At 57.6% G+C, this 60,948-nt stretch overlaps 1 protein-coding gene across 1 annotated transcript; it reads right to left on the minus strand.

Moving 5' to 3' along the window:
• Positions 1 to 36,910: 36,910 nt before the first annotated feature.
• On the minus strand, positions 36,911 to 51,651 carry FOXO6 (forkhead box O6). The gene is made up of 2 exons (XM_048968936.1): positions 51,207 to 51,651; positions 36,911 to 40,631 (listed from the first exon to the last, which is right to left on the minus strand). The coding sequence occupies exons 1-2, from the start codon at positions 51,642 to 51,644 to the stop codon at positions 39,243 to 39,245; spliced, it is 1,827 nt and encodes a 608-aa protein (XP_048824893.1). The 5' UTR covers positions 51,645 to 51,651; the 3' UTR covers positions 36,911 to 39,242.
• Between the last annotated feature and the right edge of the window lie 9,297 nt (positions 51,652 to 60,948).

Here is a 60,948-nt window from a genome sequence, read left to right on the forward strand (position 1 = left end):
TCCTTCCCCTGTTCCCAGTGCTCCATCCCACCCCTCTCCACAAAGCTTTTCCCCACATCCCGCACGTCTGTACGTAGCCATCTGTTTGTCTGTCTCTCCAGCCATCTGGGTGTCTGCCTACAGTGTTTGCTGTGTCTCTAAAGCATATACAGGCTGCATGTATAGATCTATCAATTGGAAGTCTACTTGCCAGTCTCTTTAAGCTGTGTTCTCTGGGCTTCATTAACATGCAAATTAGCAAGATCTGACTGGCTCACTTAGCTGCTACTTCTCTTAGACAGCCATGCAACAATGCAAATACTAATGAGGCTCTGGAAATGGCACTTGCTCTATTGCTAAGCGAGCATGCACACAGAGCAGGCTTTGGCAATTTCAGGCATGCCATCCATCCTCACACCTGCTGGAGGACTCAGGACAGAAGGGATGGGTGATGGATGGATGATTAGGGGTACTGATGTGGAAAAAAAAGGCGAGAATTCCTGCTCTGAGTGGGATGCCAGCGCTCCCAGCCCTGGGATCCTTGGCTCCAAGATCCCTTTGTCCTCACTGCCACATGCTGCTGCTCTGGAGCTCGCCCACGAGTGGGATCCCCCATTGGGAGCACGTTGTCCCCAGAACCCCAACACACACACCGCCCCAGTGGTTTTACTGAGTTTGAAGGCTCCACCTGTGCTCCCTTCCCTGTGCAGACAGAGAGCTGGAAGCAGCTGCTCTCATGGACCCTTGGCCCTCCTGGTCCCCATCCCAGCACAGCGCTGCCTCCTGGGCTTTGTTGCTCTGCTGCTTCCAACATGAGGCCAGGTCACCACGGGGGAAGTTCCCTGTTACTCTTCAGCTCCATCGCCTCCTCTAATGATAATTCAACCATACATCTTCTTGTAAAACATCTGAAATGATCAAACGCTGCGCAGCGAGATGAAGGCACCTCGTCTTAGGAACCTGGTTTCCGTATTCCTTTTTATCCCAGAGATAAAATAAAGAACCATTTGCTCTGGTTGCTGCTGCAGTCTCTTGCCTCTCCTCACCCACGCTGCTATCCATCCCCTTGGGAGGTAATGCCACAGCACACCCGGCTGCTTTACTCCCAGTCCTTTTCATCTCAGCCCTGGCTGCTGTTGCAGGAGAAGCACAGAGCAGCTTGCTGAGCCCCAGGGGGACATCCCTGCCCCTGCTCTTATGGGGTGATGCTATGATACGGCTTCCTACAGCTGCTTCCTTGTGACTGAGCCACCACACCACACGTCTTGCCCCACGTAAGGATGAGCAGCCCCTTCCATGGGGATGAGGGAGGAAATGGGGCCTGGAATGAGGGATGTAGGGGGATTGGAGGGAGATGGAGCTGAGGTTGGGATGTGTTGGGATGTGGAGATGGAGCACACGTGGTGGGCATATGGCCGAGTGGGGAGGGTTGGCTTTTGCCGAGCAGAGAGCTCTGTGCTGCATGGGATGAGCCATGCCATGGGACTGGGGGGGCTGTGCAGGTCAGGGCAACTGCAATGACTCCATGCTGCGCTTTCTGGGGCCCTTCCCTCCCCCAGAAGAATCTGTTCCAATAGAGGGCACCTCTGCCCAGCAGCCAGCATTTGTAAGAAGGGAAAATTTTAAACGAAGCTCTGGAGACAGAACACCCTTATGGAGGCTTATGGATGAAAACCTGCGTGTTGGCCAGTGAGTTACAGGATGGTCAGCAAGGGGGGAGGTGGGGAGTTGCGCTGCTTGCGCAGATCTGTGCAGAGCAGCCCTGAGGGTCTCTCTGCTTCCCCTTTGCAGCTGGCAGATGGGCACTGCAGCCCACAGCAGGCTGCTTTCTGCTGGATGACATCTGGGTAATGCCAATGCAAGTGCCCCATGGGCCCCTGCAGTTTGACTGTACCACGGCATGGCCCTCTCTCTGCAAACCAAGATTGCAGACCAGGCTTTGTGTTCTCTGCTCAGGGGATGCCCTGGGAGGTTGGCCACACACTGTGCATGTCTGCAAAGCAAACTGCCTGCCTGGCTGTGTGGGGAGCCCCACAGGTTGGCACGGGTGGTTTCAGATTCACCTCCTGTCTGAGGAATTGTCATGGATTTCTCCTCCTGGTGGGAGAGCCCCTCAGCCATGCAGGGCAGTGTGGGGCTGCTGTTCCCATCCATCACTCGTCTCTGCGAGGATTTCAGCTTGGCAGAGCCCAAAGGCTCCACTAATGCACCTGTAGAAGTGAGGACTCCATTTTCCAGTCCCAGACTCCAAAAGCTCAGTGTTTCCACCCTGAGAAATGGCATTACTCTATTGAGAAGATGTGGTGACCCGCTGGGGGGAGAATCTGCAGCAGGATAAATTTATCTGATGAAATTGCTGCTGCAGGGACACCAGCATAATAGCACCCCGTGCTTGGCTGCACTCTGTGCTTGCACATCAGCAGCTCCAGCAGCTCCCCAGGTCTCTCCTTGCTGGAGCATGGCCTCCAGCACAGGTCTGATCGCAGCACAGTGGGCTGAAGCTCATGGGAGAGCCCTCAGTGAGACGTGCCCACAGCAAAGCATGTACCAGTGTGACACGAGCTGCTCCGGGGCACCGGCCCCTGTCTGCTCCCAGCCTCACTCCCTGCCCTCGGCTGCCCCTTGGCTCCATTCTGCTGCTGCAGCTGTGTCTCTGGTTTGGCTGGAGGCTGCCTGGCTGCAGAGCTCTGCCCTGAGCCTTTGGGGACGTGCTAGCAAAGGAACCAAAATAGCTCCTGCATTCCGTGACTCCAGAGCAGCTTGTTACCAGCTTCTAAACCTACACAAGGTCTAAATGTCCCCGCGTTGTCACTGAAGATGCAGATCTCTGTCTCCCTTGCAAAAGACATGCTCAGACCTGAATCTTCTCCATGCAGACTCATGCTGAGAGGTCTCTGCCCAAAATTAGAGGCAGGAACCCAAGCTCAAAACTTTGCAGAATCAAAGAGTATCCAGAGCTGGAAGGGACCCCTAAGGATCATCAAGTCTAATCAGCCTTGATGCTCCTGTCTCACTTTTATCTTCCATTATCCATACTTCCATTATCCATCATCCATCCATGATAATGAGGATTCACCTAGGATCTGCCCAGACAGGGTTCCCAGTGTGCCTAGTGCTCTCCTTGCCATGTCCCACAATATTCCCCTAACACCACTCAACATCACTGCCATCTGTTCCCATCCTGAGGAGCACGGTCACAGCACTGAAGGCTGCATGAACTTCCTACAAAGGATGTCCTGCAAAGGGTCACCATGTTTGGAGAGGCTGGCACTGCTGGATGAAGAAGGGTCAGCACTGCCCTGTTGGGATGGGGAGATCCAACACAAGGCACTCAGACTGGGGAGCAGCCAGGATAGGAGCCCCATACTTCAGAGACAGAGGCTGAAGCTGGGACAGACGAGCAGAATGCAGTGATTCCAGGGACAACTGAGCTCCCGCTGCCACGAGGATCCATTCTCAGCATGGCTGTGGTGCACAGCGTGGCAAAGGCTTCCCCTCAGAGCTGGCAATTTGGAGCCCAGTCCTAACTGCAACACACACACATACTGCAAAGCCCTGCGCTGAGCTCGCCAGGCTGCGAAATAATGAGGGAGGGAGGGAGGGAGGAGGGCCAGCACGCGACGCCTTCGTTTCAGCTTCGTCCGCCGTGCGTTCCGACCTCAGACAGACGGAGACGGAGCAGAGCGCCGCGTCTGCTTAATGCGACCTGTCGACTCTTCAGGGAGAGCAGCGTGTGTCCACGGCGGCGAAGGTCACCTCATTAAGAGCAACGGGAGCTGCGTCCCCCCGGGCGCTCCGGGTGACTCCCGCTGCTGAAGGGTGACCTTTTCCGTGTGGGAGGAGACGGTCCCGCACACCGGCCCCGACCCGGCTGGCTGTTAGCTGCGCAGACACTTACACGTCCCAAGCACTGGTTTTGAACTTTTCATTCTCACGAGCCTGTCAGTTCTTGAAAGCTGCAGGCGCCGCCGGTGCCTCCTGCTCGCTGATGGGCTGCACGGTGCCGATGTGCTCCTTCAGTGCCGGTGAAGAGAGCAGGACCAGGGATGAGGTTCCCGCCCCTTGATGGACCTCTCCTCATGCAGCATAGCTCAGCTCCCAGCACATGGGCTGGATGCAACCCAGGCACAGCTGAACGTGAGGCCCCAGAGTAGCCAGCTTGCAACAAGGGAGCCCTGTGCAATGCCCTGTGCAGGCTGAGCTCCCAGACCATGCAAGCCCCACTTCTGTCTCCACTGTTTGCAAGCCCCACATTCCCATGGGCAGCAAGGCACTGCAAACCCAGCAGCAGCATCCGTGCTGCAGAAAAGCAAACGAGCTGCCTGCTCTGCCCTGAAGCCTCAGAAGGGTTTTTTTGCCTTTCAGATCAGCATCCAGCTGGGAAAGGAGGACGTGGGTTTCCCTCGGTGGTGGGCAGAGGTGCCACGCTGCTGCTGGGCCAGCCTTGCCAGCCCCCTCCCTGCACTGCCCTCCACAGACCTTTAATTCCGCCTCCTCTGATGTTCATCACTGAGGTGGTGCACAGGTCAAGTTTAATATGCTGTCCTGGGGGAGTTTCATTTAGAGCTGGTGAGAGCGAGGCAGGGGATTCAATTAGGGTTTCCCATGTAGTCCGAGAGCGCTGCCAGCATCCAAAAGCAGCCAGCTGTGCTCAGTGAATGCCGTTTCCCACAGCTTTAGCATTTACTCTTGGGGCTAACCAGTTCCCCCTGCTCCATGGCACTGCCCCCAGTGCCACACTCAGACACCATCCACAGCTTTGCTGAACAGATGCACTGGCAGCCTCCCATGAGCTGCTCCAGCACCAGGACATGCGCCAAGGCTCCCATGCACATCTCCTAGGCTGTGGGCACACACATGGCCCTCAGTTTCCCCATCTGGACTCAAAACACATCGCTTCTGGTGGTTCTCCCAGGAGATCAGTGGGGTAGGTGTGCAGAGACCCCACTGGAGCAGGGGATGCCCATTAGTTTGGGGTGCTGGGGGGATGCTGATAGCTCCAGCACCTCCATCCACCAGGAGGGCACGCGGCAGCAGTGCCGCTGTAATGCAAGAGGACAGGCAGCAAAAGGGCCGTGATGAGGATCATAAATATCCATTAAAGCAGCTTTTAATCTGCCCTACTCACAACAGCAATGCAGAGGAGAGAGAGACAGGAGCCTGGCAGGCTGCGTGCAGGAGCAGGTGGCACACAGACAGCAGGGCACCCCGAGCACCCGCTGTGGGAGGGGATGGGCTGTCTGCAGAGTGCAGAGCATGCAGTGCAACGGGATGGAGCTGTGCAGAGCAGTCACTTCGGTGTCCTCTGCCACCAGCACAGCGTGAGGTGTCCCCAGGTGGCAGCGCTCCGTGGAAGCCGGCACCTTTTCCATTCAGCCTTGACTCCAATGCATGGATTTGGGAGGGGGGAAGGAGCGGGGGGGGGGAATAAATTCCACCAAGAAATCTCAAAGTGTTTTGACGCCGCTGAATCATTAAACAGCAAAACGTTAGAGGGAATAGAAATGTAGATTTGGAGTAATGCGATAATGTAAAAGCCCAAATGGAATGAAACCAAATGATAATGTCAAGCTGAAATGCTCGTCTCTCATTGGGAAGGATCTTTTCAACGTTATTGAAACAAAATGTGAAAGTTGAAATCGTTTTATTTGACACTTCCCCATTGGAAAAAAAAAAGAAAAAAAAAAAAGGAAAGAAGGGAAAAAATCCTCTGGATCGCTGCGTTCCCAGATTTGGAACCGGGTGGGAACATCACCAGGTGGAAACCAGGGAGAGCAACAGAGCTGATTGTTCCCATGCTAAGGGAAGATGAAGGCAAGGGGTGCTGCTGTGGCACAGCCCTCAGCCCCACTCCTCTGCTGACTCACGCCCTGTTAGGGCAGCTCGGCTGCTCCGGCCTGGAGGCGCGCTTTGCATTTTGCCTTTTGTCTTTTGCTCTCTGTCATACAGCCGTGCCAGGAGGATGCTCTGCGGCTGCCCCACATCCAGCCCTGCCCGCGCTGCTCCTCATTTATTTTCTGACCCCTCTGGATGCTGGAGCTGCCCGGTGCTCCCTGCTCCTCCCCAGGCCCAACTCGCCACAACCGGCCACTAATGAAGATTTCCTGGAGCGCTTGCTTAGCAGAAAATGATTGGTTACACCCGCGCCCATAATTAAAAAAAAAAAAGAGAGAGAGAGAGAGCATGTGCACTAATGGGTATTTATTTGACTGTTACCTTGTCATGTATTTATCGATGCAGATAAATTCAAAATCATTAAATGCTTTACGGGGCCTGACAATTTACAGCCCCTGTCAGCGCTCCGTTTGCGGCTGTGCGGTGTGGAGCCGTGAGGGGCGGCCGCATCCTGCCCCACGGAGGGGCTGCAGGTGGGGGACGATGGAGTGGACTCAGCACTCAAAGGTCTCTGCCTCCATTCACACACAGCCCCTCATTACATCGCTGTTCTGACAAGCAGAGGTCAGGAGCCAGCACATCCCCACAAGGCAAGCCTGGTCCTGCAAACACATCCTCATGATATTGCTGCCGATGCAAGCAAGGGAAAGGAGGGCACTGCTTCTCCTCTTGGCAGCTCTCTGCGCTGGTGGGAGTTGCCCTGCAGCAGGAGGTAATGCATCCAGCTGGTGGATGTGGTGCTGGTGGGTGCTGCACCATCAGGTGATGCGTAGAGGGATGCTGCACTGGTGTGCATTGCACCGTCTGGTGGTGCACTGATGGTGCTGCACCACCGTGTGATGCACCAGTGGATGCTGCATGGTGGATATGACGCTTATGGGTGCTGCAACATCGTGTGTTGCACTGATGGGTGCTGCATCAGCAGGTGCTACACCAGTGAGTTTGATGCACTGGAACATGCTGCACTGATGGGTGCTGCACCAACAGACCGTGCACTGACGGGTGCTGCACTGGTGAATATTGCACTTGGGGATATTGAACTGCCCAGCGATGCTGCACTGATCGGTGTTACACCGGTGGATATTAACTTTATAGGGGCTGCACCATCATGTGATTCACTGATGGGTGCTGCCCTGGTGGATATTCCACTAGCAGGTGCTACACCATCAAGTTGTGCACTGATGGGTGCTGCACTTGTGAATACTGCACTGGGAGATATTGCACTGTCCAGTGATGCACTGATGGATGCTGCACCACTGGGTGATGCACTGATGGATGCTGCACCAGTGGTGCACTGGAACATATGCTGCACTGATGGGTTCTACCATCAGTCCATGCACAGATGGGTGCTGCACTTGTGAATATTGCACTGGGAGATATTTACTGTCTAGTGATGCACTGATGGATGCTGCACCGGTGGGTGCTGCACTGGTGGATATTACACTAGCTGGTGCTGCATCTTCATGTGATGCACTGATGGATGAAGCCCCAGTGAGCAATGCACTAGCAGGTGCCAGACTGCTGGGTAATGCCCTCTCTGGAGATGCACCTGCATGTGCCATGCAGGCTCAGGGAAAGGCTCTGCAAGAGCCACTCTGACTGTGCTCAGAGCACACTGCACAGCAGCTCGGGTGGCAGCATTGTTTGGGAGAGAAAAGGCAAGAAGTGGAGCTGTGTGTGTAAGTAGGTCATGCGCAAGGCTGGCGCTGAGGCCATGGGCACAGGCTACAAACGCTGGGGGGAGAAGAAAAGGGGTGGGGGTGTCTGGTGCTGGTGAATCCCAGAGTCCTGCAGCATTGTGGATTCCTTTCCGACCCCCACGGTGACCAGTTGGTGCCCTGAGGCAGGAGGTGCAATTAACCTTCTCTTGACAAGAACAACTACCGATGTGATTATTGATCATAAAATGACCCGGCCCTTTCCCAGCCACAGGGTCTGAGTGGAGGTGGTGGCGAGGGAGCAGAGCTCACAAAGATGTGCTGTTCACAGCATCCCTGGTGCATGAAGAGGAGGGACAGCCTCACAGCTCCCACCTTCACACCCCACTCCAGCTCTGAAACAAGCTTGGTTTGGGGGCACACACAGTGGGGCCGCCCCCCGGGCTTGCAATGGGCTGACCCAGAAATGAAAGGGAAGGAGGGAGAGGGCCCTGAGGCTCCATGCAAGCTGTGCTCAGCCCTGCAGCAGAACCCAGCAGGACGTGTGACTGTGGGACATGATGGGTGAAGGGTGGTGTCCTCTGGCATCTGGAATGAATCCACCGCAGACAGCTTAATCACTGTGTAATTATGTCCAAGCATCGGGCACTCACTGAGTGGCTTCTGCAGAACACTGAGCTGGGGGAAATTTTCCTTGTTTTGGTGTTTTTTGGGGTGGTTTTTTTTTTTTGGGTTGTTTTTTTTTTTTTTTTTTTTAACAGAAACCACAAAGCTGGAAATTCTCAGGGTAATGTTTCTGATCCTGCTTAGGAAAATCATGCTGGAACACCAGGCATCTTCACTGTCTTCTGTCCTGACAGCTTTTGTTTGGGGTTTTTCATTTATGAAAGGCAAGGATTTGGCAGAGAGGGGGAAATCTGATGGCAGTGCAAGGAAACAACAACAACAACAACAACAACAAAAATGATTTCTGCACAAAATCTGCAATGGAAAATAACCAGAAATTATTTCATCTGCCTCCTTTGAGCCTCCAGCAGCGTTTGCAGGGCTGGCCCAGGGGCTGCCCTGTGCTCACCCGCATCCCCAGGCGTCACGCTGCAGCAGCCACGGAATTGGCAGCAGGTGAGAGGATCGTCACCTGCGTGATGGAGCGTCTCCGGCTGCTGAGGACTGTGATGCTCTGCACTCCCATCTCCAGAGCTGTGGCAGAGGGAGGGAGAGGGAAGGTCCTTGTGGTGCGTGGAGCGAGGCTGGGTCTGCAGGGGGGTCCTGGTGCTGCCCCCGTCCCCGAGCACAGCCTTGCAGCAGAGGGATGGAGGCTCGTGGATGTGTGCTCTGCTCGTTGCTCACGGTACTAATGGCCCGGAGTTATTAATATTGCCACTGTAGTCATGTCTGGGTAATTACTGCCATTAACCGCCAGCAGAACTATTGAGTTCCCCTAATCAGTGCATTATAATAATTGGGACCAAGTGCTTTATAGATCTGGACAGTAATTCCTCCTCCCCAGCACCTCTCTGCTCCCGGGAGCTGCCCTGCTGCTGGGACACCCATCTCACCTCCGTGCCATGGGGTGAGTGAGGGTAATGGCCGCAGGGATTCTCCAACAGGAATTCCTGGTGACAGGAGCTTGGGGCATCTCAGTGCTCCCTATGGGAGTGCCCTGTGTCCCCAGGGTGCAAAGCAATGGGAAGCAGCTCGGTGGGGACCTGCAGCTGCCAGGCTCTGTGAGGCAGCAGGACGGGAGGGAGCGCTTTGGCTGTTCCCATTCTGCAGGGACTGAAATCTGGTGTGGGTGCAATTAGCTGCACAGTCTGCTATTTACACCCATTTCCTCTTGCTCTGGAAAGCTCCTCGCTCCCGCAGCCATCTGGATTGCAGAGCCCAAACCTGCCGGGCCTGGAGCTGGCAGCACGCAGGTTGCTCCAAGCAGAGCATCTCCTCCCTCCATGCAGACCCCTATCACCACTGCTCACCACCAGTGTGACAGGGGGTCCTGCCTTGCCCTGCGTGTGCACGGAGCTCACCACAGCACAGCCCTTGCGGCCCCCAAACAGCGCCCAGCCCAGCTCCCAGACCAGCAGGTGTGCAGCACAGAGCCGTGCTGGGGCAGTCGGATCCCAATGGACCCAATGGAAGGGTCTGCTGCTTCCAACACACAGCCCCACAGCAGTGGGTCTGTGACTGCCCACAGCTGGGAGAGCACACAGCGTGTCCCTGGGATCTGGCCTGGGAATGGAAATCACTGAGGGAAGGGGGAGAACCTTGGGGTGAAACCAAAGGTTTTGTTGTGGCCGAGCCAAGGCGGTTCCTTCCAACTGCAGCCATTTCACAGCCCTTCTATTTTCTTTTTTTTTTTCTTTTATGTTTGGAAAAATGAAATTAAGGGAAACTTTGAAACAAACTCATTTGGAAGAGGAGGAAAAAAAAAAAAATCAAAACATTTCACTCTCAAAGTGCTGAAATGAAATGTTTTGATCTTTTGGGTGTGCTTTTTTTTTTTTTTCCCTCCAAACCATTCAGAAGAACTGACATTCCCTTCCAGAACTTTTTGGTGCTGTGAAACCTGATTTTTTATTATTTTATTTTTGGGAAAAACGAGAAAGAAAAAAAAAAAAGAAAGCCCTGTCCATCCTCTATCCAGACAGAGCTTCCAGCAGGAGAAGAGATGCGCTCCATCCTCCGCTGGAGCTCCTTGGTGTTTTTGGGAGGACCGTCCCGTGTGCCCCTATGTGTGACCCACATATAAGCAGAGCCCCTCCGTGGGCTGCAGGGGACCAGGTGCAGAGCTGGGAGAGGGGCACACGGCCCCAGCACAGCACGAGGAGGGCAGCCAGGTGAGAGCCTCATCCCCCGGGAGCCGGCAGGTGAGAGAACAGAGCCGCGCAATCAATAGCGCTAATTGCAAAGGCAATGTCTAGCAGCAATGAGGTGGTTATTCTGCATCACTGGGTGCTCTTACAATCAAATCGTCCACAGACAATTAGCTGAGCGGGAGAAATAGGAATTAGGTTTCTAATTATTCTGCCGGTGAAAGGCAGTTGGGAGCATGCGGAGGGATGGAGGAGGGAAGGGCTGCGTCTCCGCTGGGCTGGGGGTTCCTGGAGGAAGGGCTGACCAGGGAGTGGGACTGCAGCTGGGAATCACAGACAGCTGCTCTGGAGGCTGTGGCCAGGGCTGGTTTCTCATGGCAGAGTTATTTATTTGCACCATTCAGCACTCTGCACTTTGTGTATCCCCCAGCCCCACTCTGTGTGGGGTCATGCACTGCTCCATGGACGTCTCCCATCATCACCCACAGTGACGAGGGACCACCAGCATCCCCATGGAGTGCATGAAGGATGGGGGGGCGAGGAGGAGCCAAACCATGCGCCCACTCAAAGGCACTTTGAGCAACGCAGGGAAGGAGAGGGGGTATTCTGTTTGTTGTTAGTGCACCTCTTGTGTCAGGCTTGGGTTGAACCACCACAGAAGAGAGCTCCTGATGCTGCAGGTCCTGGGACTGCATGATGAGGACAATGGGATGCTCTCCTGCCTCTGCACTGTGGAGCAGCCCTGGTGTCCTCCAGCAGCCGCAGGGCCGTTGCACCCACTCCAACCCCAGGGCTCCCTCCAGGAGCATCCTCATTCAGCAGTAGGGCATGAAGCTGCTGCAGCATCCTGAGATACCCAGTGTCCTCCCTTAGGTGTAACAACTGCGTCTGTGCTGATCGTAGAATCACAGAGTTATGAAGGTTGGGGAAGAACTCTCAGATCCCCAGTCCAACCCCAGCCCACCCCACCATGCCCCCTGACTGCATCCCTCAGTGCCACAGCCCCACAGTTCTGGGACACATCCAGGGTTGGTGATCCCATCACTCTCTGGGCAGCTGTGCCAATGCATCACCACTCTTTGGAAGAAGAAATTGTTCCTAATACCCAACTGGATGGCAGCCCGTGCCCATGTGCAGCAAGGACTGCAGAGAAGGTCACAGAACACCCTGAGGGAGCCATGAGGATCATCACATCCAACTTCTGGCTGCACACAGACACCCGAAGAGTGAACCCAGGTACCTGAGAGCATTTCTCAACTCTCTTAGGTCCAATATCATAGAATTATAAAACCATGGAATGGCCTGGATTGAAAAGGACCACAGTGTTCATCTAGTTCCAACCCCCTGCTATGTGCAGGTTGCCAACCAGCAGCCCAGGCTGCCCAGAGCCACATCCAGCCTGGCCTTGAATGCCTGCAGGGATGGGGCATCCACAGCCTCCTTGGGCAACCTGTTCCAGCACTTCACCACCCTCTGAGTGAAAAACTTCCTCCTAATATCCAACCTAAACCTCCCCTTCTCATTTTTGGTGCCCCAAGACTCGACAGGACCAGCCAGAGTGACAGCATCACCCTCCTGCAAGAGGAGTTATACTCAGGAGTAGAACAGGAGCTGTCTGCAGAAAACCCCCCTCCCAGGGGGTCACAGCTGTGTTACGTATAAATCAGTATGTACCAATAATTCAGCTGGGTGCACTGCTTCCTCATACTGGGGTCAGGGGTGAGGGTCTCACTGCAGCAAAGAGGGCAGTGGGTCCTCATCGTGTGCTTCCAAAACCATCGGCCCCAGTGCTCCCCCATGAGAGCACAGCCAGCAGCGCTCACAGGAGGCCGTTCTCTTGCACACACAATTACATGGATACATGACCCCCCCCCCCCCCCCGCCTTTGAGTCACCTCCCTGCCAAGAGCCCTCTAAGAAATGCTCCTCTTTCTGATTCTCCCTCCCTCTCTTGCATACGGGCTAATTTTATCTTCTGCCTTTCATCTGCCTGTGCATCCACCACTCCTGACAAAAAAAAAAAAAAGGATTTTCATAGATTTTGCTGGTGCTCACCAGCTCTAAAAGCTTTCATCTCCCTCTGACGAGGAGTGCATGTCATCTGCGTGCTCCATATTACAGCAGAGGCCTTCACACTCAATCGGAGCATTTTCTGCCTAATTTCCCAGGCAGAAAGATTAAGTGTGGGCTCAGGGCACGTTACGAGTGATCTGCAGAGCGGTCTGGATGCACTCCCAGGGCAGGCAGTGGGGCACAACTCCTGCTCCAGTGGGGCATTCACTGATATTTCCTGTACAGGAAGATGTGCTGGAATCTTAACCCTCCAAGCCAGGCTCCTTTGGCTTCTGTGGGGACCGGCCATGCTGTGAGGTGCCCCAGAGTTGGGAGCGAAGCAGGACAGCAGCAGGCACCAAAGGCAGGCAGATCCAACGCAGCCCCACATCCCAGCCTCCCTTTTGTGCTTCCCACCTCTCATAGAACAGAACAGAATAGAATCATGAAGGTTGGAAAAGACCAGGAAGATCATCAGGTCCCACCCCACCCCCACCATGACCACATCCCTCAGTGCCACATCCCTGTGGTTCTGGAACAGCTGCAGGAATGGTGACACCACCTCCCCCCCCAGGCAGCTGTGCCCCTGCATCACTGCTCTTCTGGAGAAGAAATTAATATATAATAATAATAATATCCAACCTGTGCCCCCTGGCACAACACGAGGCCATCACCTCCCATGCTATTGCTGGCACCTGGGAGCAGAGGCCAACCCGTCCTCAACACGACCTCTTTTCAAGGGATGTATAGAGAGCGATAAGATTTCCCAGAGCTCCTGTTCTCCAGACAGACCCCTCCCGTTCCCCCACAGCTCTGTGCTCCAGACCCCTCACAGTTCCACTGCCCCAAGCCTGCAGCACTGCCTGGGGCTGTTGTGCCCAAAGTGCAGCACCCAGCACTTGGTCCCATTGAAGCTCATCCCATTTGTCTCAGCCCTGCGATCAGCCTGCCCAGCTCCTTCTGTAGGGCCTTCCTATTCTCAGCAATGGAGTCTGGTCCTGAGCTTTCAGACGACACCCAAATCCAAAGCACAGACAGGAGGCAGTGGATGGGGGCACACAACCCTGCAGAGCTCGGACTCCAGTGGGATCCCATTCCCATCAGTGCCCCGCAGCTCCTCCCTCAGCACCCAGCAGGCAGAGCATGAGCTGAGACAGAGCGAGGAGCAGACGGCACGATTAGCTCTGCTCAAAAAGGTCAAAACACTTATCAGACATGAACAGCAAAGCTAAAAATACACTCGGCACCTCCCTGGCAATTCTCTCCCAGGGAAGTGACAGCCAGGGCGGCTGGGTGTGGGATGTGATCAGGGCTGCTGTGCTGCTGGGTGGGTGCCTGGAGCTGCTGGGGTTTTTTTTCCATCTCTGTGACTGGGAGGGGCAGAGCACAGTCCAACCAGGGGGGCATGGCATTGGAGACAAGGGGGATCAGCACCGGGGAGCAGCAGGAGAAGCAGGACAAGGAGCTAGCAAGACACCAGGGATGCTGCAGATGAGGAGCAGGAGACATGAGCTGTGCTCCATCAGTACACTGGAATCCCCTCACCTGCCCTGATACAGCACTGTGTGCCCCAAGCACCCCAGTGCATGGCTTGAAGCTTTCCATCATGGTTCCACATCCACCAACACCTCCGCTGCTGCACTGTCTCTGTGGTGCTCAAAGTTGCCATGGGAATTCCCATCTTAGTCCAGCTTTTTTGGCTCGAGGAGGCAGGCGGGTGTGGTGTCATCTCCCCGTGCCCACACTGTGCCTCTTGGAGCACTGCTCCTCCCTCTGAGACCCCAGGGAACCACAGAGCCCTGTCCTAGCAAAAAGACACCCAGTCTGAGCAGAGTTCACAGCCTGCTGTCCTCGGCTCAGCCCCCAGCTTTAAGGCTTCACTGCAGGCAGGGAGGAGCAGTGGTGCAGGCTGCGGCTGCCCTGGTCTGGCACGCTGCTTCCAGCCCAAGAGCCAAGGCCATCCCTTCGCTGCTGTTTCCCATGGTAGGAGATACTTTGGCTGGGAGTGAGAGCTGAGAAAGTGACACTTCTCACCCGAAAACCATCCTGCCCAGCAAATCCGGCCAGGAGCACAGCATGGGAACAGCACGGGGCAGCAGTGTGAGCCAGGGATGGAGACCCAGCGGGGATGTGAGCAGCTCCAGCACAGGCAGCAGTGACAGCATGGAGAGACGACAGCAGCAATTTGCAGCAGGGCTGCTGAGCGCTGTCACCACCAATCGCTGTCACCGCGTCGCCTCCAAGACCTCACCTGGGCGGCAGCTGAGCTCCAGGTCTCCTCACCTCATTAGCAACGGTTCCATCATTACCGCTCTGTGTGCACTCCCTGCTGCGCTGGGCCCTGCGGGGATGAGCTGTGGGGTGATCAGGTGTCCTGCCATGCCTGGGGGGGTTCAGGTGTCCAGGGCCAGCCCCAGCAGCTCCTTGATGTCCCCACCTTGCTCTCGTTGTCCCCCCCCAGCACCCAGAGTGTCAGTTCCAATGCAGCCTGGATTCACCCTGGGATGATGTGTGTCCCCTGGAGGATGCTGCAGCTGCCCCCTCTTGTCTCTACATCCCCAACACCCAGCCCAGTGCTGCCCTGCCTGCACCTGTGGCATTATTCCCCCAGAGTTGTGGAGCTGTCAAGTCCCTCTTCATGGGCTTGAAGAAGTTCCCCAACCCCCCCCTCAGGGACCAGCAGCTCCCTGGGACAGCTCTGGTGCCCTGTGTTCTAGAACAGAGCCCATCTCCCATTATACCCAGTGCCATGGGTGTGCATGGACATGAGGCCGTCAGAACCTCATCTCTACTCTTTCCCACTGAAAAAAGCAGGAGGGAAGAGGTGTTTCTCCTTCACGTCCTCTTCACCCTTCCAAGGCTAGGGCTCTAATATCTCTTCAAGGCCAGAGCAGCAGCCATGGAACAATGCCAGAACCTTGGTGCAACACCAGGGGATCCCCAGTGCATGACTGAGCAACATCCCTGTACCTGCAGGTCAGAGATCCTCCTAGTGCTGCCAGCAGCTCTGCCAAAAGCTCTTTGTTCCTCACTTGCCTGAGTGGTTGGCAGCACTGGGGGCATCCGCATCACCCACAAGGACTGTCCTGATGGGGAGATGCTCTCTGGCAGCTCCAAGTGCCACCTCAGCTCATCCATCCCAGCTGGGGTTTGCCCCTAGGTCTCAGCCCTCCGCCCTGAGTGCTGCCCTATGGGTGCCACTCAGCAGCTCTCCCATCACTGGGCGTACACCAAGCATGCAGCCCCTGCCCCAGGGTCAAAGATGAGCTTGTGCCCCTTGCTTTGCACAGAGGGGCTCCTCTGGTGGGCGCCTGCACCTTTAAATCGGGGAGAAAAAAAATAATTAAATAAATCCTTCGCCTAGAGGGCAGTGGAACAATTTTGACTTTAAAAAGAGAGCGAGACAGAGAGAGCGAAGTGAGCGTTAACAACTCCTGATCCAGTCCCTGGGCATTCATTAATGTTTCATGGCGCTTTCAATTATTGCCTCCTCTGCCACTGCCGTCATCTGTCTCTTCAAATCGACGGTATAATAACCACTCAAGCAGAAATCCACTCTGCTGTCTGCCCGCCGCTCCCCTCCCAGCCTCCCCAGCTCCCTTCTCTCCCACGTTTCCCACTGCACCGCCCTTCTGCTGCCGTCGCCGCGTCCCCACGCTGTGCCAGGGTTGGGACCTCCCGTTTCCAAGCAGGATCCTCCAGCCCCACGTCGTGGAGATGCTGCAGGTGAGCTGGGCAGCTCAGTCCATGCCTTGCAGGGCGCGTTGCTCCCTCCAGCCCTCAGCCTGTATTGATGGGCAGGGGATGCATGAGGGTGTGTGCCGTGCGTCCATGCAGACATCCAGCTCTGTGTCCAAAGCAAGCCAGCAAGGGGCTCAGACCCCAACCCGTGCCCCTCATTCCCCCCCTGCAATCGACCACTTTGCTCCCTGGGGATGTGGGAGAACTCTGAGCAGAGGTGGGCTCTGCGCACACCCAGGAGATGCTCTGGGAGAAACAGGAGGGGCCCTTCCAGCAGCACAGCCCCGATGGAGGAGCTTGGAGCAGACCGCAAGGCTGTGCACCGCAAGCAGAGGTGGATTAGGAGCAGCTGCAGCACCTGCAGCTCTCTGCAGCTCCATTCTGCCCTTTGGCATAGTCTCAGACCAGGCAGCACTGAGCCTTGCACAAGACTCCATAAATCTCATGCTCAACTTCGGAGCTCACAGCACAGCACAGTGCCTTGTGCAAGGAGCGAGCAGTGGGATCCCAGCTGCTCTGCACACCCACGTGGGAAGGAGAGCTGGGGGTTCCCCACAGACCGCCCCGCTCTGGTGTCAAAGCACTTCTGTTCACAGAGACAAAAGCATTTTGTCCAGATGAACTCATGTCCCTCAGTCCCACCCTGCATTCACACCTCACGGAAGTGTCGGGGCTCCACGCTCTGTAACTTATATGAGTTTTTCAGAATGGAAATAGTGTTGAAATACCCCTTTTAATTGTCCTCTCTGGGCTGAGGTTTATTGACAGCAACTGAACCACCCACATCTTGTTGCTATTACCCAAAACCCTTCTCAGCTCAGCTCCAGCACCCCAGAGCTCCCCACAAGGGTGCTCCAAGGAGCCTCTGAGGCCAACTAAGTGTGATGGTGGCAGGCCAGGAAGGGTGAAGGCACAGCAGCACCACAAACCCCTTTTCCTTCCACTCTGCATCCCCAGCCCTCCTGACAGAGCTGCTTTGCTGTGTCTCCCACCCACCTAACACCCCAGTGCTCCCAGTGGCTCCAGGAGGGCTGTGAGTCCAGAGCTCCTACCTCACTCCTCCCTTCCTCCCTGCTGCCCAGCCATGCTGGGCTGTTCCCTGCACACCGCATTCTGCCTTTCCCAGAACTCCTCTGGCTGGAGGAGGCGAGCTGGGACGTGGCCCAGGGTCAGTGCCGGGACTCACAGGAATGCCCCAGCAGGAGTTTCACTCTCTCTTTCCTCTCGTGCTCTTCTAAGGATCTGTCAGAGTCCCTCTGATGAGAGCCAGATGTGCCGCAGCTGTTTCTGCTTAGCGCAGCGCTGGCCCTGCCTGCTGCACGCTCAGAGGATGCGCCGCGTTTTGGCGACGTCAGCGCAGCCCCACTGCACCCACACACACACACGGAGCTGCTGGCAGTGCTGCACACGTGAGCACACCCCAGCACGCCGGGGCAGGGCATGCACGCCTCTCCCCAGCGTGATTTCTCATGTGCACACGGAGCAGGGAACATGTAAATGCATGCACACACGTGCTTTGGGTATGCAAAGGCACAAGCACACCCATATGCCCTGGGTTTGTAGCCCAGGGCTGCTCAGTGGGGGCCCTGGGGGTACAGCTTGCTTAGGACCAGCACTCCCTGGGAAGCAGCCAGAAGGGTGAGGATGGGATGCATTTGACCATGGGGCTGACTGGGGCTGCTTGCAATGCGGCAGGAAGGGCTTGGTGCCCAGCACCCACACCCAGCACCCAGCTGCTTTTCTTTCCCATGTATGGCCTTGTGCTGCTGTTCGCTGCGCAGCATAAATCTCAGCGACGCCGGGTGACATTTCAGAGCGGGTGGTGGGGTGGGACAGAGCCCATGCAAGGACACAAAACCTCGGCTGAACCTACAGCAAATGCTCCGAGCTGCCCCTCTGTGTGCAACGCATGAAACCAGGGCTGATGCTCACCAGGCACCAGGCTGTGAGTGGGGGGCTGTGAGTGTGGATCCTTGGCTCTGCCTCCCAGTCGCCCCCTCCTCCGTTTCCCCCTGCTCCGCTCTCCCCCTCTCCTTCCTAATCCCCACAAATGCTAAGATATTTAAATGTGGTATTTTCAAATCTAATCAGCGTTCCAAAGCTGTGCTGCCGCCACTCAAATTTAATTTGATCCATTTACCAGCTTTGTGGTGCATCTAATCAAAGAGAAGGAACAATTAGGTTAATGTCAGGGGTCACCCCGCAGCCTCAGCAACAGGAGGCATCTGCAGCCCCAGGGAACAAAGCGGGAGCCAGGGGTCTCGGCACCAGGGCCAGGGGTGGCCGTGGGGGCATAGGGCGTCCTGGGTCAGGCACATCACAGGGATGCTCGGGGCTTCAGGCATCTCACAGCATCCACATCTGGGCCCTGAGAGAGTTCCGAAGCAGCAAAAGCCTCGGCCAAAGTGTCTCCTGGCTTCACTAAGGCTGCAGGGTGGGACTGGTTTGGATCATGCTGGCCATCACTTTGGCCAACTGATGTTGGGCAAACCAGGTTTCACGAGGGTTGGGAAGGATGTCAGTGCAAATAAATCAGACATTCTGCCGAATGAACAGGCCCACAAAGCCAGGGCAGAGCTGCACAGGGGTGCCAGGGATCAGCAGCCTCATCCCAAGGATGGTGAGCCATCAGAGCTTTGAGCAAGGTGAACAACCACACATGGGGCTGTGCCCCCACCAGCCTGGGAGCAGGAGCCCACAGCCAGAAACCCCCAGCAGGGCAACCAGGGCCAGGCACGCTTCCCTGACTCTGCTTATCTCTAGAATGGGAACCTCCCCGTGTTGACATGGTCCATTTCACAGGTTCTCTCTGCTCTTTGTTCATGCCAGGATAAGGGTCAACCCCTTGGAAGGGCACTGGAAGAGGCAGGGGAGGAGGTGCTCATCCCCATGGGTCATGATCTCCTGGATGATGCTTAGTGGCTTTGAAGTGCTGCAAAATCCAGGGCTCAGCAATGATCAGGAGGAGATGGAGATGGAGGATGAGCATTTCTGGTGCCCCACTTCATAGCCCCAGTAAGGGCAGAACAAGGAATCCTGCCCTTCCTCCTCCTCCCCTCCTCTCCACCTTGCTCTGAAACACCAGGGGAGGGAAGAGAAGGGGAAGGGGAAGGGGAAGGGGAAGGGGAAGGGGAAGGGGAAGGGGAAGGGGAAGGGGAAGGGGAAGGGGAAGGGGAAGGGGAAGGGGAAGGGGAAGGGGAAGGGGAAGAGGAAGGGGAAGGCGAAGGGGAAGGGGAAGGGAAAGGGGAACGGGAAGGGGAAGGGGAAGGGGAAGGGGAAGGGGAAGGGGAAGGGGAAGGGGAAGGGGAAGGGGAAGGGGAAGGGGAAGGGGAAGGGGAAGGGATCCTGAGCGTGCAAGGGCCTACCCTAGGGTGACACTGCTCCGAAGATGTGGGGTGGGCTAAGGGTGCCCATCCATCAGAGCTGCTGCATCCACAGCCCCACAGCACCTGAGGAGTGAGCATCACCTCCTGCAGCAGCACTGGGGATGTCTCCAGCTCAAGCTAGGGCAGAGATTTGGATACATCAAGGACTCAGATGGCATCTCCAGGCCTGAAGCGTTTTTATTTCCTCTCTGTACTCCATCCCTCTCCCTCCTGTCCTAAAATCCCTTTCTCCCAGGACTGGGCCACACATGCCACAAGCCCCATGCAGGTCCCTGTCACCTCTGAACACGAGGACAGCAGTGTGGCACCTCACCAAGCCATGTCCCTGCCTGCCATGGCATTTCACTCCCCAAACTGATTGCAAGGATGTTTCTGCACTGTGTGATTTAAATACACATGCTTTGCAATCTGTTGCAGAGCAGGGGTGCTTGGCAAGGCTTGGCCCAGGCTGTTCAGGGACTTTGGGCTCAGGCACAGCTGAGGTTTCCCAGATTTAACACAAGCAAGAGGAGGCACAGGTGCTTGCCCCCTGTCTCCTGCATTTCCAGATGCCATCCCCATCCACGGGCTGCCCCAAGCCCTCCATCCCCAGGGGGCTGTGGCAGGGACTTGTGGTGTTGCATTTAGCTCTTTGGGCTGTTACTGAGCAGAGCTGCCCCTCTGGATGCGCCACAGCCTAATAACAGAAGATGGACCTTGAGGCCATCTGCCAGCACTTCAGCATTTGTCCATGTGCTGGGCATGTTAGCATCAAGCTGCCCATCTTCTTGAGGGCCAAGATGGCATCTTCCTCACAAAGCATGGAGAAACATGATGCTTAAAAACCTGCCGACTGTGCTGAGGCCACCTGTATTTGGGGCAAGTGTTTTCTTCTTCCTTTCAGCCTCCTTCCATCCACCCTGCAGCTCACTCTACCTCTTTGTGTCCATGGTCTGCATCTGACCCACAGCTGCAGTCCCCCTCCTCTGCCCTACATCCCCTTCCCCACCACCACAGTGCAGCTATCACAGTCCAGAACCAGTGGGTGCTCAGTAGCTTCATCCAGCCTGCAGCTTCTGGGAACAGGATGAGAAGAACAGGCAACAGAGACCCAAATAGTTCAGCCAGGAGAAACCTTTTGGGGTAGGAGCCATTGGGTGGCTCCCCACCACCACAGAGCTGGGTGGATGGGAGAAGATGACATGCACTGATGGCAGGAAGGCCCATTTTCCCTCACAGCTCAGCCAGCTCATCATTTCCCTGTTCATTGCCCCATTCAGTTGGACTAAATGACTTTTAGAGGTGCCTTCCAACTCAGACATTTCTATGATTTTATCCTATTGTCTTTCACACCTCCTTCCTGTTCCTTATGCCACATGCAGCCTTTTCCCTCCTTCTCCATCATTCCTTCCTTCTCCTCCATCACTTACTTCATCATCTCTTTCCCTCTCCATCACCCTTTCTTCTCCATCAGCCCCATCTTTTTTCATCAGCCACTGCCTTCTCCATCATTTTCTTCCCTCTGTCACTCCTTCCTCCTCCATCATCCCTTCTTTCTCCACCATCCCTTACTTCTGCACAGTCCTCTTGTCTCCATCACCCTTCCTTCTCTCCATCACCCTGCCAACAAAGAATCATAGAATAATTTGGGTTGGAAGGGACTTTTGAGATCATCTAATTCCAACCCCCCAACAGTCCCATTCTTCTCCATTAGCCCCTTCTCTTTCCATTGTCCTTTCCCTCTCCATCCCTTCCTTCTCCACCATCCCTTGCATCTACACAATCCCCTTCCCTCCATCATTCCTTCCTTCTCCATCAGCCCCATCCTTCTCCATCAGTCTCATTCTTCTCCATCATTTCCTTCCCTCTCCATAATTCCTTCCTCCTCCATCATCGCTTTGTTCTCCATTATCCCTTTCTTCTTCACCACTCCTTTCCTCTCCATTGTCCTTTCTTCTCCGTCACACCTTCCTTCTCATTCATCCTTCCTTCTCCATCAGCCCCATTCTTCTCCATCACTGCCATTCACCTCCACCAGTCCCATTCATCACCATCAGCCCCTTCCTTCTCCATCAGTGCCTTCCTTCTCCATCATTCCTTCCTACTCCATCAGCCCTTCCTTCTCCATCATCCCTTACTCCTATGTAATTCCCTTTCTACCGCCATTCCTTCCTGCTCCATCCCCCATCCCTCTCCATCACCCATCCTTCTCCATCATCCCACTCCTCTCCCATTTCTCTGCCTGTCCCCCCTTTCCCTTCACCCCCTGCCCAGTTCCTGCAGGAGGAAGGCAATGCCACGTGCATGCAGGAGCACACTGAGGACATGGGAACAGCATCAGAGAGACGGCGCCGGGGAAGCGAGGAGCACAGCAAGAGTTTGAAAAGCCTGCCCCCCTGTTTGGTTGCAAGGAGTTAATACTGTGATCTGTTGCGTGAGTTCTGATGAGAAGCTAGTTGACATGCAGTGCTGGAATAATGAAACGTAATACACATTAATAGGACCTCCCTCTGCGTGATTGCTTCTGCTCCACTAGCCCCATTGAAGATTTCACTTTTCTTTTAACAGTCAGAATAACAGAATGTGACATTAAGTCTTTTACATGCAGCAATTTATTTTAAAATATTGGGGCACTCAAAACAGTATCCAGAATGTTAAATAAGATATGCATGAGATGGAAATCAGAGCAGCACTGCAGTAAGGAGACAAGAGTCAGACAGAGCCTTTCGCGGGCAAAAGCAGCTCCACTTTTATTCTTAATTGCTGTTTAAGGCACAAAGAGATAGCCAAGTTGGAGAGAGCTCTGAGGCATGAAGCATCTGATCTCCCTGCTCGTGGGTCCAGGCGGGACATCGATGCTGCATGGCACAGTGCAGTGGTCAGCGATGCTGGGAGCCCACATCTCAGATCTGCTTCATCCTGGGAACGTGGAGCTCCTGGGGCGGAGCACAGCAAGGCTGGCACTGCCACGGAGCTCCGAGGCTTTGGGACCTGCAGGGCTCTGCAGCACCTCATTGTGCTGGCTCACACAGAACCTTCACCCAACCCATCGCAGGGACAGCTTTTCCTCCGTGGCTCAGCCCAGCAGGAGCCGTGCCCCCATGGCTGCTTTAATCCTGGCTTTTACCCTGGCCTCAGCAGCCATCGGGGATTCTCTCATTAAGCATTCAGCCCCAGCCTTGGCCTGGATGCTCTCGTGGCCCATTCTGTTGGCCCACGGCTGGAGCAGATCCCAACGGCAGATGCTCGCTACCAGCACCCCTCCCTGCGCCACTGCGGCGGTGAGGATGTTCAGGCAGTGCTGGCAGGGCCTGGGGCATCCTTCAGAGGACACATCCTTCAAAAGCCTTGCTGAGTTTTTTATGCCACATTTTCAGGCTTTCCTCTGGGAGTTTTGGACTGCAGTCACTGAGGCCAGGGAAGTCGGTCCATGGTGAGGCCACAGTGCGCCATCCCCTCCTCCCCCCTCCCAGGAGTAGTGCAGTGCTGCTTTCTTTGTGCTGCTCATGCAGAACAAAACTAGTTGGGTGGTTTGGACTACAGCTCTGCACATCCTCAAAGCCCCCATCAGATGCCTATTGAAGCTCCCATTTTGCAAGGACAGCAGAGGAAAGCTCCTGCCGTGCTACATGAGGCATCCCACTTGCTCAGTGCAGCTCCAGCCAAGCAACTGTGAGCCAAAAGCCGCCAGCAATTTGCCTGTCTCTGCTGGCACTGCCCCTGGCAGCACGGCAGGTCCCCCCACCCCATGCCATCTGCCCCACGGCGCTGCTTGTTGGCTCCTCTGCCGATGCCAAAACATTTCCATAGGGAAAACTGGTGGCTGATTTCTGTTTTCTGAGAGCTGAGGGGGATGGAAATGATCCCTGCTTCCATAGCCCTGGGCTCTGCTGGTGTGCGTGCTGAGGTCTCGTTCTGCCGAGCTGGAATTTCCCCAGAAGTCTTTCCCTGCCAAAACCCTCACGTTCTGCATTTGTCCTCACTGTGCCTGAGCCGTGCTCCAAAGGCAGGGCATTTTTCCAGGGAGGGGACTTGCAATCTGCAGATGTCCCCGTGAGAGCCAGGGTCCTGCTGTGCTCTGACAGAGCTTCCATGGTGTCACTGCATGTCCCCACCATGCACTGAACTCAAGGAGCTGTGCTTTGGGGACACTGTGACACTGCAAATCCCACAGGGGGTCCGGCACTGTCACAAGTGCCCCATGCAAGAGCGGAGAGGTGACGACAGCCACCATTCTTAAGGCACAGTATGGCACCAAGCAGGATGCCCAGTGAGGGGATGATAAGGGTGGGAGGTCAGAATCGAGCTGAGCTTTGGATGGAGGGGGTGCTCCCTCAGGGGCAGACCCCTGCCTGGCTGACACCTCACCAAGAGGCACTGGGTGACACCTCCACGCTCCCACACACCACGGGCTGTCCATGTGCCCTTAGGGAGCTCAAAGCAGTACTGAGTTCAGAGCCTCATCCAGCAGGAGCATCCCTGCTGCAGACATTGCAGCAGGTTGTTGGTGCATTGGCATTGGGGTCTCCATCCCATCACCCACCCACAGTTCCTAGAGACAGTCCCACCCCATGCACACCAGGCTTTAGCCTCCACACTTTGCTGCTTACATCCTGCAGGAGAGGCATTGAATGAGTGTGTTCCACAGCCCTCATTTCCACCCCACCAGCCTCTTCTGGAGCCTGGAGGAAGCCGGAGCCACGCTGGGGCAGAGCCTGGGAACTTCTCACTGCCCTTCCTGCCTCCCAGCCCTCGTGCCAGCTTCACTTCAGTTTTATTCTAATTTAGGGAACTGATGCAAAAGACCGTCCTGGCAGTTCAGCTTGGCTCGGGCTGGGGTTATTTTGGTTTAGCTGCAGTCATCTGAGGACAGGTCACGCTCCATCCAAGCCTGTCTCTGCACGGCCAGGGTGCATAGAGGGTCACAGCCATCCATGGAGCGTATTTAGGGAAAGCTCTCTGCCTGAGTCCTGCGGCACTGCAGCACGCAAAACCCCCAGGGTGCAGCCAAGGATCACTGCACAGAGCCCCAGCTGTGGTTTCAGAACAGCCTCAGTCCTGCACAGCCACCACGCTCCCCTGGGATGCTCTGGAGACTGTCCCTGAGCTGGGAACAGGCTGGCACCAGCACGTCTGCTTCCACTGCCACCCGCTCATCCCCTGGGACATCCTCAGTCCTCAGTCAAACAGGGGAACACTGGGGTGGGATAAGACACAAAACGGGCTTGCCACCGGCACAGAGCTATCCGAAAGTGTTTGTATGGTATCAGTGTGCCTGGGTGTCGCTGCAGGTTGAGGCCAGGGAAAGCAAAACAAAAATCTCTGTGATGTCCCTTAGGCTCCAAATGCTGCATCTGAACTGTCACCAGGGAGTGGTCCCCAGCATATTGTATCTCCATTTCCACATCGTATCTCCATGTCAATACTGCATCTCCATAACCAGGCTGTCTCTATGTCCATCGCGTGTCCATCATGTGCCTCCAAGCTCATGCCACGTCTCCATGTCACCTCCTTGTCCATCACATCTCCATGCTCTTGCCATTTCTCTGTGCCCATGTTGTGTCTCTGTGCCCTTGCCATGTCTCCATGTCCATACCACATCTCTACGTTCATGCCATTTCTCTTTGCCCATGCTGTTTCCATGTCTGTGCTGTGTCTCCATGTCCACACCATCTCTCCATGCCCATGCCATGTCTCTACCCCCAAATCCACACCATGCCCAAAAGCTGTTTGTCTCAGGGTAAAGCAATGCCCTTAGCCAAGTGGACAGTGGAATTCATTCACCCAGAAACATGCACCAGCAGAGATCCCTTTCCAAGAAGAAACAAACTCTCCCTCCAAGCACAGATGACAGCACACAGTGGAAACACCGGTCCTGCCCTAGGGTGCCGGGCACAGACTGGGGCTGCCTGACCCTGCAGTGCTGAGGGTTGGTGGGAACGTGCTGCTCTGCTGCAATGTGTGCTGTGCTGCTACGAGGAGACTGGGTGGCTGCACGGGAATCAGCACTCAGGCCCGAGCAGAATGCTTCTCCCTGGGATCTGAGCGTGAAGATGCTCCCTTCACACTGTCATGTTGTCACGTTGCAGCAGGCAGCTGTGCTGAGCACTGATTTTTATTTGACTGAGGCCACAGTTCCCTGCTGCTCCTGGGACCTCAGGCACGTGCGTTCTGTGGAAAGGGAAAGGAGCCACCAGGGCTTGGCACCCACAGCTGCCATGTGCTGCAGAGGCAGCCTGGAGGAGATGCAACGGCAAAAGTGACAGCTCTGGAAAGGAGTGATAGCAGTGCCAGTGCGCACAGCTCTGCAATGAACTGCAAAGCCTCCTTTGAGCAAAGGAGCCTTTGAGCTCCTGAGCTGCACACGCTTCAGTCTCCTGCAGGGGAAAACTGCACCCATGCAATGCCAGAGCTGGTTGCAAAGTGAAGGCAGCCCAAGGAAAGCAAAGGCTACAGCTGCCCGGTGAGACGTCCCAGCAAGGGACAAGAGTAACCAGGTGCTGTGCCCCTCCTCCTACCCACCAGCCCAGCCTGGGCTCAGCCATCCACAGGGCTGGGAGCGATTCCTGCTCTGTGTGCCCCAGGGCACAGGTGGCTGCTGGAGAGCATCGCGCTGCATGCGCGCGTGTGCCCTGAACGCTCGCTCTGCACAGTCATTAGATGATATTTATGGCCCTTATTAAACCCAAAAAAAAAAAAAAAAAAAATCTGATATGCGGGGGGAGAAGCAGAGCTCGCTCAGCTGAGCAGACAGCAGGCGCCAAGCCATCCGCACACCGAGCCCCGACGCCCACAGCAGCCCCATGAGGGCTGGGGGTGTTCCTGGCACAGCACCGGCTGTGCAGCTCGCATGGAAAGGCCACCTCTGTGCCCAGTGCTGGTTTGGGGACCCCGTTGCTGGGCTGCTGTGCCACTGCTGCAGTGGAGCAGGATCAGAGCCCTCTGTGTGTGCGGGGACCTCCCTGCACGGCTGCGGCTTTGTGGCGTGGATTTGTAGCCTGGCTGCTTCCGAGCTCAGCATGGAATACACTCTACAATTTTTAATTTGCCAAAAAAGCCCTCTTTTTAGTTTACAGGGACAGAAGGGGGACTTTTATGTGCAATCTGTACAGCTCTCCAGAAAGCACTTACATTTATGATGTTCATGAAATTTATAGCCAGTTGGCAGTGCTGCTCTCTCCTCTCCTCTCCACCAGCCACCCTGGCAGGATGGCAGACTATAATAAGCCGCACATTCAAGTGGCATAAAAGGCATTTCTACAAGTTAGCCTCCTGCCCGGTCTTATAAACTCTAACAAGTCTCTAACAAGTAGGCAGGATCTCTTTATACCCAGGGAGAAAAACCCCTTTCAGAAATGGCCTTTTCACAAAGCCCACACCTTTCTTCTAATTAAGGTTAAATAGCTCCATGTTTTCTGGCCAATTTCATTCTTTCCCCTTATTCCCCTCTTAACAAGGCAGCCTTTAAAAAGACATCACTAATTGGTGTCTGCTTCTCACATACCATGCGTGCTTTGATAGTCAGTTAGAAAGCCTTCCCCATCGATCAAACTTCCCCTGAAAGGCTGCTAATGTGCTCCATGTGTCTGCCGCAGGACAAAGCCAAGCGCCGCTCCCCCTATTCCCACTCCCAGCCCGGGACCGCGGGTCGGGGCTCCTGGGCACCCCCAGCCCCGCGCCCTGGGAATAGCCCGGCCCCGGCAACGTGTGTGGCAAAGGGGAAATTAATGGGGAGTGGTTGGATGTGAAGGGTAGGATGTGGAACACAGAGAGCACTTGGCATGCTGATGAGGCTGGAGCGCGGCCAGCCCGCGTTCCTGAGAGCCCAGTGTCCCCAGTGTGCCGTGGGGCAGGCAGAGAGGTCTTCGTGGGGAGAGCAATGGGGAGGGGATGGTGCCTCCCACCAGGTCAGGCTGCCCAGGTTAGGGATAGGGATAGGATTAGTGCTGGGTGAGGGTTAGGGTTAAGGTTTGGGTTAGGGTTGGAGTTTGGGTTGAGAGTGAGGTTGGGGTCACGGTAGGGATGAGGTTGGGGTTAGGGCACCTCCACCCACAGCTCTCTGGACAGCCTGTGCCAGGCCTTCATCACTGAGGAGGTGCTCCCCTATGAGCATCCTCACGGCCTGCTCCACCAGCTCCAGGCCCCCATGGCTGTCACCACACGAGCTGCATGCTGTGCTCAGAATGTGGCATTCAAGGGCATGATGGTTGTCACCAGCTGGGATGGCTGCACCGTGTGTGGGTGATACGACCCAGGTGAGAGCTGTCTGGAGTGGGTTGGGCATGCAGGATTGCACCAGGGCTTTGCCACGCTGCTATTCCCATTACCAACATCTCTGTAGTCCCCCGTGCCCAATAAACCTGGTGTTGTTTAGGAGAAGTTACCTTCCCCAGCTGTGGCTCTGTGCTGGCTGCCAACCCTCTCCTGGGGTGAAGGCTTCTCTCCATGGGTCTGTATGTCCCCGGTGGGGCTGTTAAGCTCAGCTTCGCCTTCCAGCACTGCCCCAGGGGCTCCTCCTGGGGTAGCAGCCAAGGATTCCCGGGGGTGGCAGCCAAAAGCTGGCATCCTGTTGGCACCACAGCATGATGGGCACAGCCTTGGCACGAGGCACTGTGCAGAGCAGCAAGCCGTGGCTGCACCGTGGTGACAAGGTGACGGGGTGTCCCCAGAGGACGGGGACGTACAACGTGCACACACTCACCATTTCTCACTGGTAATTTGTGCTGCTGAAGCCAAGGAGGAGGGAGATGGTCGGCAGCCAGGCGCTGGCTCGTGCCCAGCGCTCAGTGGGGCTTGTCAACACCATAGGTTGTGAGGGTGGAGGACTGCCAGGAAGCATCGTCCCCCGCCTGCAGGCAGGCTGCAGGTGTCTTCCTGCCTCCGTGGCCAGAAATGTCGCTGCTGAGGCTCTCAGAGCCACATTCAGCTTCCCTAAACAACACGGACATGTGGCTTGCACCAGACGGCCTCCATCAGCTGGGGTCTCTGGTGCCATGCAGCGGGGCTGGCGAGGTGCTGGCATGCCACTCTGTTCCCAGCAGCGTGCAGAGCCCACAAGCACAGCCTAGGGGATGAGCACCACAACAGCCCCTTGGGCTCTTTGCAGCACTGTGCTGAAGAAGGAAGCTCCACAGGGTGAGCGCTGGGGTGCGGGGTGGCTCAGAGCCCAGAGAAAGAGAAAAGAAAGCGCACAGCCCGCACTCCCCCAACCCCAATATCAGTGCCTGCCCACAGGGACCTGACCACCTGAGCGCTCACACACCTTGCTGCTGGTCCTCCCCTCTGTGCACTGCAAAGCAGAGGGGCCGTAACAGGGATGCACAGCACCAGCACCCAGGGATCAGCGCTGGAGGGGCTCTGGATCACAGATGTCCTCACGTTCTAACAAAGTACCTGGAGACGGAGATGTGAGAGCTGGGCTCACCTGGGCAGAGCTGGGGGTGTGGATGCAGAGCAATCGTACAGCTGTCAGTGGGGGTTGGGATGAGGGGCACAACCACTCAACACAGACACCTGGAGCAATCCGAGATGCCCAGGGGGACCTGAGACTTCCCCGCAGGGCTGGTGGAGGTGACACAGGATCCAGGGGAACCCGCATCCTTCTGGCACGGCAGATGGTGGCCAGGTGGGCTGCCCATGGGGTTCCTGGTGCACCAAGTGTCAGCAGTGCCGTGCCAAGGGGCTCACCTCCATGCACAGTGCTGGAGATGTGTGCACGCTGCCCTCCCACCCCTGCACGTGTGTGTTTTAGCTGCCACTGCATGCCTCAGTTTTCCCAGCTGTGTTAGGGGACCACACTGACCTTATTTGTCCTCACAGCTCTGCCTGCTATGGGAATGATGCAACTCCTCATTGCTTCTAGGCAGCTCATTGCCCACATTATTCAGCTGGGGAAACTGAGGCAGGGAGCGAGCCAAGAGCAGGCAGTGAGCTTAATGCAAGCTGGCTGAGCCTCTGGTGCCCCAGCTCCTTTGCAGGGGGGAAAAGCAGTTCCCACTATGCTCCTTTCTGATCCATTTGATCACTCCATTACCCTCACTGACAAGGGGCACATTTGCTGGTTCGTTGCCAGCTCCGTGCATGGAGATGCTCTGCTCTGTGCTGTGGTTGTAGCGGTGCCACGCACCCAACGAAGGTCCTGGGCTCTCCAAGGAGAGATGAGAGCTTTTCTCAGTGGTGGCATGGCAGAAACCTGCTCTCCACCTTCTGAGATGCACCAGGGTCCAGGAAATGGGCAGAAGGCGGCACAATGGGACAGGAGCCATTCATATCCCCCCCAACACTCTGAGGCTCCAAGGTGGGATGAGGTCATTCTGGGGCTGCAACTGGGACAGGGAAACCCTGGGGCTGTGATAGGAATAGGGTCACCCTGAGACTATGATGAGGAGCCCCTGGGGCTTATGAAGAACCAGCTCAGGGACTTCCCTATCAACACTGTAATGCTGATTCCCCAAAAATCACAGGACCAATTAATCACACAAGCCATTGAGAGCAGAGGACAGGAAGGTGACTAAGAACCAGCCTACACTTGTTGGGAGCATGGTGTGTTGCACCACCTCATGTCCTCATACAAGGGAGCAGCAGGCACAGGGGAGCTCTGTAGGCTCCTCCTTCAGCCAGGGAGAGGTCTGTTCCCTTCTGTGTGGCTGCAGGAGTGGTTTAGTGGGAATGGTGGTGTTGGGTCAACTGTTGGATATGATGGCCTTGGAGGTCTTTTCCAACCTCAGTGATTCTACGACCTTCTGTGATGAACCCAGAGTGGGTGATGCTGGAGGATGCAGTGTGGGGCTGGGAGTCAGTGGGAAGCCAGAGGGTGGTGACAGAGTGAAATCCTCTGCTCCTGGAAGGGAGGAATGCTTCCTTCAAACCTATAGGGTGATCTTGATACAAAGCCCTCAGGCCAAGTGAAGTAGCTGTGGTTACACGGCCAGTCACCCCGAAGGGGAGTGAATGGTTGGGCATTAGGAAAAATCCCTTCTCCCTAAGAGTAGTGATGCATTGACACAAACTGACCATGGGGTGCTGGTCACCGTCCCTGGAGGTGTTGCAGAACATGGGGCTGTGGCTCTGAGGGACATGGGCAGTGGGCATGGTGGGGTGCATTGGGGTGGGATTTGGGATCTTGGAGGCCTTTTCCAACCTTAACGATTCTGTGCTCACAGAGGCAGGAGGAAACCACATGGGCCAGGCAGTCATTCAGAGAGTTGCATCTATGTGGTGCCCAGCAGACATCCCCAACCTCCCCAGCAGCCCTTCTCCTCGTGCTCTGTCACAGTCACCACTGGCTGTGGGGTGATTTTGGAGCATGGATGCTCCTGGCATCTCACCCAGCCCAAAATGAGGACACAGACAAAACTGGGGCTTTGTCAAAGTCACCCTGTGGGCCTGAAGGAAACAAACCTTCCAGGAGCAGAGGACTTGATTCCGTCACTCCATCTCAAGCACCTTCAGGTTAGACTAGAAATAGCAGCAAGGCAGTCACTGCAGGGAGACACACGGGGACGTGCGCCCTGCTCACAGCCCCAAAGAATCCAGGACGAACACAACAGCAGCTTTTTGCAGTAGGTTATAAGGAGAAGCCTGCATATCCTGCAGAGGGATGGGCAGCTTCTCCACAAAGCCTTAAGGATGCTGGCCCCACAGAGGTGCCAAGCAGAGGGCAGCCCTCAGTGGGAGGATGCGGCTCCCAAAGCACTGCACAACGCTGCTGGTGCTTCCAGCAGCCCTCAGGCTCAGTGCACACATGGCCGGGAGTGGAACCCCACGTGCCCCTCTCCTCCCCACTGCAGGATTTGGCCCAGAGCTTCCCCATCTCCTCCCCGTGCCACCACCCAGCGCAGGGCGCTCACATAACCGGGGCTGCCTCTCTGCATGTGTGGTCCTTTGGACTGCGTGGAGCTCATAAATAAATAAGGGGAAAAGTTCTTAATCTTCATTCGAAAGCTCCCGGTATCACAATGCTGCTGCACAAAAGCCATCTTATTAGCCCCAAGTGCAAAATGCTGCCTTTTCTTGCAGAAGCTCATTAATTGCAGGTCACCATTCAACAAGAAAGATGAGGCACTTGAGTTCTTCAGGCTCTCATTAGCCACAGAGCTGAACAGTATGTGTGAAATTAACAGTCACCTGAGTACCTCTATAATTTCATAATTATTAGGCCTAATGGGTTAGTCCCTGCCAAATGGCTTTAACTCTTTCCTCGACAAAGCAGGGAGCGGCGCGAGGTGCCAAGGTTGGCTTATCTCACCGGTTTTATAACCATTTAACAGCTTCCTCGTGGAAATAATAATAAGGAGGGGAAGTTTCCAGGATCATGTACTGTTTGCATTTTTTAACATATGTTTAGCTTTTAATTATTCATATACAGCGCGCCAAGGAAGCAGATAGCCCATATCCCAGAGAGTGGGTGAAAGAGCTTTTCTCTGCAAAGGGATTTTAATTGGTTTTAAAATGTGTTGTGTGTGTTTATATTTGCGCATGTGAGAGAGTGGAGCCTTTGGTTTCTCCTCTCCTTGATGATTACATTACATTATTTTCCACCTCTTCCTTTTTTTTTTTTCTTATTTATCTTGGGCTTAAAAAAAGCAAAATCGGAGCTGAGATTCTGCCTCTGCTTTTGAACTCGAGGAGCTGGGAAACAGCGCTGCCTTTTCATGGGGATTTTCTGCTCCTTGAAACCTTAGAGGCAAAGCTGGAGGGGAGGCCACCTCTCAGCTCCTTGCTTTCCAGTTGGCAGACAGAGCTGAGCACCTCGTGCCAGGTGGGAGCACATGGCACAGGGCACATGGTACATGGACCCCCGGCCTGGGGCCATCACCCCACAAGGACCCCAAAGTGCTGCTCATGGATTCTCCTCCAGGGCCTGGGATTTCCCAGGGGCTGACTGAGCTGTAGACACCGAAGCAAAGAAGGCATCCGTCCTCCTCACCATCCCGTTATCAGAGCACCCACCACACTCAGCATCCGGTCCACGTTATCCTTAGTCGTCCTTTTGCTGTTGACACGCTTGAAGAAGCCTTTATTGACACAGACTTAATTCCAGGTGGGCCTTTAGCCTTTCTTGTCGCATCCCTGCAGGCCCTTCAGCATCCCTATATTCCTCCAAAGTGCCCAGGCCCTTTTCCCACGTTTAATAGAATCATAGAATTGCTCAGGTTGAGGAAAGACCTTGAAGATCATCAAGTCCAACCACAACCTACCCATACAACCCTAACAACCCTCTGCTAAATCACGTCCCTGAGCAAAGGTTCTCAGGCTTTCCTCTTCCCTTGGAGCTTACCACGAGCACCTTGCTCACCCATGCAGGTCTCCTGATTTCTTACTCTTAGGGATGTGCCAATCTTGAGCTTGGAAGAAGTGATGCCAAAATGTCAACCAGCGCTCCTGGGCCCCATTTCCTTCCAACGCTGCAGCCCATGGGGGTTCTAAGTTCCAAGTTGGTCCTTGAAGAGATGAAAGTTGGCTCCCCTGAAGCCCAGCAATACAATCTCACTTGTTGTAGGCCATGGTGGTGGTGGTGTTTGGGAAACACGTGGATGTGGCACTGTGGGACCTCATGGAGGGCAATACTGGAGTAGGTTGGACTCCTCTGTGGATCTCAGAGGTCTTTCCCAACCTTAATGACTCCATGGCTCTACGATTATCGCCTTGCTTCTTCCACATGAGATCCTGAACTCCGCTGTCTCACGGCCGCTACATCCCAGACCAGATGGTTTTCAGAGCTCCCTGCACCCACCCAGCACTGGCCACACCACGGTCCCCTCCAGCACTGCAGTACAATTCTCTTTCCCAGTGCATTCCCAGTGCTGCAGATGAGGGCTGGGAAGAGGGAGGGCCTTTCCTGGCTCAGGTGCTGGAGAGACATCTCCTGTGCTGCTATTTCACCTTACTTTTCCTTGCCACATCTGTCAACTTCTGCTAATTACCGAGTTTGCTATCACCCTCCACACTGATGTGAAGGGTAGGAAAAAGAGAAAAAGGAGGTTAAGGGATTCTACAATTATAAATGATGTCTGGCAGGCTAAGGTACCATATAATGCATTATAAGCACTTAAAAAGCTAACCCATTCTGTCTTCTTTCTTTGGCATAAATAATGGCTTTTTTATGAATAAATCATGCAGCCAAGGTCTCTGAAAATAGCAGGAACCTGGAGCAGAATGTCTCCATCCTCATTTTTGCTAGGACAGCAGAGAAGTCAGCACTCCACTCCATCACCGCCGATAAAGCGGGGCGAGCGCAGCTCCCGGGAATGAAATAGGGAGATAAAGTTTCGGGAGGGTGAGTGGGGCAGGGGGGATTTTTCTGCCAAAGCACCGATCGCACCCGGGCTCCAAATGAAGCATAATGGACTCTTAGGAGATAAGCATTTTTTCCTGCCCCATGAATAAAGCAAGACCTCATAACTCACAGACAGGCAAAGCTGCCAGCAACTTGAAAGTGCTTCCTTCTGCTTCTGGTTTGTGTTTCCTTTTAATGAAGCTCCGAGGAGCCGAGAGGAGGGGGGGGGGGGGGGGGGGCTCAGAAGTGGGGCTGGAAGCGAGCCCTGCCTTTGCGTGTGTGCAGTCCGGCGCGCGGCGGGCGGCAGCCACCCAGCACAAAGGGCTCACAGCTGCACGGCCGGGGGGGCTGCAGCCTCTGGGGGGTGTCTGGGGGGAGCGGAGCCCCACAGCTTGCTGGGCCCCACCGTGGGGGCACACAGGTATCTCCCACGGGGGCCACCCAGCTGGTGGTGGGGCGGCTTTGGGGTGGGTGTGAAGGATGGATGCGGCCAAGGTTTGGGGTGATGTGGTGCCGTATCTCAGCCACCTCCTGAGCTGCAGCACTGAGAGCTGAGTGTGCAGCCCTCGGTGCTCCTGGGCAGGGGGCTTCCTGCCCGGGCTCTGCACAAAGCAGGGCAGCAGGGTGAGAGCGGGGGCAGCCCAGTATTCTGAATGGGATGGGGGCACACGTCACCCCGTCAGCCATCCCTCAGCCCCTATGGGATGCATCACTAGGCTGCAGATGTGTTTGCAGTGGAGTCCCTTCCATGCAGGGAAGTGCAGCTGGAACAAAACAGCAGAGTAACCCCTGGCAAGAGGCTCAATGTGGGGACGGATCCACGAGCCCTGTGCAGGTCTGAGTGCCCACCATGCTGGTGGCTTTGGGATGGTGTGCATCCTTCTACACCCAGGGTGCAGCATTGGATGGTGCAGGGTGGGAAAGCAGCATGCAGCCCCCAGGCCAGGTGGCTGGGCTGCTTCCTTGGGCTGCGTTCAGCAGAAGCAGCTTGTGATGTTTCTCCTTCTCCCTGGGGTGGGCTGCTCATTTTTGCCCCATAAGACAATGCCCTCTTTCAAAAACAAAGAAATTATAAAGTACATATGAACATATGGTAACATATATTCTGGGCTGCCTATGTGGCCAATTTTCTGTATGTTACCATATGGTGCCGCGTATTTAGCAAAAATATAACTTGACTGTTTCTCTTTCCATATGGGGATTCTTTTGCCTTAATTAATAACATTGAGCAAAAACTCTTTCTAAGGTTTCCAAGATTTCTGCAAGGGAATATCTTATGACAGACACATGCTCCTGGAGGCTTTCCTCCCCATGTGCCTGCAGCCTCCTGTCCTCATCCTCCTCCGTGTGCTCAGAGAAGGGCTCAGCTCCATTCCCTGTCCCATGGGCATCGCTGTCCCCTCTCTGTTTGCCTGCCCCTTCCCACTGAAGCCCTGTGTGAGCTGCCCACGCTGGCGGTCAGCTCGGCACCTTCAGCCTTGCTCTCCATCCCTGCTCTCACTGAGCTCAAATCCCACTCAGGTGTCGGTCCATCCCGCTGCCACCCTCATCACACTGGGCTCCGTGGTGCTTCCCACAGCCCAGAGCTCGAGCAGAGCAGGCAGACGTGGAGCTGGTGACCGACATAGGGAGCTGTTGTGGGGTGGGAGTGGGGCAGGCACAGAGACAAGGGATCGTGCAACCGTAGAATCACGGAGGTTGGGAAAGAGCCCTGAGACCAGCACACCCTACTGTTGTCCCATCCCCACCATGCCCGTTCACAGAACCATAGGATCATTAGAGTCGGAAAAGATCTCCAAAATCATCGAGTTGAGCCACCAACCCACCATCACCTTGCCCACTCAGTCGTGGTCATCGAGGCTGGAAGAGAGCTCTGAGATCCCCACGTCCCATCCCCACTAACAGCATCCCTCAGCACCACTTCCCCACAGTTCTGGAACTCCTCCAGGATTGGTGACCCCATCACTCCCTGTGCACTGTGTGCCAATGCATCACCACTCTTCCAGAGAAGACATTGTTCCTACTATCCAACCTGACCATCCCATCTGTTTCATGGGAAGGGAACTGATGCTGAGGGTGAGGATGTCCCTGGACCGGGATAGGGTTGAGTGAGAAATCAGTTTTCCAAGAAGGAAACCCACCCAGGAGCCTTGGCTCCAGCGCTGCGTTTCTGTAAGGCATTGAGCACATGGGGATTTCCAGAGCCCTGGGAGAAAAGTGGAGGTTGGCCTCATATTTTAAAAGGGGAAACAGGACGACGCGGGTAATTACAAGTCTGTCAGCCTGACATTGATCCCAGGCAAAATAATGGAAAGGCTGATATGGAATGCAATGAATAAAGAATCAGAAAGGGTGATATAATTAATGCCAATCAACAGGGATTTATGGAAAATAGATCCTGTCAAACCAACTTGATGTCTTTCTTCCGGTTGTTCTTTTCCTTAATTTCTTTCTTTTGCTAAGATGACAAGTTTCCCCAGCGAGGTGCTGGGGTTCACTGAGGACACGGAGCACAGCAGAGTCTCACAGCTCCTGGGGTGAAGGTGCTGCTCCTAGTGAGCATTACCCGGGCACTATGGAAGCCCCCAGACTCTTCCTGGTGTCACTTTTGGTTTAACCCCGACATCTCCAGCCCTGGTTCTGCCCCTTGGCCCTATATAATGCAGAGCTGACCCTTCTCCAGCAGCAAGACCTGGGAAGCAGTGAGAGGCACCTGGCTCTGGTGTCCCCCCAGCTGACACCACGAGTGCCCTTGAGCCCATCACCACCCATAGAACCGCAGAAGGGTTGGGTTGGAAGCCCACCCAGTTTCAACCCCACTGCCGCAGGCTGGATGCCCCCATTGGGTTGGGTTGCCCCATCCATGGCCTCATGCATCTCCGAGGATGGGGCACCCACAAACAGAAAGCTTCCCCAGAAGGAGAACGGAGAACTTCCAGCACAGGTGGCTGCACAAAAGGGAGTTTCCAGGCCAGTACTGCATCCAAGGAATCTCTACACCCAGTGGGAGCAAGGTGTGAGAATCCCCAGCCCAAACACGTGGAAGCACCAAAGCCAGCAGCCTGACCTTGTCATATTTAAAACAATTTTATTCATGAAAATATGCTGTACAATGCACTATACACAGTTCTTTACATTGCCACATACACAAACTCTAATAGCACAACCAAGAAAGTTACCATTGCCATACGATAGATGCGTGGTGAGAGATGACGCCTGTCAGAGACCCTCCCCCCCAGTCTGTACAGTTATAAATACGAGGGAAAGGATGGACCGAAGCCACTGGATGAAGAAAGCTGGTGGGACCCCTCAGCGTCCCCTGGCTCGGTGGGTGCAGAGCTGCAGGCTGTGGGGCGGGGGTCAGGGGGGAGGTTGGGGTGGGGTGGGCAGCGTTCTGGGAACTGTTTGCAGAGATGGAAAGCCAGCAGTGTGGGCACGGGGCGATGGGAGCACCCTATGGGCACCGCCATGTGCCACACGCCCAGCTCCAGCCTTCCCCATTCCCCATCCCACCCAGAGCCCCCCCGGCTCCTGCCTGACTCTCCCGGGCTGTTTTTGGGGGGGGCTCAGCCCCCGCTGCGCTCCATCCCTCGCACCTCACGACCACTGTACACACGACGCTTAACCAACACGACTCCACCGCACACACGACAACCCCACGGTCACGAACCACAAAGACAGCTTCGCAACGGGACACCCCCCCCCCCCTCGGGGGGTGCGAGCGGGGCTGGGGGCTTTTCTCATCCTTCGGGGGCTTCAGAGGGTCCCTGTACATGGGGCGTCCCCGTCTGTGTGCCGGGTGCTGGTGAGCTGCTGGCTGTGCCTACAGAACCGCCACTTGGGGGGCACACAGGGCAGGACCCCCCCCCTTTCTCCATTGCCCTCCCCACCTCTCCACGTGCAGAGCTGGGTGGGGGTGGGGGGGCAGGGATTGCACTGTGATCGCAATCGGTTTCCAATGACTGAAACGCGCCTGAAACAAGAGGTGGTGGTACAAAAACGGATGATCCTGACCCAAAGAATAATCCTTTTTTTTTTAAAAAAGCATTCGAGAAAGATTATATATAATAGAATATATTAAATTCTGTACATGATCAAATAATGTAAACATAATTAATTAACCTGTAAGAATGTCTTTAGAGACTACGCCCGCCACGTGCCCGGGCCAGAGGTGAATGGTGGCACTGCTCTGCCAAACCCAGAGCTGGGGGAGGCACAGAGGGTGCCCACCCACGGGCCCCAGTGGGACCACCAAGCGGAACCAGCAGCACGGTGAGGAGGCGATGCTGGAGCCAGCAGGGAAGAGCTGAGCTGAGACAACGTGCAGGCTCAGCAGAAGGAGCCCTGCTGCATCCCATGGATGCCCAGAGCAACCCCCACTGCAGCCCCCAGCTCCTGCTGTCGGTCCCAGCACCCAGCCCCACTGGGACAGGTGGTGGACGCAGCTCTGTGCTGCACAAGCACTGCTGTGGCCTCCTCCTCCCCTCCCCAAGCTCGACCCTTCCTTCCAACGCAAGAACTCAATGGCAAAAGAGTGCATGAAATCAAATAAATACACCCCCCCTCCCCAACCCTGGGACTGCCCCCGGCTCATGCACAGGGCACCCAGCTCCAGCACTGACACCACGGCACAGCCCACACCAGGCAGGCAGCGCCAGCACCGCACACAGAGCTGCCAGCCAGACTGCCCATAGCACTGCAGAATGACCATGGCACTGCAACAGAAACATGACACAGACTGTGATCATGGCATTGCAGCGTGGCTGTGACACTGCAGTGTGGCTGTGGCACTGCAGCATGGCCATCACTGTGACCACAGCACTGCAGTGTGACCACAGCAACGTGTGCATGGCACTGCAGTGTGACCAGGGCACTGCAGCACGATCACAGCACTGCAGCACGACTGCTGGCACACACAGTGCACACGTGCTGTTGCACCCTTCCCTCCATCACCAGCCCTTCTTGCTTGGCCCCTGCACCGAGCAGAAGGACCTGGGCGCATGCGCAGAGCTCAGGTCCCATAAGGGTTTTGGAGGTGATGAAGCCCCCAGCCTGGGGCAGGCTCCCTTCTACTGGCACTGCTGCTTGGAGGACTCACTTTCTAAGGTGTCTCCAAGCAAAGTGTTCCCCATTCCAGAAAGCAGTACGCACAGAGCAAGTCTCCACATCACCAGCTGTCCCTGCTCCTCCACCCGGCCCGAGGGCCACCGGCGCAAGGACAGGCCAAGCTGAAACTAGTGCTCGGACCCTCTGGGGAGGGGTTCCCTTTCTGCTGCCCTTCCTGCCTGCCCCCAGCGCCCACCCCATCTCCATCCAGGACCCTAAGGTTTGTGTTCCATCACAAGTTTGACCCGATGGCTCTAGCCCATCTTAACAAATAAAGGCAGAAGAGAAAGGAAAAAAAAAGAAGTTTGTCTCAGCGTTCCCCTGGTGACATCCCGGAGGAGGGCGCCAGGCGGGGGTCACCCGGGCACCCAGCTCTGGTTCGTGGGCTGCGGGCCACCGGGCAGCGTGGGCACATTGAGCGCGTTCTGCGGTGGGAGTGCTGAGTCAAAGTTGAAGTCCATCTCATCGCTGTCCATGAAGTCATTCAGGATGATGGACTCCACATCGCACTCCAGGCTCCCATTGAACATGTCCAGGTCCAGGTCTGCTGGAAACCTGTCCTGACCCAACACCGGGGGGTGGACAGCCCCCGCGTAGGGCGAATCCAGCAGGCTCATGTGCGCCCCTTGGTTGGCGGCGTAAGGGTGCAGGTGCCCGTGGTGCGGCATGGCCGTTGCGCCGCACGCGTCACCGGGCAGGCTCATAAGGCTGACGGGGTTGGCTAAGGCACTGGCATTGAGAGCGGGGTGGTGGCCGGCGGGCGGTGGGTGGTACAGAGCACTGCCCTTCAGCAGCGGGGCCGGGTGGGCTGGGTAGGCCATGCCCTGCTCCCCGCACAGCAGTGGGCTCTGTCTGTGGCCGCGGGACGGCACCGCAGGGCCGGGTGGAGGAGGGGGCAGATCCCCCGGCACCATGCTCTCTTTGTGCGCGTAGGAGATGGAGGAGAGCAGATCCTGCAGCGAGGAGGCGTTCCGGTAGGAGGCGGCGGGCGAGAAGGTGGCCTGCTTGTTCTCCTGGATGGTCTGCATGGGCAGGCGCCGCATCAGCCCCATCGCCGGCTGGCTGTAGATAGTCCCGCAGTACGTGTTGGCGGCCGGCCCCATGCTGGAGCACTTGGAGTTGAAGGAAAAGCTGGAGCTGCGTTGGCGCAGGGGCAGCGGCTGCGAGGGGCTCATGCTGTAGCCGTCCTGCAGGTCCTCCAGCAGGCTCTCCCCCAGGCTCTCCCCCAGGCTGATGGTACCGGTCAAGTCGGTGAGTCGAGGCAGCTCGACAGAGCAGCGGGCGCTCAGCGAGGGGGACACGGTGCTGGAGGGGCTGGGGTACATCAGCGGGGAGGACGGCGTGCCATCATCCTCCTCCAGCTCGTCGGGCTCACGGTTGGCCATGATGGGCGAGAGGCGCCCACTCAGCGTGCTGGCCGAGGAGCCGGCTCTGGTCCTGAAGTCCGCCCAAGCGTCGTACTCATCGCTGGCGTGGGACGCGGGGCTCTCTGACCACTTGGCCTGCTGCGAGCTCGGGCTGTCGTCCCCACGCTCCGGCGTCACCTGCAGCTGCTTCTTCTTGCTGGCCTTGCCTTTGATGCGCAGGAACTTGCTGTTGTTGTCCATGGAGACCGCCCGCCGGCGCGGCGTCTTGCCCGTCTTGCCACCCTCGGGGTTCAGCATCCACCAGGAGCTCTTCCCCGTGCCCTCGTTCTGCACGCGGATGAAGCGGGTGTGCAAGGAGAGGTTGTGCCGGATGGAGTTCTGCGGGGAGAACAAGCAGAGGGGACGTCAGGGGGGGACTGCGCCCATGGAGGGGAGGAAGCCAAGCGAGGGAGGAGAATGTCTCGGGCCTTGCAGCTCGTGGGATGCCGCTGCAGCTCCCTGCTTCCCCAGGAGGGGTGCGGAAGGGGAAGGAACCAAGGTGCTGGGGAGAAAGTTTGGTGCCATCGCCGGCGTACAGCGGAATACTAATGAAGAGGCGAGTGAGCTCCAGCCTCATCTATCATATTATGTAATGGCTTACTTCTCTGCACTTCATTTATTTGGAGATTGCTCCCAGGCTGGCTCCTCGCCAGCAGCCACCAAATCCAAGTCTACAGAAATCAATCTCGCGCTGACTGATTAAGCCGTGTTTAGAACTAATTGCTCCTTCGTGTGTGGGGAGAATAAATTACGGGCTTTAATTTCACGTCTTTAAAATGCAACTGCAGGTATGGGCTGGCCATTAACCCCTTCCTGCACGGCCCTGGGTACAGCTGGGGAGGGGGCGGGCAGAGGGGATGAGATGGGACACAATGCCGCCTCCAGCATCGAGAGGTTTCCCTGTCCCCGAAGTCCTCCTTGGGGACACCTGACAGCCCAAGCCTTGCACTGTGCCACCGTGCTGCAGTGCGAACTGCAGGGGACTGGAGCGGAGCACGCAGCATCGTCGTGATTGCAGAGCCAGCAGCAGCGTGATGCCACTTTGTCCCCACACACAGGGACACGTGGGGGCTTGGGGGACACCCAGGGGTTGGGGACACCCTGAAGGTGGGGATACCCAGGGGTCAGGGGCACCCGGGGGGTTGGGGACACCTTGAAAAGGGCTGTTGGGATGTGACCCACCCAGGGCTTGGAGACACTCTGAGGCTGGGAACACCCAGGGCACGGGGGCGCCCTGTTAAGGACCATAGCGATGTGACACACCCAGGGGCTGGGGGCACCCAGAGCTCGGGACAACGTGGGCTGGGGACACTCAAGGTTGAGGACACCCAGGTGTCGGGTGCCCCCATCCCCCTTCTCTGCCTGCCGTCTGACACCCAAATCTCAGCACCCACCCCTCTCCCTGCCCCCCCACAGCGGAGCGCGGGACCCTCCACCCCCAAAGCCCCCACGGAGTCCCTTCTCCCCGCCGCCCCCTCCGCCGAGCCGCATTGTCAGGGGAGCGGGCGGTGTGAAATCGGTCTGATTAGCAATTAGTCCCATTGTGAGAGGATTAGCCGGACCCCATTGTTTGGCGGAGCGACTGCCGGGCGATCTGCATCTGGCAGCGCCGGGAGGGCCGTCCGTCGGGGGCTGGCGGTGGGGCCGTGGGGGGCACATGGGGAGGAACCCCCGGCCCGGCCACCCCCCCCCCCCCTCCGCGGGACCCCAACACGGCCGCTAATGAGTGCTCGGCCACACGAGTGAGGTTCCGGGGTTAATTGGTGCTGATTTACTCCTCTTACACAAAAATTGCCACTATCGCTAGGAGCGTCCGCGGGGACACCACGCCTGGTGGGGGAGCGGGGGGCACGGGGCAGGCAATGGGGCACTGATGGGGGGGGGGGGGGGTGACACCGCCTCGTAGCACCGCTTACCAGCAGCCCTCTGGCCACGCCGCATCGCCTCATACCCAGCCTCAAACCCTGCACTGCCCCATGGCCACATCTGCGCTGCGCCCCATAGCATTGCGCACAAACCCACAGCACCGCTCCGCCCGCGCCCCACTTATAGCATCCTATCACACCCTGCAATCCCCATAAGCGCCCCATGGGGACACGGAGGAGCAGTCCCACTGTGCCCTCCCCAGGGCGGGGTTGGCAGGGATGCTCCCGGGAAGGGCACCGCGGCCGCGTCCCCCCCTCCTCCCTCCCTCCCCCCGGGCAGCCCCACGGGGGTCTCGATGGAGGCGAGCGTATTCGGGTCAGCGCTCCGGCTGAGCGGAGCGGGGCTGACGCGCCGCTAATTGAACCAAATGCCCATTAGCGGCGTGACGGGCCGCGTCCGCGCAGCCCCACTGCAGGTGGTGACACGCAAGGAGCGCAGCGGTGGCCTGAAAGCCGTCACCGCAGCTCCTGCCCCGTCTCACGCCGCCGCCGTCTCTCATCACCCGATGGGGTGGGGAAAAGGTCGGCTGGGGACGGGGCCTCAGCGCAGCCAGACCCAAAGGGACGGGGTTGGCGCGGGGTGGGGCTGCCCTCCATCCCCAGGAGGTGCCACCGGAGCGGAGGCGGTCGAGCAGCCCTCTCCCGGCGCTGGTCTCTCTGCTGCCACACAGCTGGTTGCTACCCAAGCTCTGCAATGGGAGTGATGCCGTTGCCATGGCAGCAGGTTGATTTTTAGCAGCTGCCATCACTCCGGGGCCCCTCCGAAAAGGACAGCATCCGCCTCGGGGTCCCACCGTGTCCCCGTCCCCGCAGCCCCGCCGTGTCCCCCAGAGCACCCATAGCGATGGGACCCCCAGACACATCACCCCACCCCTGCTCGTGCCCTAGCTTGGGGTGTCCCCTTGGCCCGGACCCCTCTGGGACACCTCGGGAAGACCCCCCCCCCCTTCAGCCACTTATCCGTAATGCTCTAATTACACCCCAGAGCTGCCCACCGAAATAGCTGCAGTAAATCACACCGAGCTGCCGTGTAATTTTTGCATGAAATTACAGTGTTTTTTCCCCTGGGTTCAATTTTCTCCACACCGCGTTCCTCCCGCAGCCCAACCGCCGCAGCCACTCCCCGCTCACCTCCCACTGCACAGCCCTGCAAACCCCACACAACCCCAGCTGGGTGTCCCAGCCATGCACTGCCCTCCTGCCCCAAAGCAGAGACCCCAAACTACTCCAGTGCGATGCGTTGCCTGCTGCAATGCCAGCATCCCCTGCTCCAATCTGTTCCCCCCCCCCCAAGACCTTCCTTGCTCCAACCCCAATGTCCCCCTGCTCTCCAATATCCTCCTGCTCCAACCCCAATGTCCTTCCCTGCTGCAACCCGATGTCCCTCCCTGCCTCAATTCCAATGTTCCCCTGCTCCAAACCCAATGTCCTCCTGCTCAAATCCACAGACCTTCCTTACTCCAGCCCTGATGTCCCCCTACCCCAACCCCAGTGTTCCCCTGCTCCCCAGTATCCCCCTACCCCAACCCTAATGTCTTCCTTGCTCCCCCCAGTGCCCCCCTGCCCCAACCCCAATGTCCCCCTGCTCCCCAATATTCTCCTGCCCCATTCCCAATGTCCTCCTGCTCCAATCTGAGCGTTCCCCTGCTCCAACCCTCATGTCCTCCCTGATCCCCAGCGTCCTCCTGCTCCAACTAGTGTCCCCCTGCCCCAATCCCAATATTCCCTTGCCCCAACCCCTGTTTTCCTCTGCTTCAACCCCAATGCCCCTCTATCCCAACCCCAATGTTCCTCCCTGCTCCCCAGTGTCCCCCTGCTCCAATGCCAATGTCTCTCCCTTGCCCCAACCCCAATGTCCCCCTGCTCCAACCCCAGCATCCTTCCCTGCTGCAACCTGATGTCCCTCCCTGCCCCAACCCCGATGTTCCCCTGCTCCAAACCCAGTGTCCTTCCCTGCTCCCCATGTCCCCTTGCCCCAATCCCAATGACCTCCCTTCCTCCAACCCCAATGTCCCCCTGCTCCCCAAAATCTTTCTGCTGCAACCCAAAGTCCCTCCCTGCCCCAACCCCGATGTCCTCCCTGCTCCCCAGTGTCCCCCCTTCTCCCCAACCCACGTCCCTCCCACTTCCACCCCCTGTGCCCACACACCGTGGCACTGACATCCCCCCAAAACACCAACAAAAACCCTACAAAAAATACACAGAGATCCACGAGGTCTCCATGGGACAGGAGTGGCACAACGTCAGCGCCCAGGACAAGGGCACCCACGAGGCACAACGTGAGTGGGCACCAGGATGTCACTGCAGGGACCCACAGCAGCACTGCTGCACTGGGTGCTGCTGCTGCCCCATAGGTTACCCATAGGGTGGCAGCAGCGACAGCGAGCTCTGACTGGAAGCCATGCACACACGTGTGCACACCCACACACCCATGCATGCACTCAAGTGCACACCCATGCACATCCATGCATGCACCCGTGCACAGCCACATGCACAAAGCCCTGCACACATGCCCACATGTACAGCCATGCACACAGCCATGCACACAGCCATGCACACAGCCAGGCAGGCAGCCCCACACCCTTGCACACCCATGCACACACACAGGCACACAGCTCTGCATGTGCACATGCCCACACCCATGCACACCCTTGCATGCACAGCCCCATGCACACATCCACTCATGATGCACACCCGTGTGACCAAACATGCACATTCCTGCATGCACACCCATGCACACACACACTGCAATGCCCCCCTCCCCCCCCCCCCAGGCACGGCTGCTCCAGCTGCCAGATGAACCCATGTGGCAATGGGAGCAAAGCACAGCTCTGATGGGTGCACAGAGCCCTGCTCGGCCCTGCTGCTCAGCCCCCACCCCACAACCCGCTCTGGGGGCACCAGGACCCCCATACCTGCCCACCCCACAGACGCCAGGTTACCCGGGCAACGGTGAGGGATGTGTGCGAGGTGTTGGGATGCCATTGCTGTTGCCAAGGGAACAGCGGGCCGGTGACATCCTGCAGGTACATGGAGCGGGGGGGGGGACCCCAGCCTGAAGCCCCCCAGCACCACATCCCCTGCAGAGGGGCCGAGCCCAAGGTTTGGGAGCACTGATCAACCAAACTGCGTGACCCCAGCACTGAACCACGGGCCAGACCCCGAAAAATCCATCGGTCAGAACTCAAAGCCCACAGATCTCACCCCAGAATTCATGGATCAGACCCCAAAATCCACCAGCCAGATCCCAAAGCCCATCCACGGACCCGACCCCAAAGTCCATCAGCCAGAACTCGAAACCCACAGACCTGACCCCAAAGTTCATGGACGAGACCCCAGAATCCATCAGCCAGACCCCGATGGCACGACGGGGCCGGTGACATCCTGCAGGTACAGGGAGATGGCAAGGGGCCCCCAGTCCACAGACCCCCAGCAGTGTGTGCCCCACAGCGGGGCTGAGCCCAGGGCATGGGGGCATCGCACACACCCCGAGATTTCCCCACGCACCCCAAACTGTCCTGTTCAGGGACACGGCAACCCTTCGGGCAAAGCCCTCCGTGGTACTGAACACGGGGCCGCCCCGGGGGGGGGGGGAGCTGCAATGGAGCATCCAATGGGGATAAAAGCAGGGGGATGCTGAGCAGGAGGCGAGGACTGGGGGATGCGGTTGGGGTGAGGGGATGGGGAAAGCCGTAGGGCATGGGGCAGCACGGCGGGGACACCGATAGGGTGCGGGGCAGCACGGTGGGATGGAGGGTGGGCGCAAGGGGCAGAATCCCCACGGAGCCCCCATCGCTGCAGGGGGCGGTCGGCGCGGGCAAGGCAGCAGGAGGAACATGGAGAGAATCCCATCCCCACGGCGTGACCCCGTCTCGGGGGCACCTGGCAGCCCTTCAGTCGCGCCGCGTCCCCGTGGGGCCCCCGCCGCCCCCCGGCTGCTGCGCGACACCGCGCGGTAATTGAATCAGACGCTGCTGCCGCCTGCAAAGCATCCCCGGCCGGCCAGGCACGGCGCCCACCCGCTGGCTGCCGGCCCTCCTCCTCCTTCCTACCCCCTCCCACGGTCGGGAGCCCCCGGCCCCATAGCGTAGGGTGTGGGGGGGGGGTGGGGGGGGGGTGGGGGGGGAGGTGGGGGGTCCGACCCCACAGCGTCGCGCAGCGGTTGCCCACGGCGCTGGGTCAGGCGCGTGGAGCTGGCGGCGGTGCAGCGCGTCCCGCGCCAGGTTCCTCGGCTACAGAATGTACCGAGGGCCGAGGCCGCAGCCAGGGACACGCTGTGCTCCCACTCCCGGAGCTGTTTTTCCTGGCCGGGCTCCTGATCCGCTCCCTGCGCCGCGCCGTGCCTCAATGGGGCCTTTGTTCACAGCCTCTCCGTGCACCTCCGGCCCCAAACGCTGCCCCACAGTGCAGGAACGGGGAGCTGGACCCCAAAGTCCAGCTGTTGGCCAGACCCCAAAGACCGTGGATCAGAGCCCAAAGTTCAGCTGTGGGCCCAATCCCAAAGAAGAACATTGGCTGGGCCCTTAAAAGGAGCAGCCGCAACTCCCAAATCCATGGGGGAATCCCCAGAATTCATGAATCAGACCCCAAAATCCATCAGACAGACACAGAAGCCCATCTGTTGGCCAGGTCCCCAAATCCATCAGCCAGACTGCAAAGACCATGAACCACATCCCAAAGCCCATTGGCCAGAGCCCAAATCCATAGGTCAGACCCCAAAGCCCACAGACCAGACCCCAAAATCCATCAGCCAGACTCCAAAGACCATCAGTCAAACCCCAAAAGCCATGGGCCAAAATCCAAAGCCTGTCCATGGGCCAGACCCCAAAGCCCACAGATTAGACCCCAGCATCCATGGTCCAGACCCTAATATGCATCAGCCAGACCCCAAATCCTACAAACCAGCCCCAAAGCACACCAGACAGACTCTATGGGGTGGGAGGCTCTGCACCCCCACTGCCCACAGCCCCATCCCACAGTGGGGAGCACGCATCCCAAAAGCCACCCAGCTCCTGCACCACAGCCCCACGGTATTAAAATCAGAACGTGCATCAGAACGACCCCATCTCAGCCCACCCCACAGCAGCCCCACATCTTCCCTGGGCAGGGGCTCCCCATGCCCCCCAGTTCAGCCCATGGCTGTAGGGATGGTGCAGTGCTGTGGGACCGTGGGGCTGAGCAGCTCCAAGCCTGAAGTCACACACTGGTCACATCCCATCCAACCCTCAGCAGCTCCCAGCATCGGGGTGCACCCACCTCCCCCAGCCCCACATCCACCTGCCCCAGCCTCACCCATTCCCAAGATCACAGCCCTATACAGACAGCCCTCAGCCCCACACTGATGTCTCCCGACCCTATATCCCCAAGTCCCCAAGCTCTGCACATTGCATCTCCTCATCCCCCAGCCCCACATCGTGCCGTCCCTCATCCCTATGTTGGGTATAGAGTACTCTAACCCTATACCCAAATCCCCCAACTCCACATCTCAAGACCCCAGCCCCACACTGACATCTCCCATGCCCATACAGACATCCCCCAGCCCCACACCGTCATCCCCCACAACACCAGCAGCATCTGAGGTACAGGGTGCAGGATGTGTGGGGCACGACGCAGGATGAAGCAGGCAGGGTGCAGGGCGCAAAGGGTGGAGAGTTTGGGATGAAGAGCTTAGGATGCTGAGTGCAGGGAATATCGGGTACAGATTTGGGGGTGCAGTGTGCAGGGATGGAGGGCTCAGAATTTGGGGTGCAGGGTTTAGGTTCATGGCGTGGGGGGGGGGCAGAATTGGGGTGCAGGGTGCAGGCTTTGGGTCTCAGGTGCTCCTCTTCCCTTCCCTTCCCTTCCCTTCCCTTCCCTTCCCTTCCCTTCCCTTCCCTTCCCTTCCCTTCCCTTCCCTTCCCTTCCCTTCCCTTCCCTTCCCTTCCCTTCCGTTCCTTTCCTCCCATTCCTCCCAGCACACAGAGCTGCCCCCCATCCCCCCAACCCCATCTCCATGCTCCCCTCACTCACACCACATGCAATGCACGGCTGTGCACACACGTGGGAGCGCACGCGGACAGCCCCGTGCACACAGCGTGTGCAAGGCAAGCTCCTCCATGCATGCACAACTGGATGCCCAAAGCACAGCGTGCAAAGGGAGGCATGCACACATGCAGGCGTGCAGAGCGGTGTGTGCAAGCTGAGCTGCTGCATGCATGCACACGTGCAGGTGGGTGTGCAAGACACGCTGCTCCCCGTGCATACGCATGCAGGTGTGTGCAAAGCAGCTTGTGCAAGGTGAGCTGCTCCCTGCATGCACATGTGCAGGTGTGCAAAGGAGGGTTTGCAAGCCACGCTGCTCTGTGCATGCACGTGCAGGGGTGTGCAAAGCAGCGCGTGCAAGCAGGGCTGCTCCAAGCATGCACACACAGCAGCCGCTCTGCAGCACAGCGCCCAGCACAGAGCAGCACAGTGTGACACACGGCTGTTGTCACCCGGGGGGGGGGATGGGACCCCCAGCACAGCACTGCAGCCCCATAGGTGGGGGGGGACAGTGAAGCGCAGCCCAGCGGCTGCCGGATGGATTTTGGGTGTCAGAGCTGAGTTTCCCAACCGCAGGCGCGGCGCTGGCGCAGGGTGTTGGTTTCCCATTAACAAGTGCAGAGTGTGAGCTGGAGCAGAAAACTTCAAGCGCTTCGGAATTGATAAAATAACAACTCCCTAATTAAGCAGAACTGTCAGTCACGGGTGCCTGCTGCCCTGCATCGGTGCAGCAGCTCCAAATGTGTGCACAGCGCGGCACAGGGGGACCGTGTGGGGCCGGAGCATCCCTGCCCCATAGGAACATCCCTATTCTGTCAGAGCAACTCTGCCCCATCCGAGCATCCCAACCCCATCAGAGCATCCCTGCCACACAGGGACATCCCTGCTTCACCACAGCATCCCTATCCCACAGGTACATCCCTACCCCATAGGAACATCCCCACCCTATCACAGCATCTCTGCCCCATAGGAACATCCCTATCCTATCAGAGCGTCCCTGCCCCATAGGAACATTCCCACCTCACCACAGCATCCCTGCCCCATAGGAACTCCCCTGCTCCATCACAGCATCTGTACCTCATAGGAACATCCCTATGGGAGCATCCTTGCCCCATCAGAGCAACTCTGCCTCACCGGAGCATCCCTGCCCCATAGGAATATCCCTGACCAACAGAAATATCCCTACCCCATCAGTGCATCCCTGTCTATAGATCGATTCCTGCTCCATCAGAGCATCCCTGCCCCACAGAAACATCCCTGCCCCATTGGTGCATCCCTACCCCATCACAGCATCCCTATCCCATCAGAGCATCTCTGCCCCATTGGAGCATCCCTGCCCCACAGAAACATCTCTACTCCATAGAAACGTCCCTACCCCATCACAGCATCCCTGCCCCATAGGGACACCCCTTTCCCATAGGTCCATCCCTCTCCCATCGGAGCACCCGCGCCCCACCGGGTGTCGCTGCCGGTTCAGCGCTGTGCCTCAGTTTCCCCCAAGCAGAACCCTGGAGGAAGCCAGCACCCAAGAGGAGATGTGGGCGCTCCTGGGGGCCCGGGTGCAGCAACGGACGGGACATCCCGTTCGGATCCCACCGCGATACTGCATGGGAAGGCGGAGCCCTCGAGCCGCCCCTCCGACCCCCACCGCGTGCAACCCCGGCTCGGGGAGGCAGCCGAGCTAATTAGCGCGGGGCCCATTAGCCGGGACCCCCTCGGACGGCGCCGCTCTCGGTAATGAAGCGCTGGAAATCCGCACCGCTGCTCCCGGCCGGGAGAGGCGGAGGGGGAGGGGGGGGGAAGGAAGGAACGAGGCTCTTTAATCCGCTCCGAGCGGCTCAGCACCGCCGAGGGGACCGCGCAGCGCCGGGCAGAGGACGGGAGGGACGCGGGGAGAAGCCATGCGGGGACCGGGGCGGGGGCGGAACAGCACCGCCGGCAGCGCGGGGACAGCAGGACGGAGGGGGGTCCCGCGAGACGGGACGGCGCGGGGCCGGCGGCTGCGGGGACAGCGTGGGGATGCGGGTGGCACCGCCGGCTCTGCCCGTCTCGCCACGAGGCCACGCGTCGGAGGCAACGCGTGCGGGAGGCGCACACCCACAGCGCACAGCCGCGTGTCACCGCGTCCCCAACGCATGCAGGGAAGGCACAGCTCGGCCCCTCGGGGACACCGCCACGACGGACGGCGAGGGCTGCGCCGATCCTCGCTCGGCAGCTCTGCCCACCACGCAGCCCACGGCCCCGCGACTCCGCCATCCGCGGGGACACCCGGGGACACCCGGTGGTTCACAGCGCACTGACCGCCCTGGTGCGCAGCCGGACACCCCCAGCACCGCTCCACGTCACCGGGTGCGTGTCCTCGTACTGCCCCAGCGGGCGGGGGACGTGGGGATACCCCGCAACCCGAGGCCGTGCGGGTGTCCCGGCGTGGGGAGGTCCCACAGCTCCCGGCACCCTGGGAGGCGGACACGGCCGTGGGATGGAGACACGGCCATGGTAGGAGGGGGACACGGCTGCTATGAGCACAGCTCCACCTGTGCCACCGGCTCCGCGCTGCAGGTGGCACACAGCTCAGCTTCTCCACCCCAAAAGGGCCCCGTTTGCACCCAAAAGAGCCCCCCCGGTTGCCGAGCCGGGCGACCGATGCCGGCCGCGATGCTTACGGAGGTGCCGAAGCCCCCGAGCCCGCCACGCACCGATCCCAGCGGAGGCGGCAGGGCTGAGCAGAAAGCGGCTCCTCGCTCCCGGCACCATCTGGACGCGGCGAGGAGGGCACCGGGGGGGTCCTCGCGGTCTCCGTACCCTCGGGAGGGGGGGGGAGAAGGCAGTGGGCAGCGGGGCCGCCGGGCACGGTCCATCCAGCGGTGCCGCCGTCCCCGCGGGGCGCAGCTCCGTGCCACGCTCCGGCCCCACCGCTCCCCTACGACGCGCGCGGCCGCGGGGAGGGCCGGCCCGGCGGTTCGGTTACCTTCCATCCGGCGGAGCTGTTGCTGTCTCCTTTATCCTTAAAGTAAGGGACGTAGCGCACCATCCAGTCGTAGATCTGCGAGAGCGTGAGCCGCTTCTCCGGGGCGCTCTCGATGGCTTTGGTGATGAGGTCGGCGTACGAGAGGTTCCCCCACGCGTTCCGTCGGGAGGTTTTGGCCTTTCGGAGCTGCCCCACGTCGGCTCCGGGGGGCGGCGGCGCGGCGGCGGCGGGGGCTCTGCGCTCCCCCGGGACCCCCCCTCCGTGCTCGGGGCCGTCAGCGGGGCCGGGAGCCAAAGCCGGGGGGGCCGCCGCCGAACCCCCATCATCGTCCTCCGCGAAGTCGGGGTGCGGGAGCGGCCAGGTGCACGAGCGGGGCCGGCTCTGCGGCTCGAAATCCGGGTCGATCTCCACCTGATGCGCCTGGAGCTTCTCTTCCATGGTCCCCCCCCGCACCCCCCGCAGTTACAAAATAATAATAATAATTATTATTATTATTCTATTTTTTTCTTGTTTTTTTTTCTTTTTTTTTTTTTTTTTTTTTTTAAAAAAAAAAAAAAAGAGGGAGAGGAACGCGAAGGCTCCGGCGGACGGGGCTACGGGAGGCGGAGGGCCGGGGGCTGCCGCATGGTGCGCGGAGGGCGCTCAGCGGGCGCGGAGCCCCGGCACGGCGGGCGTCGGGCGGGCGGCGGGGGCGGCCATGGGGGTCTCAGCCCGGGGGGGGCGGCCCGGCGCTAAGTCCGGCGGAGCGGCGGAGCCATGCACCTGACAGCGCCGAGCGAGGGAGGGCGGGCGGGCGGCTCCCCGCCCCTCCGGGCCCCTCCGCCCCTCCGCTCCCCGTCTTCAGCGGCCGCGCTCCGGCCGCGCGCCCGCCCCCCCCCTCCACCACCGCCGCCGCCGCGCCGCCGCGGCCCGCATGCTGGGGCTGCTCGCTCCGCGCCGATCGCCGGAGCCGCCGCCGCCGCCGTGCCGCGGGGCGGGGCCGTTGCGGGGCGGGGCCGAGCGGGGCGGTCCGCGCTCCCCCCCCTCCCCCCCCGGGCGGCCCCGACCCCGCCGCCGCCCCACGTGTGCCCCGGGCGCGCCACCCCGCCCCGCTCCGCCCCGCCCGCCCCCCATTGTTGCTCCGCGCCTCCGCCGCCGCCCGATTGGCGGGAGGAGCCCCGGGGCCACGCCCCCGCGTCCGCCTATTGGCTCCCCCCTCCGGTGACGTCACGGGCGCGGCGGGACCGCGCGTCACCCCGGGCAACGCCGCCGCGGCCTAGAGTGACCACGCCCCCTTACTACGGGACACGCCCCCTCGCTTTCTCGTGGCCACGCCCCCTACGCCAGGACGGGGAGACCCCGCCGCCAGGCCACGCCTCCCGCTCGTAGCCACGCCCATAAATAAGCCACGCCCCCCCCCCCTCCGGGCACCGCCCACGTGCGGGCTCCGGTGCGTGAAGCGCGCGGCGCGGGGCGGGCGGTGCGGGGTGGCCGCGGTGGGAGAGCGCGGCGGAGCTGAGCGGCCTCGCGTTGCGGGCAGCGGCTGCGGTGTGCCGGGCTGTGGGTGCGGGGTTTGGGTGCGGGTCAGGATCGAGCTGGGCACACGCGCGGGTTGCGAGCCGCCGTGGAGCGGTGCGTCCATGTCCCGCGGCTCCCTGCGGGCTCGGAGCGGAGCAGCGGAGCGTGCGGCTCCGTGTCCCAACCACGGCGCTGATGGCACTTCCCCGCGCCCCGCAGTGCCACGCAGTGCCCCATAGAGCCCCATAGAGCCCCATAGAGCCCCGCGGCACCACCCGCAGCAGCTGGAGCAGCTCGGTGGGAGCACGGCTGCAGCTCGGTGTTCCCACGTCCCTTTCCTCTGCCAAACTGGCCCTTGGCACGGCAGCGCTGGGGGAAGCCGCCTCCTCTGTGGTGCAGCTTCACCTCACCCCACGCTGCCTCGGCTCCAGCTTCACTGCGGGCTGTTGGTTGTAATCCTGGTCATGGTCAAAGGGGTTCTGGGGATATCGGGGATGAGGGGGAGCTTCTTGGGTGGACCAGGGGACACGAAGGGGAAGTGGAATGGAGTTCTTTGTTTTGTTTTGTGTTTTGTTTTTGGTTGTTTGGTTTTTTTTTCTTGGCCAGGGTTAGAAGGGACCTCAAGGACCATGAATCTCCAACCCTCTGCCACAAGCAGGGCCACCAACCTCCACATTTCACAGCAGCCCAGGCTGCCCATCCAACCTGGCCTTGAACACCTCCAGGGATGGACGGGGCATCACAGCCTCTTGGACTTTGTGTTGAGGGACCTGGTTTAGTGAGCACTGTTGGTGACGGGTGGATGGTTGGACTGCATGATCTTGAAGGTCTTTTCCATCCTTGGTGATTCTGTGATTCTGTGATGGTTGTGACTGGGATGGCAAGGATGGTGGCGATGATGGTGGTGATCCTACAGTGATAATGATGGTGTTAATGTTGATGGTATTGATTATAATGATGGTGACAATGAAGGTGATGAAGGTGATGACTCTATAGTGATGATGATTGGTTGGACTCGATTCTGGACTATGATTCTATGATGGTGATGACGATAATGATGGTGATGATGGTGGTGATGATGATGATGATTCTATAATGACATTTAATGGTGATGACGACAATGATGGCAATGGTGATTATGATGGTGACAATGATGGTGATGACGCTGATGATTTTACAGTGTTAATGATGGTGATGGTAATTATGGTGATGATTCTAAAGCAGCGGTGATGGTGATGACAACGATGATTCTGTGGTGACAATGATGGTGATGATGATACGGTGATGATGATGGCAATGTTGATGATAATGATGGTGATGGTGGTGGTGGTGATTCTGTAGTGCCAATAATGGTGACAGTGATGGTGGTGGTGACTCTGTAGTGACAATGATAGCGATGGTGACAATGATGGTGATAATGATGAGAATGGTGGTGGTGATGCTATAGGGACAGTGAAGACAACAGTGATGATTACAATGATTGTGGTGATGGTGATGATGATGATGGTGATGTGGTGATAATGGCAATGATTCTATAGGGACAATGATGGTGATGATGATGATGGTGATGATTCTACAATGGCAGTGCTGGTGATGGTGATGATGACGATGGCAGCAATGGTGGTGACGATTCTATAGTAACAATGAGGATGGTGATGTTGGTGATGATGATGGTGATGATCCTCTAGTGACAATGGTGATGGTTATGGTGGTGATGATGATGATGATGATGATGATGACACTGATGGTGCTGGTGATTCTACAGTGGCAGCAATGGCGATGATGACGATGATGATGGTGATGGTTCTATAATGACAATGGTGATGGTGATGATGATGATAATGATTCTACAGTGACAGTGATGATGATGATGATGATGATGATGATGATGATGATGATGATGATGATGATGATGATGATGATGATGATGATTCTATAGTGACAATGGTGATGATGATGGTGATGATGATGATAATGATGATTCTAGAGTGACAATAGTGATGATGATGATGGTGATGATTCTATAGTGACAATGGTGATGATGATGGTAATGATGATGATGATGATTCTATAGTAACAATAGTGATGATGATGATGATGATGATGATGATGATGATGATGATGATGATGATGATGATGATGATGATGATGATTCTATAGTGACAGTGGTGATGATGTTGGTGATATGGTGATGATGCTGATGATGCTGATATAGTGATGCTGGTGATGATGCTGGTGATGATGGTGACAACAGCACGTTGTCTCACCACATGAAGCTCACATCGCCCACCTCTAGCACCAACAAGATGCTTACACTGCCAAGGGGGGAGGAAGGAGGCTGGGAGGGGAAAGGGGAGCTGGGGGAGGGATGGGGTGAGCAGGGCCAGCGCTGTCTGAACTGCGAGCAGGCAGGGATGGATCCCCGCAGTGTCTGCAGTGCAGGAGGATCTCAGGCTGCACGTATAAGAAAGTGCTTCCATGGAACACAGACGGGAAGTTAAGCGAATGAAATGATGAAGTCAAAATGAACTATTTTTCACTCTCCCGCGTTGAGTTTGGTGTTTTGACACGATCAGAATAAACATTTTGACACCGCTGAAACAAGAGAGTCAAAGTGGTTCCGCTGCACTTCTTCCTGGGGAAAACAGCAAGGAGGTTGGTGAGTTGTGGGGAAGGGCTGATCCTCCACGGAGCACCTGCAAGGGTGCACAGCCCCCTCTGCACATGGAGGTACGTGTGGCTGCAGGGCAGCAGGGCTGCATGCAAGGCGCTGGGCAGCAGCAGGCCGCAGAGGCACAGATGTGTGCACACACATGAAGGCACGTGCTTGCTGACACACACACGTGTGCATATACACACACACACACTCATGCGTGTGCTGCACCATGCAGGCATCCTGCATGTCCCAAGGGTGGGCCTGCTGCTGCTTCACCCCCGTGGGAGCCCACCCCATCCCTTCCCCTGCCACGTCCCACGGCAGTGGTGCTTTGCCAGGTGAGCACCCCGTGTGTGCACGAAGGCGATGCTCACCAGCACGATGTCACCTGGCAGAGGGACAGGAAGCCTGCAGAAAACTGCACGTCCTTTTGCTTTTCAAGGGCTCGGTGGTGCTTTCCCCCATGTTGTGCCGGGAAGGGAGGCAGGTGCCGCTCCGAGGATGCTCCGATGCGCTCCCGCTGACCCCGAGCGCAGGAGGACGGCCAGTTCCCGGCCCCCGCCCGCAGGGAGGGGAACTCCTTTCCGATTGCCGCAGGAACTCACAGCTCTGCCCTCTCCCCGCAGGCTCTGCTCCCGGCCCCCCCCGCCCCACGGCTGCCCTCCAACTGCCGGGTCAGCGCGGTCCCACCCTGCGGTCTCCCAAGCATCGCCAAAACCGGGAGTTCCCGGAGCAGAGGGCAGAGCGGAGCCGTGCCCCGTCCTGCTGACTTTCCCATCGCGTTGTGCTGCTGCAGGTGAGGGGGGTTTCCTTTCCTCCGCAGCTTTTCCTTTATCACTTCTTTTGGCGTCAGCTCCTGCTGAAGGAACCCTCTCTGCTCTCCCTTCGGGAGCGTTTGGGTTTGGTTTCTTTTTCTGCTGGCTTAGGGGATTTTTCACACCCGTGGTTGATAGCGTGCCCCCTACAGCGAGCCCAGCAGCAGCACCGACATTGCAAAGCAAAGGACCCTCTGGGCACCACCGTGCTGCTGCCAGTCCTGGCACCCCTTGCACAGCACCCCCAGCACTGCAATCCCCACAGCAGCTGCTTGGAGACACATCCCTGCACACAGGGATGGCCCCACTCAGGATGCCGTCACTTCCCTCCCCGAGCTGCTCTGCGTGGCTCCATCACTGCAGCAGCTGCGATGGCCCCGTGCAGCTGGGGGGTCTCTGACCCGTCCCACAGCCGTGCCTGGACACCTCGTCCCTGTGCTGCTCCCACGCAGGGTACTTTCAGAGGTGCTTTTGTGTGCCAACACCTTCCACTTAGCCCTGATCTCAGTCTGGGATCATCAGGCCAGCTGCATGCATCGCCTCCGGTATGCAACAAACACTCCATGCATGCAACACCTCCTGCAGTGCAGCAGCCTGCCCTGTGCACATGGCAGCCCCTGGCTTGGCATAGCAGATGTGCTGGATCCTTGCAGGCATGAGGCCATGTCACACCGTGCCATGTTTGGAGGGTTCCCAGCTGCAGGGCCTGCTGGCTGCCTGCATTCTGCAGCAAGGGAATGCTCAGCTGCTAATCCTCGTAATCCTGCTCCAGGCTGGATTCGTTTTAAAGAATAAGTAAGCTGTCTGTCTGCCTCTAGTGCTGGGCTCTGACTGTGAGAGGCTGAGTGGCAGGAGCCTTCTGCACAGTGATTTGTGAATCACAGAGTCACAGAATGGCCAGGGTTGGAAGGGACCTCGAGGATCACGGAGCTCCAACCCCCCTGATGCATGCAGGGCCACCAACCTCCACATTTCATACCTGCCCAGGGCCCCATCCAACCTGGCCTTGAACACCTCCAGGGATGGACGGGGCATCACAGCCCCTCTGGGCAGCTGTTCCAGCACCTCACCACTCTCTCTGTAAAGAACTTCCCTCTGATACCCAACCTACCTCCCTCTTTCAACATAAAACCATTTCCCCTTGTCCTGCTGTTATCCCCCTTTCAAAGAGTTGATTCCCCTCCTGTTTGCAGGCTCCCTTTAGGTACTGCAGGCTGCGATGTCACCCCGCAGCCTTCTTTTCTCCATGCTGAACAAGCCCAGCTCCCTCAGCCTGTCTTTGTAGGGGAGGTGCTGCAGCCTCCTGATCTTTGTGGCTCCTATTGACCCTCTCCAACAGCTCTCTGTCTTTCTTGTACTGATGGCTCCAGATCTGGACGCAGTGCTGCAGATGGGGCCTCACAAGAACAGAGTAGAGGGGGACAATCACTTTCTTCCCCCTGATGGCCACCTCTCTTCTGATGGAGCCCAGGTGATCACCATAATTACCATCCCATTTGATTTCCAAGCTACAGGAGCACACTGCTGGCTCATGTTCAGCTTTTCATCCACCAGGACCCCCAGGTCCTTCACTGCAGGGCTGCTCTCAAGGTCCGCTCCATCCAGTCTGCATGTATCACTGCCTCACTCCCACCTGGCGTGGCTCTCGTGTTCTGCACAGCACTGGGAGGAGCGGGGCCTGGAGGAGCTGCCACCCCACGCACCCCCACACCAGGGCTGAGTTTCGGTGCTGAGCTCAGAGCCAGCACACGCCGTGGGAGCACAGCAGCTGCAGCCCCAGCTCCCAGAGCCCAGCCCGTGTGCACCCCTCCCCGTGTGGGAAGCTCCTGCCCCAGATTCCCAGCTTGTGAAAACAGGTTTCTGGTGCTGCATCTGGCCCTGAGTCACACTGCATGGTTGCACAAACTCTGCGTGTGCCATCTCGCTTCCCTCTCCATCCCTATGGGATCTCCATCCTGGGCTGTCCCATCAGCGCACGGCTCCATGTACTGAGCACTGCAGCCAGTAGGAGCTGCTCCTTGGAGGACTCCTTCCATTGTAGAGGAGGAGGATCTGCCCCTAAAGTGTTCCTCCAGCCCCGCTCAGAGCTTGGCAGGCACAGCTTCCCTTGGTGAGCACTGCGCCCACGTGGCCCCGCTCAGCTCTGATGTCTCAAGGGACAGCCAGGGCACAGCGCCCACCACCGTGAGCCTCCCCCCACTCAGCGATATTCCTTCCCCTTCTACTTCATGTTAGGGAATAAAAAGCAGAAGTTTGACTGCAGAGGATGGCAGCGCGAGTTGTTAAAACCTCAAAAGCCAGCAATAAATCTGCTGAGCTGCGAGGAGCTCTCAAAGAAGGAGGGATAGATTCTCTTTCTCTTTATGATCTTCCAGGTGACTCTTGAGGCTCGCTGGTCTTTTATTTCCCATTAATTGTTCTCTCATCACAATGGGGAGCTGTGCCACCCCCAGCATGGGGCTCAGCCCCCCTCCTTTCCCAGCTCACATGGAAGAGTCTGAGGCTGCGTGTCCCCCTGGGCACAAAACCTCACAGCTGTGGGATGCAGGGATGGGAAAGCAGAGTTTGGGTCCGACTGGGACCAACATGGAGCCCTCAGCCACGCCGTGGGGATGGCAGTGCTGGGAGCACCCGTCCATGCACCAAACCCTGGCCCCCAGGTTTCTCCTTTCTGAAAATCCTTTTCCTTTTGAGGAAGACAGAAAGATCCCAGCAGGGCTGAGCATCCAGCGCATCCCAGCACGGCCGCACTGAGGCACTGCATTCATGTTGGTGTGCAGGCTGCTGGGGCCTCATGGTGTGGCACAAAGGAGCCAAGCACGAAGCGCTGGCCCAACACACCAGGAGCAGCTGGGAGGAGCAGCTTGCTGATGGTGTAAGAGCCGGCCATAAAAGCTTTTGGAGTACATCAGAAACAAAGGCTCTGCCAAAAAGCCTGCTGGGCCAAGAGGTGAGGAGAGGGGAGAGAAAATGCAATGGAAAGGTCATGAATTACCCGATGTGTTGCTCACAGGGAGAGCTCCACTTGTGTGTATGGGGTCTGCAGAACATCTCACACTGACACATCCATCAGAAGCACCAATGGGAGAACCAGAACCAGGGGGAACCAAAACGGGTGATTTGAGGGACTGGTCACAAACTGTGGGGATGTGGCACCGAGGGATGGGGTCAGTGGGCATGGGGGGGTGGGCTGGGGCTGGACTGGGCGATCCAAGCGGTCTTTTCCATCCTTCATGGTTCTGTGATCTTATGAAAGCATGAACAAGAGGTTTGTCAGCAGTTTGTTAAGAACATCAGCAATGCAAAGAGGGGAGCTCTGCTCTGCGTTGCACTGCAGGGGCCATAGTAAAATCAGGTTAGACCAAACTGCCCATGGGATCCACGGTTTCTGGAACAAGAAATGGTCTTTTCAGGGCTTCTTCTCCAGGCTGACCAAGCCTGGCTGCTGCAGGTGAGCATCACCTCCCCTGTGCTCTGACCCCTGTGCACCCTGCTGACCTGCTTCACCTGTACGTGTGCCCAGAGTTACACTCTGGGAAACCATCAGCTGGAGAACCCAAACTTCCTTCTGCCTGCTGGCCTGGCTGCAAGGTGACCTCAACCTCCATCACTGCAGGAGTGCAGAGGAGGACAGGTCTGTGATCCGTGCTGCTCCAGTCACGCTCGCAGTTGTAGGAGGTCCAGAAGCTGCTGCTGGAAGAGGGCGAAAAGAAAAGCTCCTGTCTGCACAGCACAACTGGATCCCCAGTTCTGCAGGGACAGCAGAAAGACAGAGGTGGTGGGGCAGCTCCCTGCTCCTGGAGGAGCCCCGCAGAGAAAGGCTGTGCCATGCTCCCAGGCAGCTCCAGGGCTGTTCCTGCCATGAGAGCAGGAATGTGGGTCTGCTGGGACAGCTGAGGCTGCGACAGGACAGCAGAGCCTGGGACGCAGCGGCCGCTCCAAGCAGCAGAGCTGCAGGACAGCGAGCTGTGCTGGCAGGCGCCAGCGCAAACCACAAGAAAGCCGGGCTGGGCATCTCTGCTGCTCTCCGAGCCTGACAATTAATGCATGCAAGCCACTGAATTATGGGCTGGAGACACTGGGAGCCCAAATGGCAGCTAACGAGTGCTGTTGATTGGCTTTCCGGAGGCCGTGGAGACACAGACACTTATTCTTAGAGAGACGGACCCCAGAGGGGCTGCGGCGGACACCGATGTCTCTCCGCAGTGCTCGCATCCCCGCTGCCCTGGCGCTGGCAGCAGCCGTGTTCCCCCCCAGGAGGTGGGGAGGAGGTGGCAATCAGCCCCAGCGCTGCGCTCAGTCCCCACCACCCACCCAGCTTTGTCTGCTCCTTCCCACCCATAGGCACCCCCCCCCCCCCAGAGGGTCCCATCCCCGCTGCTGGGCAGAGCTCTGGGGCAGAGGTGTCGATGGATGTGAGGTGGGACCAGCTTAAGGCAGATTAATGTTGCAGAGAAAGGACCGGAGCACAAAGAAATCACATGAAAGCATCACATCAGCGCTGCCCTGCAAACACCCGTGCGTGTCTGTGCTTCCAGACGCATGATCCAGCACAGGAACATTTTTGCAGTCAGCTCATGCTTCCCATCACACAACCAATTAATTGCTGGGAGTATTTGAACTCTCAGTTTTCAGAGGCCATACGTTTCTGTCCTTCCTTTCATCTCCACGCTGGCTTTTCCCCAGTGCTTACAACTCCCTGGTTATTTCTGGCCTCACATACTTCAAGAATCAGCCTGGCACCTCCTGCTGCAGGACAGCTTCAGTATCTCAT

This window comes from Lagopus muta, chromosome 23, assembly GCF_023343835.1.
Source record: "Lagopus muta isolate bLagMut1 chromosome 23, bLagMut1 primary, whole genome shotgun sequence".
NCBI classification, from domain to species: domain Eukaryota; kingdom Metazoa; phylum Chordata; class Aves; order Galliformes; family Phasianidae; genus Lagopus; species Lagopus muta.

Bases quoted from the DNA above. Each gene is read 5' to 3' on its own strand.
- FOXO6 (XM_048968936.1), bottom strand. From the start codon at position 51,644: ATGGAAGAGAAGCTCCAGGCGCATCAGGTGGAGATCGACCCGGATTTC. The intron at 40,632-51,206 runs GTAACCGAACCG...TTCTCCCCGCAG, and splicing joins ACAGCTCCGCCGGATGGAAG to AACTCCATCCGGCACAACCT.